This window comes from Medicago truncatula, chromosome 4 (assembly GCF_003473485.1).
Source record: "Medicago truncatula cultivar Jemalong A17 chromosome 4, MtrunA17r5.0-ANR, whole genome shotgun sequence".
Classification (NCBI taxonomy): Eukaryota; Viridiplantae; Streptophyta; class Magnoliopsida; order Fabales; family Fabaceae; genus Medicago; species Medicago truncatula.
In genome coordinates, this window is record NC_053045.1 from 36,881,237 (window position 1) to 36,953,325 (window position 72,089).

The 72,089-nt window shown below is 32.7% G+C and overlaps 5 protein-coding genes across 11 annotated transcripts; 3 read left to right on the forward strand and 2 right to left on the reverse strand.

Moving 5' to 3' along the window:
* Positions 1-2,974: 2,974 nt before the first annotated feature.
* LOC25492858 (rop guanine nucleotide exchange factor 1) lies at positions 2,975-6,569 on the reverse strand. The gene is made up of 5 exons (XM_013601119.3): positions 6,044-6,569; positions 5,797-5,913; positions 4,974-5,494; positions 4,307-4,657; positions 2,975-3,850 (listed from the first exon to the last, which is right to left on the reverse strand). The coding sequence occupies exons 1-5, from the start codon at positions 6,300-6,302 to the stop codon at positions 3,422-3,424; spliced, it is 1,677 nt and encodes a 558-aa protein (XP_013456573.2). The 5' UTR covers positions 6,303-6,569; the 3' UTR covers positions 2,975-3,421.
* A 20,168-nt stretch (positions 6,570-26,737) lies between these two features.
* On the forward strand, positions 26,738-35,267 carry LOC25492859 (mitochondrial import inner membrane translocase subunit TIM44-2). 7 transcript variants are annotated; one of them, XR_005645726.1, is made up of 15 exons: positions 26,738-26,892; positions 26,971-27,065; positions 29,383-29,466; positions 29,599-29,674; positions 30,296-30,340; positions 30,411-30,809; positions 30,897-30,932; positions 31,153-31,217; positions 32,300-32,368; positions 32,455-32,527; positions 33,652-33,756; positions 33,917-33,988; positions 34,095-34,157; positions 34,488-34,833; positions 34,919-35,057. XR_005645726.1 is itself a non-coding variant. In XM_013601120.3 (14 exons), exons 1-14 carry the CDS (start codon positions 26,827-26,829, stop codon positions 35,048-35,050), a joined length of 1,380 nt encoding a protein of 459 aa, XP_013456574.1. In that variant the 5' UTR covers positions 26,738-26,826; the 3' UTR covers positions 35,051-35,267. The 7 variants fall into 7 exon arrangements, 4 of the variants coding, with proteins under 4 accessions (XP_013456574.1, XP_039689047.1, XP_013456576.2 ...); XR_005645725.1 differs by having other exon boundaries at positions 34,095-34,742; positions 34,919-35,059; XR_003011425.2 differs by having other exon boundaries at positions 34,095-34,833.
* Positions 35,268-36,218: 951 nt separating this feature from the next.
* LOC25492860 (L-ascorbate oxidase homolog) lies at positions 36,219-40,335 on the reverse strand. The gene is made up of 8 exons (XM_013601126.3): positions 39,900-40,335; positions 39,697-39,806; positions 38,436-38,706; positions 38,128-38,227; positions 37,684-38,029; positions 37,140-37,505; positions 36,863-36,941; positions 36,219-36,760 (listed from the first exon to the last, which is right to left on the reverse strand). The coding sequence occupies exons 1-8, from the start codon at positions 40,044-40,046 to the stop codon at positions 36,548-36,550; spliced, it is 1,632 nt and encodes a 543-aa protein (XP_013456580.1). The 5' UTR covers positions 40,047-40,335; the 3' UTR covers positions 36,219-36,547.
* A 10,410-nt stretch (positions 40,336-50,745) lies between these two features.
* Positions 50,746-52,191, forward strand: LOC25492861 (signal recognition particle 43 kDa protein, chloroplastic). The gene has a single exon (XM_013601127.3). The coding sequence runs from the start codon at positions 50,907-50,909 to the stop codon at positions 52,080-52,082; it is 1,176 nt and encodes a 391-aa protein (XP_013456581.1). The 5' UTR covers positions 50,746-50,906; the 3' UTR covers positions 52,083-52,191.
* A 5,654-nt stretch (positions 52,192-57,845) lies between these two features.
* Positions 57,846-63,724, forward strand: LOC25492862 (uncharacterized). Its single transcript, XM_013601128.3, has 3 exons — positions 57,846-58,544; positions 59,179-59,364; positions 63,232-63,724. Exons 1-3 carry the CDS (start codon positions 58,065-58,067, stop codon positions 63,520-63,522), a joined length of 957 nt encoding a protein of 318 aa, XP_013456582.1. The 5' UTR covers positions 57,846-58,064; the 3' UTR covers positions 63,523-63,724.
* Positions 63,725-72,089: the final 8,365 nt, after the last annotated feature.

A 72,089-nucleotide genomic window follows, 5' to 3' on the forward strand; every position in this document is an offset into this window, starting at 1 on the left:
TAATTTTAACATTTTTTTGTCTAGATGGTTATCTTTAAAACATTTCTTTTTAGTTGGTTATCTTACTTGTGTTTAATGAGTGTTTGTTTCTTGAAGAAAAAGGAAATGAATGTTGTCAAGCATTGCTTGGTAAAAATGAATGAACATTTGTAAAACACAAGCTATGTTTTATCAAGTTAATTTCATAATTTTTTCACAAAACAAACGTTCATCTCACTTCTTACTTTACTAGTTCGTCGATCACTAATCATGAGGATATATGGGTACAATAAAACTCTCCCGGACATGCTTGAACTATTATCAATGTGGATGACAATTGTCTTGGTAATCATATCTGAGCTGATTATGGAGGCTTGTTGCGACATCCTTCGGAGTCTTGGATCTTAAGTCTTTCGGGTTATATTGTGGGTGCCCTTGATATTCTTCTTGTTGAGCTTCATGATGTTCATAAGGGACATCAATTGATAGGAGATCCATTGTGTTTGTAACCTCAAGGAGCCAACTCTCACATATCACAAATATGTTACCTTGATTCAAGATATTAAAGATCTTTTTTACGTTCATTGGATCATTTCTACTGCTCATATCCTTCGTAAGAAAATATTTGCATCGACTTCTTGACAAAGTTTGGTGCTTCCTCTACCTCGGATTTCATAATTCTCACATCTCCTCCGTCAAACTTACCAAACCTCCTCTTAGCCGACTCTGTGGGAACTTGATTATGTGGATTGTAGTCTTTTCTTTCTATTTTTCTTTTTATGCTTTTCTTTTCTTAATATCATTAATCTTTTTTTTTTTTTGTACAAATCAATATTCATTTCATCCACTTTACACAATAATAATTTGCTCATCAACCCGTCAAAAATTATATAATTATTCATCAACCATTAGTATTACATACTGTAGATTCTAAAATGAGTTGCTCGATTTTAAAAACTTTTCCAAAAAATTTGCATGCTACTCTGCAGCAAAGCAATGGCAAAATGACAATATTATATATATCACAAACATCAGTCCAAGTTATGTAATCGATCATTACAATCTACAAAATATCTAACTAAGGGTAGAAAAACATGGATCGCACAACTACCTTATCGCTTAAAGGTTAGTGATGGAAAAATAAAGAAAGTAAAGAGTTGTTGACTTGAGTTGATTGTAAATACCATAAATACTTTTGTCCTGTTTTGAATTTATGTCCTATTTATCTAGTCTCTAGCTTGGCCTTTGCTATTGATGTGGACTTTCAACAATAATATTTACATCATAGATGACATATAGTTTACCTAGCATGCTACAATAATATTGACACTGTTATTTATCAATGAATGTTATGCCATAGACAATTCCACAGTCTAGACAGAACCAGTAGAGGACAATGATTGTTGTTTATATGGTCAACGGATCTTATTGGAAACATTATCAGAAATAAAATTTGCTTAAGGTTCTTAAGTTAATTAAGAACCTTTTCTTAAAGAGTATCACCACATGAGTATGTCTAGCAATCTAACCGACACTCACATGTAATAGTCTCTTTATGAAACAAGTTTTGAATATCATGATGTAATTTCTGAGTTGTGAAATATTACAAATTTACGTTCTTAAACAATCATACCAGAGAGGAAAATTGTTGTACTCGATATGACACAGTAAAACTTAAGTAAAAGAGTTGCAACTTAACTCCAACTTGAGATGCTTTTACTTCTCTAACATAATGTGGTTAATGTTGGACTACTTGGTGCCCATTTAGAGGGATGTTTGATGGATCAAAATCACATCTGCACACTATTCAATGTAAGTCTGCCGTGATTTTAAGAAGCTGAGAATTGGAGCTTCTGCATTAAAGTGGTTTTTTTGCCGTAATTTCAAGCAAAATGTGATTTGCAGACGTCCTTCCAAACATGCATTGAGTATAAGAGAGTGATGTGCTATCATAGAGCTACTTATTGTTGTGTTTTAATCTACGTGACAAAAACTAATATTGTCAAAAGTTAATTTTAGTTTTTTATTTATTTTTTCATAAATATGAGTGTAAAAATCATAGTTGATGTCAAAAGTTACAAATTGAATTAAACAATAAATATGAGTGTAAAAATCACATTTGATGTCAAAAGTTATAAATTCAAATTTCAAGTTAAGCTCAATTCACTTTCAAAGAAGTTAAAATCAATTTCAACTGACATCATCTAAATATGTTAAAATCAATTTACGTGTCTAGAATCACTTTTTTCCTGCTTACCATAAAACCAAACATACAGTTAAAGAAACGTTGTACAACTTCCTTTCACTGTTGCCAAAACATACTAGAATTCATGTCCAAGATTGGTATTTGCAAACGTTAACTCTTCTTAGTGAGGAACTTTACTCATTCATCTTTACCTATGGGAATTAAAAAAATTAAGAGAAATGGAAAACAAAGAAAAAATAGAGTCGGTGGGATTGAGTGAAAAAGAAGATAGAATACACAAAGGAAATGGAGAACAGGAAAAGGGCAAAAATGAAAGTTGCTTTGTTACATTTTCTCTTGGTACATTATTTTGTTTCTTTCTATCAATGGCTCAAACAAGTAGGGTTTTCTCTTCCACTCCAAAATCGTGACTATCCTAATAAACGAAAATATTAAAATCAACATGCTGTTTTCCATCCAAGCATTTTTCATTCTGCCTGATTTTATCAAAGTATTGGTCAAACGAAGCTTTTCATCCAAGTATTATTACCCTACTTGTGAAGTTATTTACACAGACAATAATGTAGTTGAAGAAGCCTTTGTAGCCATCATTGCAAATCGTTTTCTTGACATGTGCATAGTTGTTAATTGTTATTATTGGAGACTGCTTGATTGCTAGTATCTATTTTAAGAGTACAACCATAATATATTTCTTTTGAAACAAAATAGTAAATTTCGAGACTTACAATTTGGAGGCATAGTTGTGTAGACGTCAATGAATATGGTAGTAAGGACATAATGGCACATGGCTAATGCTGAATCTTAAATTGGGTGTATAGTTCAAAACTCTACAGCAATTTGCATTTATAGAAAAACATCATGTGGGTGGCCTCCAAAAATTTATACTTGAAAGGAGACATTTTTAATTGATGATCCAAGGGCATAATTTTTCTTCATAAACCTACTCATATTGCCTACGAATATACAAAAATTATACCCTCATATACAAGGAATGGTACAAAAAGACTAGATAACCAAAGATGAACAACCCCCTCTAGATTCAAGTTAATAGATCATTTATCATAGATGATACTAAGTGTCTGTTTGGTTTGGCGGTCTCCCACCCAAACGTGCTTCTCAATGTGTTCCAGACGTGGAAATAGAGAAGCTAGTAAATAAAGCTTTCACATTAACATGGGTTATTGCCGCAAGTTTGCAAAACGGGACACCGTTCCAAACACATGCTAAATCTAGAACTCAGTCTCTTTCTGGAGCCTCACCAGAATTTCTTCTTGCGCTGAGGTTTCCCGCGTATGACCATACCTTCTCATAATCAGTCGAAGCCAACTTTCCGGCCTTGGAATCTTTACCCTTAGCGTTCCTCTTTACATCATGTGTCCTGCGTGGACTGCAAGGACTCCCACTAACAGGAGAGGAGGAACAGAATGATGGGGTAGCAAAAGGAGAGGCGTATGGGGTATGTTGAATTGAGAAGGGGCTGGGAGTCATTCGCTTTTGAATAGGCAGACCACCAAAACCTCCCCTGCCGAACAAGATAGAATCTGCAGCTGCACTTCGTTTTACAGTATCGTCTACATAAAGGACATCATCGATCCTGGCCATTATGTTAAAGGCCAAGCTCTCCATCACCCTGGAATAACTCTCAAGAATAGACTGCCCTACATCCTGCAAGGAAAACAACGTTCCAAATAAGTTTATTCATTGATTTTAAGCTCCCTTGTCCCAATGCCCAACCTCTGTAACCATACAGACTAGAAGCCATGCACAAACTTATCACATAGACATACAATGATCAATCGTCAATATGGATGATGAAACTGAAAATGCTATTTATACTGCACTTGACCTCAGCAAATTCTTTTTATTCTCACAAAATACAGGCATAAGGGAACCAAGAAACTTAGAAAATGATATCTATGTACCGATGCCAGGATTATATCTTCTGCTGAAACTTTTGAATGCTAATTGGAACAAACTAGAAATAATTTCCCGATCAGATGCACCTAATATATTGCATATTACTTCAACACAATCTACTAGCAATTATGAGTGAAATGTATGATGCAGATCAATAGAACGAATTATGAGTTTTATCCCAACTTTAAGAGGGAGAAAATGTACCTTATTATACTGTATCTTGGCCATGTCTAGCGCTGTTTGAGGAAGCCCGGGAAATCGGCGTTTCAAGCTTTGCAGTAGTGTCTCTGCCCGTTGGACAAGAAAGTGGTTCTTCTCACCATCAGCGACAAGGCTCTTTACCTTTCCACCCCAAGACCGTCTGGCTTTCCCCGATTTTTTAAGTTTCTTATAGTCTTTCAACCTCCATACATGTATAGCAGCCTCAATTCTATTAGCTATATCTTGTGTGTGGTGCTCAGATGATAAATCCAAGCAATCCAGAAGACATTCAGAGGAAAACTGACCAGCAGTTATGTACCGGTATATTATATCCCCAAGACAAGCTTTGCCATTCTGCATTGGTAAAACCAAAAAGGCATTTTGAGTTTTCATCCAATTTTAGCGAAAAAAATTCAAAACATTCTACCAAATACTAAACCATTTTTGAATTCCACTTCAGCTTATTGAAGTTTTGAACCATGGATAAAACTGATTTCAGCACTAATTAGAAGTACTTGCAACTCAAACATGCATAAAAGAAGTGATGTCTGTCTAGTATGGACCATTGTAGCATGATATAATCATATTTTACAAAATATAAACCGAGTACCAAACCAAAATTAACCATGAACACAGTTTATTTCCTATATGCAAAGCAAAGTATTATTACCCTTGGCAAGGATTCTACATAAGCAGCAGGAATTTCCATTTCAGCGAGAACAGAACTATTAATCGCCATGGCAGCCTTAAGTATCTGGTTCGTACAATCCCTACACTGCTGCAACCTTTTCCTATCATCCTCACATAACCCATTCGGCGGAAGCTTAGGAGAAGGAAGCCACCATTTCTCTTCTTGCCTAACAGAAGGTCTACCATAATCATCACAATCCTTAGAATCACCCAACACAATCCCTCTATCAACATACCAAAACTGAGTATCACAAAATCCATCCAACATACTAAGCAACATTCCATCAAGCTTCTTCAAAGCAGGAAGATTGATGTACAAATCAGAGCGAGGCCGCGTCGCCATCACTTCATAGGTTCCACCACCTGGAAATTGCTGCACAGAAGGCACCAACTCGACTATTGAATCACTCACGCAAAGTAGCCATTCCATTTCCCTTCGCCACATTGCTTTTTTCTGTGGTGCTAGTGGCTCCAACCTCCATAATTCACCAAACACAGTCGCTGCAATTACAATTTCAATTCAAAGTCATGCACAAAAAAAAAAAAAAAAAAAAAAAAAAAAAAAAAAACACATATCATACATACAAAAATGCATTTCTTTATTAACCTCTAAAGCACCGACAATTCTGAACGAAGATGTGTGTCTGAGACGTGTTGTGTCACTGATACAACACCGACACATCTGATTACATAGAATTACTCATTACTTCAAATTATTATTATCAGTGTCGTCGACATGTCAGTCTGCGTGTCCGTAATTCATAGTTACTAACATGCAAAACGCGAAAAAAAAACAAACTAACCGGAGAGATTTGTGATGGCATTAGAGATTGCAAGTGCAGTGCAAACCCCTTTTCCACCACCGGACATATCTTCTCCTAAAAGCAACTTTGCAAAACGTTCCTTCATCATTTCAACTTCTGCAAAATACAAAAACACCGTTAACACAATTCACAATTTCAATCTCAGAATCTCATACATTTTTCATGAATAGAAAACATAAAGCAACAACAATTGTACGAAAGAGAATAACATGAATGAGCACTCTACCGGTCAAATCCAAGTCACGTTTGTGATCCCAAACAGCAACATCTTTCCCACCGATGACCGGAAGCATAACCTGCGCCGTCGCCGGCAAGTTGAAATGAGCGGCGAGCTGACGTGGCGAGAGATTTGCCGAGCTGGAAGCTCCTTCCGCGTCGAAACGTCGGCCGTAGAAGCTGCTAGAACTTTCCGATTCGCTGATGTCAGCACTCGGACTGTAACTTCCACATCGCTCTGAAACATCTTCCGACGAAACACTTCCCATTTCTTTACAACAGCAAAATTTTACACAGATCTTAGTTTGGTAACGCACATTTCAATAGCTATGGTAACAGTGAAGATAATAATAAGAGAAAATGATATAAATGGGTAAGTAAAGCGAGTGAAGAAGATAATTTCAACGTTCTCTTTCACTTCTTATTCCACTCACATTCTTTTTCTTTGTCTTTGTTATAAGTATTTGTTAAATTCTTTATTTTACTCTGTCAGTGTTGTTGTTGAGGTGTGGACCTGTGGAGTATAGTGGTGGTGATGATTTGATGAAGGCAAAAGTAAACAAAGAGACGCCGTTTGCAGGGATTGTCTTTTCCGTAACCGAAGGTTAAGCACCCGACACGCTCTTTATCAGTGGGGCCACTTTTCGGTGTGATGACGTGGATTGTTTTTGTTGGAGGGTTTTGGCTCTGTGGGCCATTTTTGAGCGCGAAACCGTTGATACGATATCAAGATGGAGGGAGTTCGACTGGTTTAGGAAACGGAACCAAACGGCCGTTAACTGTACGTTGGTATCCGTGTAAAGGAATGTTAAGGAGTGCCCAATCTCATGAATTATTGTTTTTTTTCATTTATTTATTATTGCTAATATAGTTTTTCTTTTCCTTTTTATGATAAACAAAAAAGGCTATAAAAACAATAGGAGAGGTACCTTGTCAAAAAATAAAAGCAAATAAGAGAGGTACTAGACCATAGTATTAAATAATGATTGTTTGATATTGCTCTAAAGCATCCACAATGGAGACATTTATTTTTGGGTTATTAAATGAATCTCACGTGTATACATCGCTCATTTATAATTTTTTAACAGTAGTATCTAATAATTTTTGTATCTTAAGTAAGACCCCGGGTCTTATAAGACTCTGAAAAAGATTCTCCTCATTGGGATATCTAATAGTTAAGACCCTTCCAATGGAGATGGTCTAAATCCACTGGCTGAGGCATTGTAAATTTATAAAAAAAAGTACCTCATCCGTCCCATAATACATGTCACAGTTGATCATATTACGTATGCCAATGTATAATTTTGAGCTTAAATATTTTGAATAATATGTTAGAAAAAATCATGAAAATATGATATTTTGAAAATACTCATCGAGACGAATCTAACGACGTCTTATATGATATTATTTATCTTTGTATTTTAGTAGAAAAATATGGTCAAAGTAATTTAAGTCAAAATTGCAAAATTTCAAGAGATTAATTAGAATAGACTGACGGTGTAAAAAACTTTATACAATCAACCAATTAAATTCACCTAATTAGACACACAATATTATCTTTTTAGCAAATTAGACACATAATCTTAAGTATTAAAAAAAGGAAAAAATAAAATAAAATATAGATAATAAATGTCATATACCACATTTAATTTATTAGCCTAAAACAAGGGGAATACAACATCTGCCTAAGTCTACCTCTTTTTTTTTTTTTACCAAATTAGACACATAATCTTAAGTGTTAAAAAAAGGAAAAAATAAAATAAAATATAGATAATAAATGTCATATACCACATTTAATTTATTAGCCTAAAACAAGGGGAATACAACATCTGCCTAAGTCTACCTTGCTTTCCCTAACCTTCTTTTATCTTTGTCTAGTTCTCGTCAAAAATTCATCACAAAATGATATTCCTTTCGTCCCTCAATACTTGACCTACTTGATTATTTCACATAGATTAAGAAAAATGCAAAGATGAAAGAAAGAGAATGATATTTTTACTGAATTGTCCTTGTTATTATTTTGAAACCTTCACTTTTAAGTAATGATTACTTTCTTTGTTCCACTAGAAACTTTTACATGGAAACCACAAAAAGTATTTATAAGGGGTAAATTTGTCAAATTCTGCTTAAAAATCTGAGAAGGTTAAATACTGTAGAACAAATATTTTTTTTCAAATAGGTCAAATATCGAGGGACGGAGGAAGTGATAATTTCTATGATCTTCGATTTTCTTATTTTATAACAGCCATCAATTTTGTTTCAATTTTGCTCAATAAATGGAATTGATTATTATTAGCCTAAAACAGAATTAGATAACGTGCTGATAATTAACAAAATATTCATCGAATATCAGCTTCATAATTCATGAGATTTTTAAAACTAAAGGGGTGAGAAGGAGAAAAAACAATTGAATTTTATCAAAGGAATCTTGCAAGATCGATGTAATGAAATATAACCATTAATATTTGGCAAATTCTATGGTACACACAATATTTTAAGTGTACCAGTATACCAAACATTAAATTAATAATTAAATTGATTATTTTTTGAAGAAAAAATAATTATTTTCTATCATTAACAACTATAATAATTAAATTTAGATATATTAAGAAACATGGGTAGAATGCAATAATTGTAAAATATCTCATTTGATTTTTTTTTCCTTTTTTTTAACACTTAAGATTAAGATGATGTGTTTAATTGGATGATTTTAATCGGTTGATAGTGTAAAGTTGTTTTACACTGTCAGTCTATTCTAATTAATCTCAATTTTCAAATGAATCATCTATTGTGGAACGGAGGAAGTAATAATTAGATTGTATATGTAACGAGTTGCCACACTAATTTTTAAATACTAGTATATCAAAATTTTAGTCTCTCTATCTTAAAATAATAGTCATTTAAGGTTGTGTGTGATTTTTAAAGAAATAGTTAATTGTGTTAACTTCAAAGACAAAATTAGTAAATACTCTTATTAATTGTAGTTAGTAAACAATATAGTTAAGTTTGATGAAATTCAATAAATAAGAGTATAATAATGGAAAAAAATAATAAATGTTGCATTGATATTCTAAATCGACAATTATTTTTTTATCGAAAAAAATTAAAGAAAAACAATTATTTTAAGACAGATGGAGTAAAATACTTTCAAATTATCCATTTCGTTAAAAATCAAACTCGTATTCTTTTGAACAATTATGGATTTCTTAACAAATTTCCCTTAACATTTTCCAAACTTTAACACACATTTAGTGTGTGTTTGGTTTGACTTCTTTCTAGCAAGAAGCACTTCTACAACACCTGAAAAGTCAAAATCGAGTTTTGAATCATGTTTGGTTTGGCTTATCAGAATTGCTTCTACCCTCCAAAAGCAATTGTGGATGAAGCTACAATTCCTAACTTTTGAGTTAACTAAAATCAATTCTCCATTAAATTTTATATTTTGATTATTACAACCCATTATTTTCCTTTATATCCCTTGTTAATTCTTTTTTTTTTTTTTTGTATTTAATTTGAGGACCAAATTTAATCAAAAAAATTTAACGAACCAAATTAGCCCCATAAAATATTTATGAACATGAGTTACCAAGTTTTGAGTTTTTTTTTTTTACAATATTTCCGTTCAGATTTGCTGTATTTTTTTTCTTTTACGCTACATTTTATCATTTTTGCCAACCATCACTATTATTATTTTCTTTTAAAAAAAACTCTATTGTTATTTAACTTAAATATATTTTATCAAAAAATATAAAATACATAGAACAAATATTTTGTCAAAAAAATTTGGTTTAACGGTCGTATTTATTATTTTTTAAATTAATATGTAGGAAAAATTACTTATTTACATTAAATAATATATCTACCTTTAATATTGATCTGCACATACATTCAACTACTATGCCATTTATTTTTATTTAATTATGTCCATTTTAGTAATTATACATTCAAAAGCAATTTGATCAAAATTATCTAAACAACATTCATTCTTTAATCAATTCCACATTATTGTATCCAAACATAAATAAATTCTCTGAAAACCAATTATGATATAATCAATTTTATAAGAAACAATTCGTGAGAATCAATTCTATTGAAAGCTAAATCAAAAACACCTTAATGGAATGTTAACGTGTGTTGCAAGTGTTTTTTTAGTTCAATACATTCCAAGTTTTTTTAATTAGAGTTTATTGAAATCAGTGGTCACACACAAGAATTAAGAATGTAGGAGTGGGGACTTTGTTCCAAAAAGGTTTAATGAGAGAACATGCATATGATCATGGACGGATCGATGAACGAAAAAAAAGGAAAAAAAATTGGCATGGCGCAGACAAATCTGACATTGTGTGAAGCAGAAGTTTCCCACTCTCATCACGTTACTCTGTGAACGGATGAGGTTGGTGTGTGTAATGCAGTGTTGTTGCATAGCAAGAACAGCTATTGTCCTTTGTTTTATTGCATTTTCATTGCCTAGGCTTTTCTTCACTACTGCTACATGGTACACTTATCAACGTGTTTGGTACCAAACAGGAAATTTAGACACGTGTCGATTCATTCGAAACAAGATATTTTTTGCGTCATCAAGATTCTCTAGGATTTAAGAGGGTTTGTGATTGTGAATGATTAGCTTTTTCATTTCCTTTCTTCACGCACACTGTCACGGATCACTTTAATACTCCAATTAAGTACCGTTGATTAACGAATATCTTAACCTTATGTCTAATGTCTATAGTATGTATGAGTAAGCTTGTAATGAACTCCAAAAGAAGTATAGAATCATTATTATGATTAGCTAGAGAAAATTTTAACATGGTGCAATCTTAAGCTAATTCGTGATGATGGCAAAATTAAACACGCAGTAGCAATAGCAACGGATACATTCCAGTGATTCAACACCATAATAATGATTTTGACCGAATATGCTGACATGCGTCTATAGATATCAGAAATGGGAGTATATGATTACTTAGTTTTGTATATATATCTACATCAAGCGTGTTAATGTTCGTTTAGCTAAATAAATGAAAGTATTGACAATTTGCTTCTTTTTTTTACGCTAACAAATTTAACTCATTTTATTAATCACAATAACAGCAATGCAACTACAGATTTGAACATAAATTGTTGAACTTGTCATTCATGACCTTTGTATTAAGCTCCAATTCAACAATCAATTTGATAGCTTGCAATAGACCAAAGGTCTTCCCCCCTTTTGACTTTATGAGATAGTTTTGCCTTGATAAAATTCAAACATCAACATTCTAGTTATCAACGGGATTTTTTTTGTTCTTTTATAATAAAATTAGGAAGAGCTCCTGTTGGATTTTGAGTTAACTCATCAAGTTTTTTTTTATTTTTTTTTTGTCTTAGATGAAGTGGTAAGCTACTGAAATTTTGAAGTCTCCGGTTCGAACCCATGTCACAATATTTGGCTTTGCAATTTTAGCATTTGTCAGTTGAGCTAAGACTTCTAGACTTTTTTTTTTTTTCTTTTTTCTTTCTTATGCTTCTCATATCCAGATTTAAATTGTCTATTCTTATAGGAGGCATACCATATATATAAGAATGGAAACAAAAAAAATAGACCGTGGAATTTTTCATTATTCTTGATCACAACGCAGTGTTGAGGTTGAACAAGGTAGACAACGTGGTAATTTTTTTTGACACAAAATTATCAAAGAATAAGAAGAAATTAACTGTTAAGAAAAGATGAGCAATTAGCAAACCGACACTGAATTCCATTTCACTTTTCCATTCCCTTTTTTTCTTTCTTATAATCATATGTGACACTAGACGGTGTTGCGGGAACTAGTTGAGTGGGAGGGAGAGGGTCAGAGGAGTGAATTGCATAGAGGAGAGGGATGAAGAGAGGGAATTTTTTGTCGTTTTCCTTTCTATTTTGTCCGCCTGAGATGAGAAGAAATAGATACGTTGATTGTACTTTCACATGGTCGATCATGTTTTTATACGTGTGTAACTTATATTTTAAAGATTTTTTTTATTGATTCCTTAAACAATATCTTTAATACACTTATTATCCTAGCCACTTTCATGTGTAGAACATTCACACCAATCTGGGGCAGAGAAAAACTAGTTTTTTTGAGAGATCAAATATTTTATACTCCCTCCGTTCCGCAATAAATAAACTGTTTCAAAATTTACAATTTTGACCTAACTTACTTTGACCATATTTTTCTACTAATATATAAAGATAAATAATATCATATAAGATGTCGTTAGATTCGTCTCGATGAGTATTTTCAAAATATCAAATTTTCATAATTTTTTCCAATATATTATTCAAGATATTTAAACTCAAAATTACGCATTGGTATGCGTAATTGGGTCAACTGTGTCACTTATTAAGGGACGGATGGAGTATCAAATACAACTGTTTTTTTCTTCTTGTTTTGTATTTTTTAAATATATGTAATTTATAGAAGTTAAAAAAATAAAAAAGGGATGAACACATACATATTAATATCCACTCAAAAAAAAACATACATATTACTATTTTTAATGCTCAAACAACACAATTATTTTTAATGCTCGTGGAGCCAGAAAATAGCATAGGTTAAGTTGATGTCATCAAATATGATTTCCTCCTTTGTTCAGGAGATTAACACTGAGGGAGAAATTGTATTCCTCAATTGTAGGTTCCTTAACTACTACAATAATAGAACTTTTTTTTTTTTTTTTTGAAAAAAAAAGACTGATTGGATTAATTAATTAGATCATGAATGTACAATAATAGAACATTTAGTGCGATTGTTTTGGATTTTTTGAGCTACTAAACTACGAAATACATAAAAATATAGATATATGATTCTTAACTATTCAATTACTATATGTTATCTGATTCAAAAATAAAACATATTTTTCTCCGATTTTGGCGAAGAACTCAAATCATATTTTATATTTTTTAAAGCTACAAATCATAGCCTATTTAAAATTTTAAACACATTTTAGCGTGAACATTTGTGTGCTTGAATTGTGAGCAAACTCTCTTAGAAAAAAGACATGCAACACTCATATCTTCTTTAGTACTCACCCATTTTAAGCATTGTTTGTTGTTGATCAAGATCATTCATCATTCGTCAATGACTAAATATCATATACAAGTCATATTTCCTCCTTTTCTTCGTAAAAATAATTTAGTCTTATACCTTGCGAGTTGCGATTCTTGTTTTATAAAATACTCTTTCCCTTACAATTTTACTCTTAATGTAAAGTATTTTATTTTCGGCCTTACTACAATAGAAACAATATGATATGTAACAATGTGTAAAGAAAATATGAGTTTTTGGGTTAGATTATTTATTATCCAATTATACTCTTAAACAAATTTTTTTATAATAATGTTATATTATTGATATCATTGAAAAAGATAAAAAAATTACCAAAAAGTTAAGCATGTAATTTGAAATTACAAACATCTATAAGTGTAATTTTTTTACCAAAACCCAACTAATTTCACAAAAAAAAAAGATTATTCATGATTTTTATATGCGTTAACGCAAGAAAAAGAACAGACGTATAAATTGTCTACATGCTAGTATTAATAACGAAGGATATCACACGTAATCTTGACTACAAAGAATAAGTAGAGGAAAAAGGTTAAACAACAAAAAGGTGAAGATGAAAAATGAACTACTTTTATTGGAACAGGAGGTCCAACAAGCACCATCTCACTGGCCAATTAGAGAGACACCTCGTTTTAAAAAAGTAAAGGTTTTGGAAAGGGATGCTAAACAAATTAGATCGATTGGTACTTGCAAGTTCTTTGCAAATGTGTAAGTAGCATCAAATTAAAACACAAAAATGCAAAAAAAATATGTATTTTTATTTCCTTTTTAAGTTCATAACTATAGATTTGATGAATGACAAGTTTAAAAGAGAAATGCACATTGGGTGCATTGACTTTATAGATTTTAGCATGTTACAACTTCTTTTAATCATTCTATTATATATTATATATGCATGCAGTGCCCGTGCATGTATCAAGATAAGGATGATTGTTTTTGTAACACTCCGTTTTTCCAACATAAAAATTTCTTTTAAATAATCAGAGTAATCAACAAACAGAATGTTACACTGCTTTTCAAAAATCCATAGATAGAGTAAAATACTATTTATTAATTAATAGTCTTCGGTAAAACATAATAATTCATCGCAGCAGAATATTTTCAACATTAAACAACTTCCTATAAATTCTAGCACATGGCCTAAACATAAAATATCTTTAAAGATTTATTCAAACACCAACATGTTCATAATGATACATAAGGAATGATGAATATGAAGACAAATTATCCCCCTCCCGTTACGTATCAGAGCTCCTAAGACACATGTGAGGTAAATCCACTCACAACAGCAAATAACAGCAACTATCAGCTACTACTCTGGATCACCTGCAAGTTACCCATAGGAATGGCAACATTTCCAAGCAGAAGGGGTGAGATTCACAAACAATAGTAATAGATATATATAGATTATCAACTGTACTTAATAACTTAATTCAATAACATAATTAGCAACATATATCCAATAATAATGTTCATACTTCTTCAATTTTAATAACACTTACTAATCCAATCAACAACGATGACACGACAATATTCAACAACAACTACCACAACTCACTCAACAACTGAAGGAAAATCGGTTTCTAATTACAGAATAAGCAGCGGAAAAATTTCGATTTTCTTTCCTTGGATCATTACGAACTACACATGAATCAGTGATTCGATTGTTACCTCGAAGTGTGAAACTGAAACTGAAAACTGGAATCTGGAATCTGGATCACGATCACAGCAAAGCAAGCAGCAAGCAACAAAGCCTCTATCAAGTCCACACGAACAGTGCTCCTCCAAAACTCGGTGCTAGCCAAGGAATCGGAAGTCTCAGAGAGCTAGGGTTTCTTCAAAACGCGTAACCTCAAACTATAGCACTAGGGTTCTATTTATAGAACTCCTTGTGTGCTATGCAAGTCAGAAGCCACTATTGGACTTCACTAAGCCCAGTAACGAGTTTAGTAGTTTTGCTAACTAATTAGCGTTATTTACTAAACGCACCCCTTATATAAGTCGTACTTATATATTTCTCTTTTGACTGTTCTTTGTGTGTGACCCTATAGGTTCTAGTCACGTTGGCAATAATATTAAATATGATATTTAATATTATAAACAATGAGCGGTATCTAGCAACACATCATTGCTACCCAAGTGACAAGAATGTCAAGTGATCTGACGAAACCTTTCATGATAATATTCATGTGTACAATTACTCCTTTGTCTCGATACCTTTTATTGATCCCAAGGCATAGGTATTGTCACCCTTGTATAGATCAATAATTATATTTCTTGATTCCGAAATATACTGAATAACGAATAAGTCCAATATCTCATATTGACTTAGTTCGGCATGACCATGCAGTTTTACAGTCATATTTCATCAAGAGGCCTAAAGATATATCTCCTGTTAATGAGGAGAGACAAATCCCATCTAGGACACTCATGTCCCTTAGCATGATTCATCAAGTACCCATCAACCAACGTTATGATTATCCTTTTACAGACAACGTTAGAATGGCAACAAAGCACTTGAGTCCACATCTAGAGATCATAGTGGTTTCAGGTCTAAGAGCGATATACATTATTATCATTGTGGGAATATCTTATGACAATTTCATAACTTACTATGTAGTATTCTCACGGTGGGTCAATCCAATATAAATATTACTCCTAATATTTATATCTATGTATAGACTTGATATCTCATATCTATGACCCATGAGATGCGGTCATCAGTCTACATACATAATAGTCTCGACGCTTTATTATTATCCTTTATTCATATTAAAGCTTTGACTACGGATACATTTAAGAATAGCGTTCTATAAGATAATGTAATCTCATGATTAAGTCACACTTAATATATTATTACACGAACTATCTATTCTAAGGACTTTATTAACATTATCTAAATATAATAAAGAGTGCCATATATATTATTCAATAATAAAAGTCATGATACATAAGATAGGTTTAACAAAAACTATTGGCCTCTAGGGCTTACACCAACAACAACAACTACAACATCTTACTCAACAACACTACAACAACTCATTCAACAACAACCCACTCAACAACAACTCACTCAACAACATCTACAACATCTTACTCAACAACACCTACAACAACAAGATTCAACCAACAACTACAGTATGCATGTGGTGCAATTTTCAACAATTTCAATGACAAGACATTCCAGAGCATAAGCCCTCAACAGTTGAATGACAATGCATTCCAGGGCATAAACCCTCAACATTTGAATGACAAGGCATTCCAGGGCATAAGCCCTCAACAGTTTTTGAGTTTACAATGACCTCGACTTTGTGTATATCAACATACAACTCTCCTACAACAACGACAACATGGACAACAACTCCTACTACACAACAGTGCATATTTATTCATGACTTACACCTCAACATTGTCAATTTGTGACACAACAACCTTTGCACAACGGTATTCAAAATCTTGTATAATTTATTTAAATATAAATATACATCAAACAACAAACAACAATCAATCATATTCATCAACATATACATTCATATAATAATTCATCATTATCCAAAAATTATATAATAAATAATAATAACTTTTTATCACTATTATTATAAAATTAAGAGAAATCACACATTACTAATTGACGTAATAAATCATATGATGCATATTAATTACTGGAGCAAGATCAAAATGTCCTTTTAAAACTTTAATTGGTTCCAGCACATGTGAATTTCAATTCGGATCAATTGATATCAAATATTTATTCTAAGTTAAAAGTAAGTCTAAGCCTAAATTCATTCATATTACTAGGCCATGAAAAACATATACTTTGTCAACCCCAACACCAAAATAGAAATTATGAATATGATTTCATCTTTTATTAGACTCATAAACTATAATTCCAAATGCTATTTATGCATAAACCAAAGAGCACACTAAATTCATGAAGAATAGACCAATAGCATTGAAATTCTAGCACAGTACATGACAATTTAACAACAAGGGAATAGAATGAAAGCTAAAATTAATTTCCGATTTACGTACGATACTGAATTCAGCCCTAAAAGAATAGCTCAAACAAAACTCATAAACATGATGTAAAACAAAACCGAATAGCACATATTGAAACAGAAGTAACCAAAAAACATTAAAACAAATCGAAGTCTAAAGATAGCAAAACCACATTAATTATTATCCAAAATCTATAATCAATATATCAAAATCACAGTAACGACATAGAGCACAAATTTAACAAGGATTTCATAGAACTCTTAACCCTAACCCCAAATTCTAAAATTAATCAGAACCTTTGCTAAAACAGAATCATAATTATATAGACTATAACTATTGAGAGTTAGCCTCACCCTTACCTTGAATTGACGAACAAGCTCTATGAAAATCAGATTCTCCCCTCTTGGCTCTCCTCTTGGTTTTTCTCCCAAAACTCTGTTGTACGTGAAAACTGCTTCTGACTTCTATTTTCTAATTTTCTCAATAAATATAACTTCCCAATATTTAATTAACTCCCACCTAATTCACCTAATTCTCATTTAACCCCAAAACTCCAATTAAATCCTAATTCTCACTTATTCTATTAAATAATAAAAATAATCATTTAATAAAATACACCAACCACAAAATCAACATAAATCATTTAAAATCATATAAAATACTAAAAATAATAAAATAATAATTAGGGCGTTACAGTTTTAGTTCTCCCACCTTATACAATCTTTTGTTACCATCTAAAAAAGTATCAAAAAGAAACATTTAGATACTTTTGGAGCAGGTTAACATTTCATTTACTTCAAAATTTAATTAGATTTGATTTTGTATTTAATGTATTGTAAACTTGAACTTTTTCAAATTTGTATCTTTGTTTAGGAATACAAGTCATATGCGAAAACTAATAAGTTCTCCTCATTTTGTAAAAAAAATGAAACGGAAGAGCATAGCCGTCTTCATGCAACACATATATACAACTCCAGCAAACAAAGGGAAATAGTGTTGATGAAGCCACTAAGTGTAAGCAATTAACATGATGGTTTTCTTCTATTTAACTCAAATATAGTTACCATATATTAGAGATGTATATCCATCTAATATGAAGTATGTCCACTTCAACATGAGATGATTTCAGAACTGAGCAGATGTCTTCTTAAGCAAATCTAATTTATCACACGTTGTATGTAGGATATTGTCTGCTTGATCTATTTAAAGTTGAAGTTAACACTAATTAATATAAAGGTACTAAGATATGTTAATAGTTCCCTTATTGTCATCATAGAAGATTTCATATTTCATTTTTTTGAAAAAGTAAAGTTGTTACGAACGATTTAATATTTCTATATGAAGATATTAAGCAGTTTTAAATCATTGGTATTTTTTTGTTATCCTTTATTTCTCTCTTCTAAGTATTTTAAAGATTCTTTTTTTTCTTTTCTACTAACATTTTGTGTTAACATATTCACTTTATCTTCATAGTTTTTCGTATTTTATTAAGAAAAACTTATCTTGGCTTGTACATTATGCAGACAACATTATGTACATTATTTTGGCTTTATAATTATTATTGATTATGCTATTATTTGATAGGATCTTGGTTTCCTTACATAGCTTTGGGTAATTTATTTGTTTTGATCCCGATATTATGGGTCCATTTTCCTTACTTATACATGTAAATTCTTTACAAATCACTTTGATAGTTTCTTGGATTTATGTATTCTTATCATTGTATTACCACATGTTTAACGGTTGTAAGCTTGCGTTGTAAAGTATTTTGCCTATTTATTAAGTTGCACTCAGAGAGTCTAAAACAAGATGTTTTAGTAAACTTTTCATTAGATTCCAACAAAAAAAAACAATGAATTGTTAAATCTTCTTTATGATACCGGTTATTCCAAGAAGAAAAATAACATGATTGAATTTCTCGAAGACTGGTCCACTTTGAGAGATCAATTAAAAATTCTTCCAACTCATTTGTTTATTATGAACACTTGGGTGATGGTGGCTTTGCTAAGCATTCACTTTATAGATTTTAGCATGTTACAACTTCTTTCTTCTGATCATTCTATCATATATATGCATGCAGTGTCAATGCATATATCAAGATAATGATTATAGTTTTAGTTCTCCCACCTTATACAATCTTTTATCATCATCTAAAAAAGAAACATTTAGATATTTTTGGAGCAGATTACATTTCATTTACATAAAAATTTCATTATATTTGGTTTTGTATTTAATGTATAGTAAACTTGAACATTTTCCAATTTGTATCTTTGTTTAGGAATACAAGTCATATGCATAAATGAATAAGTTTTCTTCATTTTGTAAAAATATGAAACGGAAGATCATAGCCGTATTCATGCAACACATTATACAACTCCAGAATATTTTGTTTAAAAAATACAAACTCAACCAACAAATGTAAAGAGTGTTGATAAAGCCACTTAGTGTAAGCAATAAACATTATGGTTTTCTTCTGTTTCTCTCAAATTTATTTAGCATATATTAGAGATGTATATCCATCTAATATGAAGTATGTCCACTTCAACATGAGATGATTTCCAGAACAGAGCAGACACATTCTAAAGTAAATCTAATTTATCACACGTTGTATTTAGGATATTGTTTGAGTGACCTGTTTCAAGTAGAAGTTAACCCTAACATAAAGGTACTAACATATGTTAATAGTCCCCTTATTGTCATTACATTAGATTCCTGATTTCTTTTTTTTTTTTTTTTTTTTGAAAATGTAAAGTTATTACTAACAATTTAATAACTACTATATGTTGATTATAAGCAGTTTTACGTCATTAGTATTTTATTTATTCTCCTTTATTTATCTCTTTTAAGTATTTTAAAGATTCTTTTTTCCTTTCTGCTAACTTTTTGTGATAACATATATACTTTATCTTAATAATTTTTCTTATTTTATCAAGAAAAACTTATCTTGGTTATAATTAAAGGTTTGTTTTTCTTCTTTAAAATTTTTACTTAAGAACATATATGACTTGTTACAATTAAATGTTTGCTTTTCTTATTTTTAACAACATATATGACTTGTTACAATTAAATGTTTGTTTTTCTTGTTTTAAAATTTTGTTTTCTATTACTTATGCATATGATTTTAGCTTATAGTCTTTTTGTTGTATCGATCATTGACTTCAGTAAAATATATGGATTTCTGATCATAATGTCAAAACAGGGATTCTTCATTAGAGAAAAAATTAACATTATTGTGGGAGAGTAGAAGGCTATGGCTTAGTAAAACTACCTTCACCCAAGTGTTCACAATAAGCACATGAGTTGGAAGATTTTTTAACTAGTCGCTCACAGTGGACCAGTCTTCGAGAAATTCAATCATGTTATTTTTCATCTCGGAATAACCGGTGTCATAAAGAAGATTCAACAATTCATTTTTTTTTCCCGTAACATTCTGATGAAAAGTTTACTAAAACATCTTGTTTCAGACTGTCCGGGTGCAATTTAAGAAATAGCCAAAATACTTTACAACGCAAGTTTAGAACCGTTGAAACCTATGACAATACAATGGATAAGAGCACATAAATCCGAATAACTATCAGAGTGATTCATAAAGGATTTACATGCATATACATAAAAAGTTAGGAAAATGGTCCCATAATATCAGGATCAAAACAAATAAATTACCCCCAAGCTATGTAAAGAACCAAGATCCTATCAAATAATAGCATACAACAACAACAAATAAGATCCTATCAAATAATAGCATAATCAATAATAAATATAAAGTATAAATTATATAACAATTATTGGTCAGACGATAATTATCTCACAACTAAATTCAAGATTAACACTTTTTTTTGTTTGCAAAGGTGCAAGTAGCGTCAAATTAAAACACAAAAATGCAAGAAAAATAGCACATGTATTTTTATTTCCTTTTTAAGTTTATAACTATAGGTTTTGATTTAACATGTGTTCCACTTGCACAAGTGAATAACTAATGATGATAAAATCAGACATATCCGATAATTCTTGGATGAATGACAAATTTAAAAAAGAATTGCATATTGAGCGACTTTGCCTTCTACTCTCCCACATTAATGTTATATTTTTCTCTAATGAAAAATTCATGGATTTTGGCATTCTCATCAGAAGCTCATATGTTACAACCCTGAAGAAATTACATGAAACCAAAAGATTATAAGCATAAATCATATGCAGAAATAATACAAAACAAAAATTTTAACGAAGAAAAACAAACCTTCAATTGTAACAAGTCATAGATGTTGTTAAGTAAAATCGTTGTACTTTCGAACAACACTATGTGATCTTTAAAAGTTGTCTGCATAATGTACAAGCCAAAATAATTTTTTCTTGATAAAATAAGGAAAATTATTAAGATAAACTCAATATGTTATCACAAAAAGTTAGCGAAAAAGAAAAAAGAATCTTTAAAATACTTAGAAGAGATAAATAAAGGAGAACAAATAAAATACTAATGATGTAAAACTGCTTAATATCTCCATATAGAAGTATTAAATCGTCAGTAACAACTTTACATATTCAAAATAATGAAATCAAAAATCTTCTGTAGAGACAATAAGGAAACTATTAACATATGTTAATGTTAGAGTTAACTTCTACTTTAAATAGGTCACGCAGACAATATCCTACACACAATGCTTGATAAATTCTATTTGCTTCAGAAGACGTCTGCTCTGTTCTGGAAATCATATAATGTTGAAGAGGACATACTTCATATCAGATAGATATACATCTCTAATGTATGTTAAATATATTTGAGAGAAACAGAAGAAAACCATCATGTTTATTGCTTACACTTAGTGGCTTCATCAACACTTTTTCCCTTTGTTGGCTGAGTTTGTGTTTTTTGAGAAAAAAATTATGGAGTTGTATATATGTGTTGCATGAAGACGGCTGTGATCTTGCATTTAACTTTTTTTACAAAATAAAGAGAACTTATTCATTTACGCATATGACTTGTATTTCTAAACAAAGATACAAATTTGAAAAAGTTCAAGTTTACTATATATTAAATACAAAACCAAATATAATAAATTTTTTATGTAAATGGAATGTTAACATGCTCCAAAAGTATCTAAATGTTTTTTTTTTTTTATACTTTTTTATATGATGACAAAAGATTGTATAAGGTGGGAGAACTAAAACTATCATCTTTATATTGATACATGCACCGACACTGCATGCATATAAATATATGACAGAATGATCAGAAGAAAGAAGTTGTAGCATGCTAAAATCTATAAAGTGAATGCTTAGCAAAACTACTGTACTTGCAAAAAGTACAATAAGGGATTCTGGGGTTAAGAATCGTATACTAGGGTTTTAGACTGATTATTGGATGCCTTGAGAATGTTCTCAAAGGTAGTATTTATAGCTTGTTGTGGGCTTGGGTTACTGTTGCTTGGCTTCCAAGCATCCAGGGTATTTAAGTATTTTAGGCGGTTTCCAGAAGCTTCTGGAGGTTAAGGAAGGCGACATCCTTCAGGAGGACGTGCCTAACCCCAATAACCCTTCTGGAGGGCCTCTGAGCCCTTCCGGAGGGCATTCAAGTCCTTCTAGAGGGTTTCTAAGCCTTGAGGAATATTATGACGGTCTACAACCCCCCAAGCACAAGTCTTGGAACAAGGCGTGATGCTTATTTGTCTTCCAAGGTCTTTTGAATACGTCGCCCTTTTGGGCGATGTCTTCTCTACTCTGACACCTTTCCATCTAACGGTTCATGTTTCGTGACCTTTTTTGCCGTCAATATTTTTCTGCCTGATTTAAAAACTGTTTAATCGGCATGTTCTAGTGCCAACGTGTTTCCGTACTGACGTTCCTTTAACTTGGCATTGATACAAACGATTTGTTGTGAACAAGGCGTTTAGAGTTCAAAGGCCTTTGTTGGCTATTCTAAACAAGTGAATTATTGGCGTTGATACATCCACATTTTATGTTTAACGGGTCTTGAATATGATTTAATTTTAGTGGAGAACATCTACATGGAACCAACCAGAAATAATTAAAATTAAATGAATTATAGGTAACACATAAAGTAAGCAACCTTGTGTCTGCGAGTTCATGTCTTAAGTGTCACCTGTTGAGTCTTTTTGATTTCTTATCTGACCGCCGAATTCAGAGCCTTTAAGAAGGTTGACCCAGTTTTGGGCGATATCTCGATAATCTTCTTTTATCGAACCGCCGAGTTTAGTGCCTTTAAGAAGGTTGACCCAGTTTTAGGCGGTCTCTTAATAATCTTCTTTTATCGGACCGCCAAGTTCAGAGCCTTTAAGAAGGTTGACCCAATTTTAGGTGGTCTCTCGATAATCTTCTTTTATCGGACCACCGAGTTCAGAGTCTTTAAGAAGGTTGGCGCTTAGCATGGCCCATTGAGGTCGATCATACCATGCTCTTTTAGTGTCTATAGCAGCCAAACTAAGTTGATATGTTAAGAAAGTTCTTCCATCTCCATCCCACTGCTTTATATACAGGTTATGTTGACCTGAAACAAAATATAATATATCCTCTCGGCGTATTCGACCACTACCAGATTTGCTGGTTTTAAATCATAATTTCGTTGATTCACGGAATTACATATATCAAAAACGACAACAAAGACTTTGTGAAAGATATTACGCTGTTTCGGCTCCATACTAATGTGTGATATGAATATGATAAATTTGTGGTAATTTGATATCCGCGTACCAAAAAACTCGGATTTCCGCAAGCAATATTGTAATAACTAGCTTATTATAATTGCTAACACTCATGGTATATCTATAATTGCCAACATACATGGTATATATATATAATTGTTATAATTCCAATGGATAAGCTTGTGAGTTCATCCAACAAATAATATAAATAAAATATGATGGATCTATGAGGCTAACGTGACATATGCTATGTGCATCAATTAAAATTAACATAGTATATATGTGAATATATAAGAAACGGCGTGTATGTGTGAGCCGCTAATATTCAATTACTAACCACACAACATTCAGATAAGTCAACGAGCCACAAATTAAAAACAGAAAAATTAACAAGGAATTGATGATTGTGATAGATCTTTATTAGACTTGTGTATCGCTATTATAATTGGAAAAAGTTAACGGATTTGAAGTCGATATAACCTGGATAATTTGGGCGATTAAAAAACAAACTTGATTGCGAGAGCCTGTTTCTGATTGAAAAAAATTAACCGCTTCAGGGTAGCTTGCTGTTAGTCGTCTGATTGTTCTATGGAAAAAATGAAGACGATGGTGATTTGGTCTTAGCCGGGCACTGTCTTTTCGAGGTTGACGGGAAGCTTTTAGGTTTAAGAAGGATGCAATTTAGAGGTTATGGTTTGTGTGGCTTAGGTTAGTTTTACCGAGTTTCCCACAGACGACGTCAATTGTACTTGCAAAAAGTTCAATAAGGGATTCTATGATTAAGAATCGTATACTAGGGTTTTTAAGATGCCTTGAGAATGATCTCATCTCAAAGGTAGTATTTATAGTTTGCTGTGGGCTTGGGTTACTGTTGCTTGGCTTCTAATCATTTAAGTATTTTAGGCGGTTTCCAGAAGCTTCTGGAGGCTAAGGAAGGCCTCATCCTTCAGGAGGACGTGCCTAACCCCAATAACCCTTCTGGAGGGTCTCTGAGCCCTTCCAGAGGGCGTTCAAGTCATTCCAGAGGGTTTCTAAGCCTTGAGGAATATTATGATGGTCCAACTACCTTCACCCAAGTGTTCACAATAAGCACATGAGTTGGAAGAATTTTTAATTTGTCTCTCACAGTGGACCAGCCTTCGAGAAATTCAATCATGTTATTTTTCATCTTGGAATAACCAGCATCATCAAGAAGATTCAACAATTCATTACTTTTTTTTGTAGGTGTCTAATGAAAAGTTTACTAAAACATCTTGTTTTATACTGTTCGGGTGCAATTTAAGAAATAACAATAATACTTCACAATGCAAGCTTAGAATCGTTAAAACATGTGGTAATACAATGGACAAGAACACGTAAATCCGAGTAACCATTAGAGTGATTCATAAAAGATTTACATGTATATACATAAGAAGTAAGGAAAATGGTCCCATAATATCGGGATTAAAACAAATAAATTACCCCATTCTATGTAAGGAACTCAAGATCTTATCAAATAATAGCATAATCAATAATAAATATAACTTATATGATAATTCTTGGTCAGACTATAGTTACCTCACAACCAAATTCAAAAGTAACACGTTTTTTTTTGTTTGCAAAGGTGCAAGTAGCATCAAATTAAAACACAAAAATGCATTTTTGTAACAAAAAGCAAAAAAGAAATTTAACAAGAGAAAAATCATGTCGTTTTATAAAAATTTACGCTGAGTTTCTACTAGTATTGAGGTGCGTGACATATATTTAATTATTGTTTTTCTTATATTGCGGTTTGATTTGATTTTGTTCGGTTGATAACCGAACCGTACATTGAGCCAAAAAATGCTCTAAATAAAGCCGAACCAAACATAATTTATACGGATTTTGATTGATTTGGTTTGCAGTTTTCTATTAGGTTGGTTCGATTTGAACACCCATAATTTTAATTTAACGACTTTTGTGTTAAAAAGACACCATGACTTTGAGTTAGTCCCACTCTTTAGATTTTTTTTTTTTGAGGGATAGTCTCATTCTTTAGAATCTTAGATGAATATGATGCTTTAGATCTTGCCTCATGTCTAAACTAATTTACTTCAATAAAAACAACTAATTTCACGGTGACTCGTCCTAACACGCTACCATTCAACCGCACTAGCCGCTCTACAAGGACGGTGACAACCGGTGGGACGAAGGCGGGTTGCAAGTAGGGATGGCAATTGGGCACATGCCCAATGGATACCCGCATAAAATATCCACAATGGGTAGGGTAAAACCCCGCTATTATGGGTTTGGGGACAGATCCGGGTAATACCCACGAATTTAAATGGGTATGGGCACGGGTAAGGGTACTATACTGCACAGTCCCGCAACCCTGCATATACATATTTATTTAATATCATAAGTTATTTTATTTTTTTTAGCGTATAATTAAATAATTTATTTAGCTAAGCCTAAACTAAAACCTAAACCAAAAAACTGCTTAATACAATAACAATAACAACTTTCATCCAGCTGGTGTACAATTTTTTAGAGATATTTTGGATGTTTTTAAATTGACTAAATACTACGATTTGTATTATTTTATGAGATAATTTTAAAAGATTTAGACCATAGTTTTATTTCAATTGTAATGTTTTTATTGTCTTTTCATAGTTAAAGTGCGGATAATAGGTGTGAATATGAGAATTTAGATACCCATAGCGCATGGGGAAGGACACCAAAGTTGTTGCCCACGAAGGTACGGGTAATCTTTACAAATGCGGGTATTAGAATGGGCATCGTAGTAGTACCCTACCCATTGTCATCCCTAGTTGCAAGATAAGTGGTCAAGGCAATGGGTGTCTCATACCGATTTGTCTTGTTCTTTTAATTTTAAAAAAAGGTAGACACGTGGCAAAATATGCAGCGTACGATTGATCTAAAGGATGTGATTGAGCCAAAAAACCCATATTGCCACTAAAACCCTCTTTCTTCTTCTCCAAGAAAAAACCACAATTCAATGTATATATACACCTCTAACAACAAATTCATATATACTTATCGAGAGACAGAAAACGGTTACTTGAAGAAATCAAAATATGGCTACAAGGAAACTTATTCGCGATTTCTTACTTTCACATTCATCTCTTATTCTTCCTCTACAAGTTCGTATCTTCTTCCCTTTCATCATTTTTGTTAAATTTAATTTTCTCTGTTTTTATTTATTTTCATTGGTATGATAGGGTTTTAGACCGAGGTTGTTTTTTAATTTGGTTGATCGACGAGGATACAGTGTCTTCAATGAGTTCTCTAAGAAGGTTAAAGATGAAACTCTTAGGTATTACTGTCATCCCTTTAATCGCTTTTAAATTTCATTTTTAAGTTGTTGTTATGAAATTATTACATTTAGGTTAGTAAATTGTACGAGCTTGGTTTATGAATCAAATGATGTTATTAGCCCATGTAACTTTATGGAATGAACATTTTAATTTGTTTGAATTTTTAAATTTCATTTTTATGTTGTGAAATTGCACTTAGGTTCCTGTAGGAAGGTTAGTAAATCGGTAGATATAAGGTTGACTTGGCGGCTATTGGCTAAGGTGGGACAGTTAAGAAGTGGAGTGATAAGGGTGGTCTTGAGATCGACTCCCACCTCAACAAATACTAACAAATTAACATATTAACGTTAAAACCCATTTGGGTTGACCTAGTAGTGTTAGCTTTGGGACCTTGAAGTGTGCTCCTTTCAAGGTCTCAGGTTCGATTCCCCTTATGCCAATTTGGGTGGTCTAAGTTCATACAAAGCTATGCTTTGGCTTTAAATGAGGCCCATTCAAGTGGACGGTTGGATTGGACCCCTCAGATTAGTCGGTCCTTAGATTAGATACCGAGTTTTTGAAAAAAGACAAAAAACATACTAACATTGACTGTTTAAAGAAAAAAGTAAGGTCAGTAAGTTGTATGAGGTTGGTTTAAACATATAATGATGTTATTAAGGAATGTAACTTTGAAGGTTGAGTATTTTGATTTATGAATGGTTAATTCTATGAAGCACATACATTCTTGGGTTTAGTCGCATCAACGAACCATGGTGTCAATCACGGATTTCAGAAAATAGTGTTATGTTCAAATTAATCACCTCAGTGAACCTCCCTGTTCAAATACTGTTTTTTTTTTTTAACCTTCTTGGCGCTCTATCAGTTAAAAGGTGATGGTATTTCTGTCAGGTTGGAATGAATTGTTTTCTGGTTTTGCTGCAATCGTTCTGTGCTGTAGGCTTCGGCTGAGTTTATTTTGCTGCCATGGTTGTTGGTGTGTTTGGGTTGGATGTTGTCCGGTTCAGATTGCAGAGATATGATGGGGAAGAACAGATTAGTTACAGGGGAGAGGGCTTTATCTGTTGTGGTGTAGTTTAAGTAATTGGTAGGTTTGGCTGATGTAGAGTTTGGTAGTTTGATTTTGTGGTCCTTTTTGGTGTAGTTACTAGCTTGGCTTTAGTATCTAGGGTGTTTGTCTGCTATTTCTCTTTTAACCTGCTGTGCCGAGTTTCTAATGTAGCTTTTAGCCTACCTCCGGTTACTTCTTGTGATCGGAGCGGGGTTTATTCAATAAAACTTTAGCCGATTAGAAAAAAGGACAACTCTTGGTTCATTCTAGACAATTTGCTAAGCAGCAATTCAGCAAATTGCTCTGTAAAACATCAACTATATTTTACTAGTTAGCAGTTATTCTAGACAATTTGGTAATACTAAATAGATAGAACCAAAATATCTAACTTAAAACTGAACCAGTAAAATTCTCAAGTTTTAGTGTAGAAATTCTTTTATGATCTCAGCTTATTCTCACACTAGTTATGTTCTCGTGGTACATTTGTGGTACTACTATTCAGGGTTTCAATTGGTGGCAATGTTGTCAATTGTGAAATATAGCGGTATATTCAAATCGGCTATGCAACTGTGTGTTATAGTGCCGCTATAACTGCTATTTGACATTACTTTGTACTAAATAGTGTATTGCGGAATAATAGTGTTTTATGTTGGCTGTTATTTAACAACACTGATTGGTGGGATTTAATTCATAGATTTATTGGTTAAGATTTCTATCGCAATCGTAATAGGTTTGGTCTTCACGCAGAGGATTTGATATTTAAATAAAGTTTTGTGCTGGGTTTGGTCAGTGTCCCCGTGTTTCTTCGTGGTATTCTTTTTCCTCTTTTCAATAAAATTTTGGTGTGGTGCAGATGATGGGTGATAGTTGTGGTGCTAACCTAGTTGAAAAAATGAGAAATAGAAATATATACTTGAGATACTTTCTTCTAAAACAACTAGGATTTTGAATATGCATGATAGGAAATGATATTGTTCCTTATTCTTATTATATGTATATATATGTTATCAATTAATTTGTTCTAGCTATTTCTTGCTCAATGTTTATTAGAAGAGTAGGGATGTTACATGTATACAGGAAAACCCTTTAATTGAGTTATGAGACTAGATATTTAAATCACCTTCCTAAAACAAATGAAGGAATAGATCTAACCTTTCATGCTCAGACATGAAAAAGCTTGCTCTGTTGTTTTTTTCTTAGGTTTTCTTTCCTCTCACTTATAGATTTTATTGTCTGCTATGTTTGATTCTTGTCATTGGTCGTTGTAGGAACCCAGAATTCCAACAGTCTGTGAAGGAGCTGAAGGAAAAAGCAGAAGAACTGAAAGGGGTAAAAGAAGGTCTGAAAGAAAAGTAAGTCTTGTTTTGTGGTGACCATAATGTAACATTTAACTTTTGAAGATATTCATTAATAGGCTGAGACATACCACTGTATGTCAAGGCTAGCTCGAAACTGTGCCTGAGATGGTTGATTGGCGAATGCAGAACAAAGCAGACAACTGAGCAGCTTTACAGACAATTTGATGGCATGTGGAAAGAAGCTGAAGATGCGGCAAAGAAGGTATAATAAACATCAAATCAAATCAAAGTTTATCATCATTCAAAATTTGTAATTAAATTTTATTTGTATTTTTTTTCTGAAGCACTGTAGTCTTGTTGGAAAATTGGATAAACAAGTTTGAGGTATACATAAAGCACAACTAATGTGTAGAAAAGTCTTCTTACATGAACTTTTATTGACGACCTATTTTACGAATCATGAATCGCGTCTCATTATGAATCTCAAGATACATAATCAATAAAAATGTAACATTTTTTTAAGGAAAAATAAGTGACGTAAAAACTATAAGTTGGTATATCGTATATAAATCTCAAAACAAAATGGTTGACTACATTAAGTTCAGGTTGTGATTAATGTCCACACACAACAATTTTTTTGAATTGGATTTAGTTTTGCATCAAGTTGAGATATTGCTTGTATATATTTTAAGATACTAATAACACATCTATACCCTTTGCTATTTATATATGTTATTCTTTGTTTGTTTGTGTGACTGAAGTATTTGATTCTTATATATTGCCTTGTTATTGAGCTTTTGGTTTGCAACTTGGTATCTCGTAATCTATTGTGAATAAATTGACACATTGTTTGGAATTTGATTAGTAGTTATCCTTTTTGCAGGTTTCTCACAATGTTAGAGAGAAAATTTCAGCTGCAACTGAGGAGGTCTGATTTACAAATTTTCCATAAAAATGTGATCCACAATTGTTGGCTTACTGATATTACTCTTAATTAGGTGAAAGTTGGGATAGGAAAGCAGGACTCTTCAGGATCAACTGATTCTTCAACAAAACTGGATGCTGATGCAAAGCAAGGAAGTCAGACATCACCCGAGGAAGAGAAAAACCAGGAATTTGCATCTGGTAATACTTCAGAGTCAATGTTTGGCAAATTTAAGTCAACCTTTTCATCACCAAATGTTTCTACTTCCTTCCAAAAATTAAAGGATGCAAAAATTGTAGACATAACCAAGAAAGGTTATGGCATACTAAGGGAGGAACTAAGTAGTGATCCACCTAAGAGACGGCGTGTTCGTTCCACTCCTAGCGGCGAAATAAGTACAAAAACCGATCTTGTTGTTATTCCCTCTAACCTATCTTTTTGGAGTCAGATGTGTGATGAGATCCGGGATAAGGTAACTATGTTACATTTCTTTCATAATAATTGGATTGCCTATAATGTTTCTCCATTAATTAAGATATCTTCTCTACCTTACATTTAGGTGAAAAGACATCCTGTAAAGAAAAAGTTTGATGAGGTATGTTCTACTCCTGAAGTTTTTATTCTACTCCAACAATTCTATTTCTACCTGCATTTTGTTCTATATTATGTATTCTGCAGGTTTCCTCAGGCCCCATAAAAAATATTGGTGTTGTGTGCTAATTCATGATTGTGGATAGAAAATTTTTATTTTGTCATCTAACTTTCGAATCACCTTTTATTGGCCTGGTATTTTACATGTCTAATGAAATTGGCAGATGGCAGAGGACTTGCTGGAAATTTATGACACAAGTGACAACAGATTTATTCACAAATTACAGGAGTATGTCTCAGTTTCTCTTCTTCTTAGAATTACGAAGTGACTGGTTATTATAAATATGGTTGCTGCAATATTTGCCCAGTTATAATCTAAATATCTGTAACATCTGATGCAAATTATAGTGCTAATCTATTAAGCCCTGACACTCTAAAATTGCCTAAGTATCAGTTTCATACCCGTATCTAGTACCGATATTCATTTGAATATTCTAGAAGGGTGTGTATCCTTGAGTATCCTCCAATTTTCTTATTTTTTAAAGAAAATATTAATTGATGATATTGAGATCTTAACACTGGGACTGATACAAACACGAGACATGGCACCGACACATTGACACTGTAATAATTTTAGAATATGAAATAATTGAATGTAACCACATTCGTCAGTGTTGGGTTGGTGTCTGTGCTGCACGTGTTGGAAATCAGACGCGTCTTCAATCTAAAGCGTCGGTGCTACATAGATTTTTGTACAGACATATTCTTCATTATGTTGTGTGTGGATTGGTGTGCCTACTCCCTGTACATTAGCGAAGATGTACGTGATCCACATGGTGGTGCTGGATTTTTTGAATTGGTTGACAAGTTATCTCCTGATGAAAGCTGTGCTTTCTTGATAACAAGAATACGATAGATGGGAATGATATCATTAGTATTAGAAAGTAAATAGGAAGAAATTGGGTTGAATCAAATATTTTTTGTGACATTCTAAAATTTGTCATGGAAAAAAATACATTTGTGACATGTTTGAGGAAAAGAATATATTTTGATGTAGAAAGGAGAAAGATGTGTCTGTTTTTTCTGTTATGATCGCAAGTATCTTTTTGTAAATTGTGAGTGATATTCTATATTGTTATATATATATATATATATATATATATATATATATATATATATATATATATATATATATTAATATAAAACGTCAATGTCTCTTCACAAAGATTATACATTTTTGTAAATTATGTATATTTTTTATAAAATCTTATCAACATATCTAGGCCATATTGTATCATACTCGTGTCATACAAGTATATGTATTTGGCTTCATAGGTGCTGAATTGCTGATTCACGGAACTTCTTTTACAGCATCATTGATACCATGTCTCAAGAGACAGATGCTGCACTTTCAAAGAAGGAAATACGTCAGCGGGATCCGTAGGTTCTTATTTCTTTTGTTTTTCCTTGGTCTTATTATCTTAATTTCTAACACCGTTTTCTTTCATTTTGATCACATGGGCCAGTTATTTTTCCTTACCAGAATTTGTGAATGAAGTGCAGCAGGCAATAAAACCAGTGCTTAATGCTTACATCAAGGTTCGTGATATAGGACCCATAATAGGAATAGAAAAACTGAGTTATATTTGATACTTAATCTTAGAAATTTGAGTTGGGCTTAACTCAACCCTACAAAATCTGCTTGTAAGGTGAGGATTGCCCCCACATATTTAGGCCATATCTCATCCAATGTAGGACTCTTAACACACCTCACACCCAGGATTGGACATCTGGAGTGTGATCTGAGTGGCCCGATAGTAAGCGGTCCAACAGATCTTAGATAGGCTGTGATGTCATGTTAACAATAAAGATGATAACGTGCCAATCCTTCACATAAACACTGCTCTCTCTTCTTATGTGGCAGGCTGGACCAGTTTGATACAATGCCGCAATGGTAATCAAACAACAAATAACTCAATAATGGAAAGAAATTTGTATTTCTCTGAAGCAAAGAAGATACAGCAGAATGGAATTCCAAATATCAGAGCCGGGATCCTAAATTGGTCTTGTGCTATTTGTTCGATGACATACTTTACATTATACTCTTTCTCTCTCCACAAAGTCTCAATATAACAGAAAGCTTCCTTCTTCCTAACACATTCGGCACAACCTCATCTCTCTCTGCAACATCAATATTTTTTCACTCTGGCCCTTGCTAGCATTAACTTTCCACACCTTGGACCCAAAATATCGTTTAAGGTCCTAACTAACAAAATCAATTTTTTAATCGGCAGTCATTTTGAAAGGGATAAAATAAATTTTTTATGTTAAACTTTGGATTATATGCTGTGCTTGGTGAACATGATAGGAGTGAAAAAGAAAGGAAGTATTGTTATATAGCCTTAAAGAGAAAAAATGGCCTTATGCTGGTTAGATGGGGAGTCCATTAGCATAAAATGATATTTTGAAGAATTATGTATCATAGATTTAAGAAGCCTAGGGGCAGTCATCAGATGATTCTAGATAAGTTTGTTAATGATGAGGAAGTTGTTAAAAATGTTACCTATGTCACTTATTAAATGCAAAACCGGAGTAATGGGAAACCGGATATCAAAGGATAAAGCACTAAGAACTTCTTATGTTTACATTAAATTTATTTGTTATTCGGGCTGATGCATCAGCATCTATGATTTATGAATTGGCTTTTACTTATGAATATACAGGGAGATGTTGAAACACTGAAGAAGTACTGCTGCCCTCAGCTGATTGAACGTTGTACAGCAGAGCATAATGCTTACAAAAATAATGGTATTTTCTATGATAACAAGGTAAGATTATAGTATTTTTTTTCCAACCTTTTATTGCTCTGTTCAATTACATTTTGTTTTTAACCAGGTTAATACTTGATAACATATTGAACTTATTAAACTGTTTGCTGGAACTATAATTTGAAAGTTCTATTTCTAACAATGAACTTTCCATATGCAGATCCTGCATGTGTCCGATGTAGAATTAAGAGAGCCCACGATGTTGGAATCATCTCCTGTCATTGTTGCTGCGGTATTATAAATTATTACTTTCTGAAGTTCATTGCTAGCTTGCAAAATTTATTCTTATGTAGTAGAAATAAAACTTATCGTGATGGTTTTGTTCAATAAATTTTCAGTTTAAAACACAGCAAATCTATTGTGTACGTGATAGGAATGGGGAAATTACAGAAGGAGGCAAGGTAAATGCTGTGTTTTTCACTATTGGCAATTTTACAGTGTGAAAGTGTCGTCTTTTGTGTGTGATCTCGCATAATCAAAATCAGAATTTGTAATTCTAAATTGTCAAAATATTTTAAATGCCATGCGACTTTGCAAATTTGTCACGTTTTCCGTTAATCTTGATGTAATTTGGGTCCATTCAGTTATGTGTTGGGGGTCAATTTTCTGTGTTTGCTCATGTCTCTCCTATCTATCCTATCTATAATAGAAGGCATGCATCAAGTACATTGAACCATTAATTATCCTTCACCACGACTCACTGCTATCTGCTCTCATGTTTATGGCTTTAGCTTTGATTTTTGTCCACGGTTTTTGTTCATCATGCCGGCCGTGTCAATCGGTTTGAAGAGCACTTGTTCTGTGGTGGCAATATATAAAACTTTTAGTTCATGAAGGAGAGTCTTGGCACAACAGTAACATTGTTGCTTTGTGACTTGGAGGTCACGGGTCCAAATCTTAGAAAATAGTCTCTCCGCTTGCAGAGGTAGGACTGTGTATATCTACCCTCCTCAGATCTCGCTTGTTGAGAGCCTGCTCCAACCCTCGTAAGACCCTGCTTATTGAGAGCCCCGTGCACTGACCGGTTCTTTATTCTTCAATATACATGATCATGTGCAACATGATTTGGGGCTTATGGTATTATAGTATTAGTAGTTTCATGAAGTTATTACAACCTTGCATGTCTGATTTAAAAAATTTATGATTTTTTTTTTTTTACTAGGATACAATTCACACTGTATTCTATCTATGGGCTTTGGAACAAATGGAGCACGAAGATAATGGCGAGGATGCTATTCATCTAATGTGGAGACTGAGAGAGATGCAGCAGCAAGGCATACCAACCCTCATCTAGTTTTTCACCTTCTTCCTTTTTTAGGGATTTGTATGATTGAGCATTCGCTGAATATATAATAATGATTTAATTTTTTGGAGCTGATTTTCTATATCCAGCTGATGCATCCTTTTTTAAGTCATCCCGGTATGAATTTATTTATGTATAAGATATGAGCTAGCTTGATGCATGGTAAATTATGTCTCTAATACTGGATGCTACAGATTCTAATTGTCAATACTTAGATCATGTCTCTAGAAACGAAAAATAGAACAAATGAACTAAAAAAGAAAAGAAAAGAGGGATGGTTGCACTCATTGTCTTTCATGATTGCGGTATTCTTAAGCACTAGGCCATGCTCAACAGTGTTCAATCGTCTCAGGGTTATCTATATCTAACTTCAAAAAACTTAAAAAAAATTACATCTCTATTTCTCCTTTTTCTTTCTTTCAATTCGTTCAGAAGTACATAATCTTGTTAAAAATATTGACTCGTCTGTGTCGCACACACTGGTGGTATTACGCTTGCATTCACAGATTAAGTTGTAGATCATTGAGTACGATTCATAGGCATCGGAGAGGGGCAAGGGGCAAGAGGCAAGGGAGCAGAGTGATTCAATGACATACATTTTGACTAGTAATTTACAATAGTACCGCCATTATTAACTCGAGTCCTGACCTCATGCACTTCAACTGACTTGTAGATATGTGGACAAGAACATTCAACAAAAATACAGATTCAAACAAGACAAACAACACATGTGTTCTACATTATTGAACAACTCAATCAAACAATAAAGGACCACAACCTTAAACACATGAAATAATATGCAAGTGGACCACAGCACAATAAAGACTCTCAATCTCTCAGGAAACATGCAGGAAAGAAGGTGGGTGCGACAACTTTACCCAAACATAAATTATACATTGCACAATATTTTGGGTCGTCTTGTAGAAACCAGTGTTTTCCACCACTTCCATTGTGGAAACCAGTGTTTTCCACCACTTCCATTCGTGCTCGTGTTTGCCATTGTTGAAACGATGAAGAAACAGGTGGAATGGAGTTTAGATGGGATGAGAAGATATGAAGAGGATGAATCGAGATAGATGAAATGAAAATGAAATTACAAGACTATCAACATTTTCTATAATTTCCCAATTTAGTGTCTGTCAAACCGAACACATCATAATTATTCAAATCCAAATAATTGGAAACTTCAATTTTACTGTTGTTCCTTCTCCATTTGTGTAATGCTCGTGTTTGTTGTACATTCAAATTGAACTACTTCATTTCATTTCATTCTTTTAAAGCAGCAACATGCTTATACATCGATCACTACAAATTATTTAATTGAGAAAAAAATAAAACAATAGGGTGGAACACTAACTTATTATCACAATGTGATGGTGAATATGCAGTAGCAAAACAATAAAATTACAGATGAGTTTGCAAAGAATGGGACCAAGTTAGTCCCTAATATATAGCTAGTTTGTTGGTTAACATTGTGTGTGGACGTTCTCATAATGGTCTAGTTTCTCTACCCACTGCTTTGCCACAAAGAAGAGCATTCTTTGGAATTGGATATTCATCCCTAATTGATCCAGCATCTGAATATACTCGCATATAGAATTGTTGTCCAAGATATTGTCGTGCCCAAAATTCACTCCTCACATTCCACATTCCCACATTGTCTAGTGCCATATAAATTGCAGTCCATGACTTAGGATATACCTGAGGTACAAAAATTAAAATATTTCAATAACTTGGTCCTACATTTAGCTACTATAATGATGTTCAAAGATCAAAGGAAAAAAATAAATTAAAACAACTAACCTGTGTTGTGCTCCTAGACACAGCATCTCTTAGGTTGTATTGGTTACGACTATTAGGCGTCCATACACCACCATCCATTCTGCATTAGAAATTTAATTAGTTCAGAGTGAAAAATACTAAATGTTTCATGATGTTGTAAAAAAAATTTACACATGTATTCAATCATATCTCACTATGATCGATTAGATGTGTGCAACACTTTTTACACTTCGTCGCATAGTGATTAAACCTGGATAAAAAATTGATGGAAATAAACAATGTGGTTGTGAATTCTTACCCGACAACCCAAAATGAGTATCCATCGATGTGCCAACTTTGAACGATACTTTCATGGTTCTGAAACACGATCTCAACGAAGGCACGGAAATCAGCACCCATGACTGAAGTATCAGTGTACATTGATCTACCAGAAGGGGTATCTGGGATGCTTCCAACTTGGAAAACACCACCAATCTTGAAGTAATCAGCTAGCTTCAGAGGAGTGTCGGCTGGTACGAAAGAGACACTATTGACTGCATATCTTTGCTTGCCATTCACTTGTGCTGCTGAACTCTCAAGCTTAATCGTTCTGCTAATGTTTATCATACCATAGTGGTATGATCCTTGTGGATTAGGCCTTGGTCCACTTGCAGTAAGATTTGTCCTGTGAATTGCAACAACTAATATTAAGAGAGTTTATACAAAATGTGACGTAAAAGTTAATTTTTACTTGTAGCAAAATGTATTTTAGTATTTTTTTTAGAAGTATTTAATATTTATGAAGAGTCTCTTAGAGATTGGATTATTTAGACCAACGGTGTATAAAAATTGATCTCAATTACCTGATGGATCTAGCTTGTTGGATGGACCAATCGATCTGAGTGGTCGGTCCAGCAGGAATGGGGCCCGAAAGAGGTTGTTGTGAGTTACTGTAGTGAAGTGCTGCAGTGCTTGTGAGGACCCTATTAGTGAAACGAGTTGAAACAACAATGTAGTAGTCCTTAGGTGCTTGATCAGCTGTGATAAGCACAGAATAAGATTGTCCGACATGAACATCTATTGAGTCATAAGACGTTTGTACAGTGTGAGTTCCCTCAACTTCAACCAATTTCATGATGTGGCCTTGAATCCTAAAGTTGAGTGTGTGTTCTAGTCCAACATTTGATATTCTAAGTCTGTATGTTTTCCCTGTAGAAAATAAATGTTAATTGGTTAGCACCTAAAATTCAGTTACCAAGAAAAACATATATGACATACATTTAAAAGGATACAACAATAAATCGAACCTTGATCGACAGTGAATGATGTGCCATTTGCATGACCATTGATAAGAACAGCTTGAGGGAGTGGAAGTTTGTGTCCAAAATCTAGAACTTTCCTCAGCTTCTGAAATTCATATAATCACATGTTAATAAAAATTATAAGACAAAATAAATCGGAACAATTTAAGCCATGGGTGAACTAAATTGGAGACGTGACGATGTTTAGCTAGGGACTAAATTATCTAGATTTATTTTTCTTCGAGACTAATAAGTAATTTTATATTTCTCGGATACTATATTAAATTATGCATGAAGCAAAATTGAGTCATTACCGTGTGATCAATCTTGTACCAATCACCAATAAGAAATGTGTAATCATTAGCTGGTTCAGGGAAAGGAACAGGAATCCTTGGTCTGCTAAGGATTTTGATGGATCCAAAACCACCAGCTGCCTTGTGAAAAGCAAGAGATGGAAAATAGAAGAAGCTTCCAATTTGATCTTTGACTTGAAGTGTGTATGTGAAGTTCTTCCCAGGAGGGATGGGACATGTTGTACCATAAACTCCATCTTGGTAAGAATTTCTCCTTTGTTGAACACCATTCCTGTTTCATTTCAATATGAAAAGGGTTAGAGCCTCATAATGATTTTTTTTAATTAACTTAGCATGCAAGTTAATTAAGTTTATGATTAAGGATTGAGCCTCACACGTGATGATTTTTACTAACAAAAAAAAGAGAAAAATGCATCAAAAGGCTTTGAATTAGTTGGGCTTGGGGTTGGTTGGGTTTGATCCGTGACATGACATTAAGGGCCTAAGTGATGGTTGAGGGGTGCATTTATTAAACACATGGTTTTGTTAGCAAAATATGGTAGGTTATGTGATAGTGAGTGAATTGAATAAAAGGTTTAAGATGACAGCTAAAAAGGGAATACGAGGTTGCTTTGTTCTGTCCCTTAATCCAAACGTCGTTGTAAATAATTTGGAAGAAAGGCTATATACAAATTCACCAAGACAAGTGTCTCCGACAAACAAATTTTTTTGATCAAGTAGAATAAAAAACTTTGCATAATTAATTCTATTCATATAGACAAAGCTTAGTCCCTCTAGTAATAACACAACTGTGCTTCTTCATGCATAATAAAATACTATTATTTTCCCATTTTAAAATGTTTTTTAGCTAAATAAAATTAAGTAAAATAAAATAATATATTGACTGGTAATTAAAACTCATATTGTAATTCCATATGTTGGGTTGCATGTTCAAACCTCGTTCTTCGCTCATTAAAACCAAATAAATAAAAAGTAAATACTTTACTTTTATTTTTGGTCAAAGTAAATATTGTATTTAATGTATTCATTCCAAAATTTTGCGTGATTATTCCAAAGAGAAAAAAAAGAGTATCGTGTGTGTATTCAGGTATATCTATATGTGAATTATAAACTTGAATATATCAAGTTTTTATGAAGGTAAAATTTATGCATTACACTCGTATCGATTGCAACATGATATACTAATATACTATATGCTTCATAAATTTCATTGAAAGATATTGAAATATAATCATTAGAGACATAGTTGTAGAGTTGTTACCATGATAGAAGAAATGGTTCAGGCAAATTATTGTGAACATTGATGATCAAATTGTCATTGGTAACAGAGTAAATTTCCGGCCCAGGAAATTGACCATTGATAAGAATCCCCTACAAATGCAAAATTATATAAGATTAAGCATTGATCACGGTATTACAACAAAATAAGAATAATAATTAAGTTAAATAGTGATAAAAATAAACCTGTTGTTTAACACCGAGTGGATAAATGTCACCATAAGTAATAGTCCAGTCAAAGAATCTATAAGGATCTTCAGAAGCAACAAGAAAAAAGATTGAGCAGAAACTCAACAAAGCAAGTAGTTGCATTGGTTCATTCATCACCTTCATGTTAAACAGAGAAAAAACAGCAAAACAAATGGTTTGGAGTTTGACAAAGAAATGTTGAATGAAATAAATAGAACAACAAGGAAAATGTAAAGAGAGAAGGATTGTAGTTAGAGTGAATTGTGACACACATTTATTATGAATATATATATATATATGAAAGGCTTGTAGTAGTTGTAGGTAAAGTAACTGAATAAATAAATATTATTTTTACTATAAAGACAAATAGAAGAGGTAGTTGATTATTTTATTATAAAGTCCATAAAATTACAAAACGAGAATAAGGAAAAGCGAGTGAATAAAATTTAGTTAGGGAAAGCGGTGTGAAATTAAAATGGAAAATTAAAGCGGTGATTGCGTGTAGCGTGTGTAATATTATTAATATGATCCAGTTTGCAATGACAGTGCATAGAGCCGCGATTTATGACGCAACACACGCTATCTTAATATGTATAATTTCTTCTTATAATTGTACGCGGAAACAATTATGATAATAATGGATTTTGTTTCTTTTTAAGACATTCTTTGTATGTTGTAAACTTGTAATATTTGGCTGTTGGTTGTTGCTTCTTGTGATTGTTGTAGTTGGAAACAATAAGGATTGCTGGTAATTGGAAGCTTCGTGGGAGGGAGTAGTAGTAGTTGAAACTTGAAAGCATAACAATTTTTCCATATTTATACTAAATATTTGTTCTGAAATAAATGTTTGTTTCAATTTACAATCCAATGTTAGTTTTATATAAATTACTAAATGTACTTATCGTTGCAAGTGAAAAAATAAATCATGACTTAATTTTAAAAAATGATTTTCAATATGTGAAAAAGAAATTAATTCAATTAGAGTGTGTTTGGTTTAGCGGCAAGCAGGCTAATAGCGCGTCCTTATGCACTTTTATCGTGGTTTTTGAGAAGCTAGTAGTTGGAGAGTTTGCATGTTTTTTACTTTCTCACCGCTAAAGCAAACATATACTTAGAAGAAGTCTTCACGAGCATATCTAAATTTGTGGGATATTGCAATATGCAATGTTTTGGGTTCGATCCTTGAATTTTTCACTTATTCATCTTAAACGGTGAATTTTCAACCACTAAACTACTTCGTCAAAAGATAGTTTTTTTTTAGCGTCTGGTATCATCTTCTCCATTGGTTAGGCATCAATTTCGTGGCTCTTGAAGGGCTTGTCGAACATTTTCATCAGTTTAGTCACTTTTCCGGGTTACCGCAATTTACTTATCAGTTTCTCAAGGTGATATGACTTGCGTGTGTTTGGATCATTTGGAAGGACAAGAATAACAGAGTTTTTAATAACAAGGCATTGGCTCTAACTATATTAACAGACAAGGTAAAAATTACATCTTTCCGGTGGTTGAAGGCGAATCTCCTTACCTTCGTGTTCAGCTATCATGATTGGTGGAGGTCTCCTTTATCTTGTATGGGTCTAATGCTGTAATTTATGTCTGTTTTTCTTGGAATTTCGAGTAGCTTCAGTATGAGATATTTGTGACTGTGTTGTACAATTTTTAGGGTGTTTCTCTTTTGCACACCTTGTGCGAGATGAAACACTCTTGGTGATATAATATATTGCATTTTGGCTTGTTCAAAAAATTTGGTACAAGAGAGGGCAAAGCCCAACTTCATCAAAAGATAGTTACAAGAAGAAATTGTAAATGATACTCCCCCGTCTCATATTATAAATCAATTTACCAAAAAATGGTTTAAAATTTTAAGTCAATTTACAATATCAATAGTTATTTTTCTATTATACCATATACTACTTATCACTCCAATTTCTTCTGATCTTTTAAATCTATCTTTCATGCGTTATCACTGAAGGGTATTTTTGTAAAACTTATTATAATTTCTCGTTTTTCATATTTTTCATGAAAAATGTTAACTTTGTGTTCTTATATCATATGTTAAGAAATTAAATATAAATAAAAAAATCTTAGAAAATGTGCTTTTAACATCTTACATATTTTTTCAATATAAAATTTATTTTTTAATTATATTTTTAACACTTTCACTTATGTCTAAGCATAAGTTAACATGATTTTTTTTCTTTTCTATATGAGTCATATCACTCGTGTTGAGCAGAGTAATAACAATTATTTTATTTTTTTGACAAAAGTAACAACAATTATTGGACGCGGGTTTATTTTCATGGAACATTTGGTCATTGTTGACTGTTTAGCCAACCTGGTGAATTTGACATTTGTGTATACTATCATTTCTTTTTAGAAGTATACTAGCATCACATTAACTCTCATCATATTTTTTTTTTGAGCAACTCTCATCATATTTATAAAAACGGAAATTAAAACTTCCACATGCTTGTGACCAAAAAATAGAAAACCTTCCACAAATTATATATTATTTAAATTTATTCACAAGTTTTGCGGTTGGTTTATGTAAAGCGGTCACATGCAGGCACTACCCGTTTCATATGGTGCAACATTGACAAATGTCAATTAATTCAATTCACACTTTTCACTATTTTTTTATTTTTATCTTTTTAATTAATGGTTTTCAAAAGTCAATATCACATGATGTGCTGCTGCCTGTATAGTGTTAACAAAAGAGAACAAATGGTCCCCTCAAAAAAAAAAAAAAAAAGAGAACAAATGGTCCTCTAAAAAAAAAAAAACGCCTGGCCTACAAAAAAAACTAGGGAAACAACGTTGACCAGTGCACATGTCTCTACGCATGAGTCGGATTAGTCGTCCATCTTTAATGAATCGAAAACCGATTCGAAAGAAAAAAAAAGAGAAGAAATGGTCCTCTTAAAAAAAGAGAAGAATATATGTTATGATTTCCATTAGATTGGCAAAAATTAAGAATGCTAATGTTACTCTAACACACAGTGAAGTATAAATAGAATAAACAATTCTTCTCTGATAAAATATTTTTACATTTTTTTTTTGGTACAAAAGAGGGCAAAGCCTAAAGGAAAGAAAACTAAGAAATTAAACGGACGTTCCTAGGCATGTAAGTCCCGAAAATATCATCAAACAAAAGACTTTGAAGCTCACTAGGAGGAGTCTCTAGAATATGAAAATCTAAAAAATCCGTCGAAATGCTGAAATTAGCAAGCCAATCTACACTTCTGTTGCCTTCCCGCCAAGTATGGGTAATTTTGACAGTCCAACTCAAACTCAAAAGTTGTCGAATACGCCTGACCAAAGTAGGAGTTGTTCCACTAAAATTGTAATTTTCAGTAATCATGTCGACCAAGACCTTTGAGTCACTCTCCACTATAAGATGAGTGGTATTCTCCCTCCACGCCATGTCCAAACCTAGGTACATGCCCCACATTTCAGCATGAAAAACATCACACATTCCAATCTTCTTGAAGTAGCCTTTGATCCATCTGTCATCAGAGTCTCGAAGAAGCCCTCCACACCCTGCAAGAGTACCAGATCCCTTCCAAGCACCATCACAATTAAGCTTAACCCAACCAAACGGAGGTCGCATCCAACCGATGTATATAGTTTCCTTTTGATGCGAACTTTTATGCACCAACTTCGTACTGTCTTCTATCTCTCTAGTAAACTTTTGAATCACCAGTGTTGGATTGCTTGGTCTTTGAAATCCTATTTCAAAAATAGATTTGTTTCGCCAATTCCACAAATACCAACATGTTGTCATGAAAGTAGTCTGCCAAGTAGCAGGATTATCTCCAATCCCTTTTTTATTAAGGTTGTTAAAAATCCACTCCCTGCAATCAAAAGAGAAGAAATTAGTTATGTAATTATATGGGATAAGTCTGAGCCATACCTGAGTAGCGTGCACACAATCACGAAGGACATGAATGATTGTTTCATACTCTCTCGCACAACAAGGACAAGTAGGGGAGATACCAACCTCCCACTTGCTACGACGATAATTGGTAAGGATCCTTCCATGAGCAGCCAACCAAATAAAGGTTTGGATACGATGGGGACCCTTCCAGTTCCATAAGGTCTTCCAATCACCTCCCACAGCAAAGGAGGTCTCTTGCTGCAAGTTGTAAGCACTTTGGACAGTAAACTGGAGAGTGTTAGTTCCTCCCCATCCTATAGTATTTGGGCCATCAAAATCAGAAGGGATTGGGAGGGCTAATATCTGGTTAACAATGTCCACGGGCAAGTTATCCATCAAAAAAATTAGGTCCCAGACACCAGAAGTATTAATAGCATCCCTAACTGAAATAGTAGTATCCATATAAGATTGAATAGAAGAAGAGAAGAGAGAAGTATTACTCGAGACCCACTTATCGAGCCAAAAGTTAGTACTTCTTCCATCCCCAATTTGCCAAATAACATGACGCTTAAAATCATCCCAAATTCCTACAATCGCTTTCCACAGGGGAGAGTCATAAGGTTGGGAGCTAATATTGTTATTAAGATCATTATTTCTACCGTACTTACTATAAAGAACTCTACACCAGAGCTTATCTGGTTGCTTGATAAGATTCCATAACATCTTCATAAGGAAAGCCTCATTCATATGATGAGGCCGCTTAAAACCAAGACCACCATGCATCTTAGGAAGACAACAAACATCCCAACTCACCAAATGAGCTTTACACCCCTGATCTGAGTCTCCCCACACAAAACCTCTTTGAATTTTTTCAATCTCATCACATATGGTTTTAGGGATCTTAGCATACTGCATGTGATAGTAAGGAATGGAGCTGATGACAGATTTTAATTATAGTAAAAATATTCTTTAAAATTACACTTTCCCTTAAAAATATCCAACGTGAGTTAACTCACGTAGGCACAAAAGTAAAAGGGGGATAAGCAAAAGCAAAAAGGAGAAGAGCAATTTTTCCAATACAAATATTGTGATGGTAAAGATCTAAACGGTCCAATCCAATTATTCTATGAGTTGTCCTATAATAATATTCATTGAGAAAATGATAAATAAGCCCACTAACGGAAACAAACCCTAGAATCAGTTAAATGTTTGGTTGTTCATACAAACAAATAGCTCATTCAAATCAGATAGTCATCATCGCTTATCTCAAAATCAGTTACTCTAAGCAAACTGAATTGCATATGTAAGAAAATGGAACCAAATCAGGGGAGCTAAGAATAGATGAACTCACTCATGTCATACATTGTGGAATCTACTATCATGTCACCTTACTTTGCCATCGAAGTGTCTTTTGTTGGCACCCCCACTGCAGTTTGGAGAAGGAGTGTACGACTAGTCACAATGGATTAGATCACCTTCATGGAAACTACAACTCCGGCTCAAGAGGTACACCCCACTTTATTCACACAAGAACAACTATTAAATAACCTCTCCACTCAAACTCATAATACATTAACATGAAACATTAAGAATTGGTCAAATAGAAAATGAAAACGTATGCAATAGTAGATAAACATGTGGAGGCAAGGCAAACAATACTTGAGCTCCAATACACTCGGCGTGTGTTTGGTTGTGCGGTGGAAAGAATTGATTTTGGTGGAATTGATTTAAGTGGAATTGATTTTGGTTAAAAGTGAGTTGAACGTAAAGTGATTTATGTTTGGTTACCTTCAAAATAGAAGTGTTTTGTATGAAAAATATTGTTTGAATGTTTTGTGTCAGAATTGCTTTTAGATGTGTAGAAGACCAAAATGGACTTCAACATGTGTTTGTGTATATAGTTATAAAATTTTACATTTATTTAGTTTTTTCATCCATTTTCTTTATTAATTGACAATACAATTATAAGATTAACATAACTTTTTTTTTAGGGAAAGATTAACATAACTTGTTAATCACACAATATCCAAATAAAAATACATGTAGGGAATATATGTTAAACATGAAGTACTCAATTAAAATTACAAATAGAGAATATAATATTATTTTTTTTGACAAAAAATAGAGAATATAATATAAAGTGCAGTACAAGTTTGAAACATTAATACAATACTAATTATTTTTCCTGAACTCTATAATTTGATCTCGAACCGAGTCTCGAACATTATTCATCTTAGATGAAGAAGTTATATTTAAATTTTGAGATAAATCCAAATTAACTGGTCTACGATAATCATCGCGATCAAGGGTTATGTCTTCATCCTCAAACCGACTGAAATCAACATCCATATCAGCATTCCTTCTAATAAAGTTGTGTCCATTGTTGCAATAACCACTTGAACCTGTGTCTTAATTGTGAATTTAGGCATGCGTCGTAGAATTGCAAATCTATTCCTCCATACACCAAAAGTTCTTTCTATTGTGCACCTTAAACTTGAGTGATAATAATTGAATACCTCATTATTGAAGACGATGAAATATTGAAACTTGAGTGCACCTTAAACATGTTTGCCCAACTGATGTTTGCAAACCGAAACACCAGAAGGAAGAGGCAGTCCAGTTAACATAAAAAAATCCTAGAAAGTCTAGAAAGCAATTACAGAGACAAACAAAACCAACCAGGCCCTTGGCCAAAAAACTACCCCCAACCGTAGCAGGTTAGCAGGCCAGGAACAGCAGCTGAAGCCGCAACCAAACCAGCCGCAAAACCATAAGAAACATGCTTTGAATGTCACAAAAAACATAAGAAATCATGGCATTACAAATATAGCTTATATATAACTAGTTAAAACTGAAATATAGAGTTTAAGGAGGATAAGTGAACAACAAATCCGAAGCAAAAAAACAACATAAGTGAACCAAAAATACGAGCATAATTATCACACAACATAAGCTTTCATTAAGGGATAGAAACATTACATAAGTTATTAGTACTTCATAAGAGTACTTCATAGTTACTAGCACTTCTTAGATTACTTCCTAATTGAAAGGCAAAACATAACAGTACTTCATAGTTACAGGTACTTCCTAGATTACTTCTTAATTTAAAGACAACGGAACATTACAACATTAAAGACTAAACATAACAGTACTTCATAGTTACTAGTACTTCCTAGATTACTTCTTAATTCATAGTACATCCTAGCTTAGATTGCTTCTTAACTCATAGTACTTCCTAGCTTACTTCCTAGTCACATAGGTTCCAAATTACATAGTACTTCCTATATTCAAGAAACCTCTTATCTATGAGGTGAAAAGAGTAACTAAAGTATGCACAAATCAATGACAGCAAAACACTAGTAAAAACTGAACCAAAATATTGGAGAACAAAGTCAAATAACCAAGCATTAATATCATATATGCATATATCAAGCAAACCTGATATGTCTTGATGAAGTTTCCTACATTAGATGGTTTTTTTATTAATTGTATATCATTCTTAAGGTTTACAATCAGTTGTCAACACTTTAAATTATATGTGCAGCGAAATATTTTGCTTCTTGTACACATGCTTTTATCACTGTTGTATATATGTGCAGTTTATTACCTTTGGATTGGAAGTGCTTATTACTTTTATAACAGAAACATCATAACACAAAAATGCACCAAAAACTAAACCATAATAATAGCAAAACTAAAGAAAAACTTAAAATTTATTTTCAAACTCCATCAATATCATTATCATTTTAAAAGCAAAACAAAGAAAAAAACAAAGAAGCAATCATAATTAAGTTTAAGGAAAACAAATAAAACAATATTTATTCATTCATTCATTTTATCTAACACATCAAATGCATTGTTATCATAACTGAATTAATGGATACAGGAGGATAATTCGAACTTACCTTGAGCTATCCAACACTGCTTCTATTTGGAACTTTGCTTAATTTCCTTTTCTTGCGTGCTTGAGAGAATGAAAAGGGCGAGAGATGAGGCAACATATATAAAAAGTTTTTAGGTAGGTTAACCGATTGATTTTGATCTGTAAAATTAAATATGATGAAAGAAATTAGAGTTTAATGAAGTCATGATATGGGTGAAAAAAACAGCTTTGTCTTCAATGTTGTTTGACAGGAGATTAGGATTCAGATAAGCAAGAAGTTATGATATAGGAGAAAAAACAGCTTTGTAAAATTAAGATAAACAACTTTTGAAAATTCAGATAAACATGAGTTATGATGTAAGGTGAGAAGTTAGTTGAGAATCAAGGGTAAAAAAGAGAAATTGGGGGAAAACAAACCTACGGTTGTGAAAATTGATTTTTAGAAGCTAGGAATTGCAGCTTCATTGAAAATCGATTCTGATGATGCAAACTTGCAGCGACGGCGGAAGGTTGAAGGAGAGCCAAACAACGTCAAAGCGCTTTTGAGGAAGACAGACGTGCGTTTCCCCTTTCCCACTAGGTAACCAAACATGTACTCAATAGACTAGAGTTATCGTGGTCAAAAAAGACTCATACTAACTATTCATATTATAATGATTTTCTACCTCCTTTTTTGTTTTCACTACTTCATGTGGGACTTCAATAAGTATCCATTTTAACACAAAAAGTTCCGCCCCATTCCTTTCAAATACACAGCAAAACATAAAAAAAAAACTTTTGTGGAACACAAAAGTTTGTCCGACGTGTGCAAATAAGTAGTTTTGACTCTTGCACTAAGCGCAAGTTTGATTTCACAATTAGATAAATAAGCCTCATAATATATCATTTCACTCGATGGTATGATTTATTGAACTTGGTGAAAACAAACATGTATATGGAAAAAGACTTGTTTTATTTGTGCACCATAAAATTGATCTATCCATTGAATAATTTATAGTTTGATTTTAGGGTTAATGGTGTTTTACCCTCCTGCAAAATATTTTTTTTTATTTACCCCCTGTAATTTTATTTTTTTTGGAATAACCCCTAATAGGTCATAAAAAAAAAAAATCTGCAAAAAAAAAATATTCGTTTTTTTTATGACCTATTAGGGGGTATTCAATTTTTTATTTACAGGGGATAAATAAAAAATAATTTACATGGAGGAAAACCAGAAATGACCTATATTATAGGGGGTAAAACACTTTTAACCCTTGATTTTAATAAGTTTTTGACCCCTTAAAATATACTACTTATCGATTTTAGTCCATAAAAAATTATTTTTTGTTTTTAGTCATTGAAAATATTTAAAAAATTATTTTTGTTCTTACTATTATTTTATATCCCTTCATATTTGTTCATTTTTAATCCCTTACACATTATTGATCAATTTCGACAAAATTACGTTGACTAAAAATAAAAATCATTTTTATAGGAACTAAAAAAGGTCAAATCTAAGGTGCACAAAGATGATAAGCCTTGCACAATGCATAATAATATTCCCATAATTGGATCAAAAGTATCGCCGTTAAATTAAATTTAATATAATAAGATTTATTAATCCAATCGTAGCGACAAGTCTTTTTTTTTTTTTTTTTAACAGAAAAATGAGACTTATTCATGGTGATAGAGTAATTTACTTGTATATGTTAGACAAAACCACTAAAAAATGTTATATTTGTAGTGATTATAAATATATTTAAACCTTCTATCTTTTGGCAATGAATGATAAAATAATAAAAATTAATAAATGAAACGTAAAATTTGAAGAAAAAATGTTACACAAAAACACAATTTTTTTTTGTTACACACAAAAACACTATATATGTTTATACAAGATTAAATAAGTTGCTCAAAAAATAAAAGATTAAATAAGTTTTTTTTTATAATTTCTAATATTGTTTCTATTGTTGTAGATTGTTCCTTCTGTTGTCGTAGAATGTTCCTATTTTAATGAGATTTAATTTAACTAATTTAAACAATATTACAAAAATGATAAAATAGATTAAATGAAAGATAGGAGTAGAAGAAAAAAACTAGCCTAAAAGAATGTATCTCCTTTATATATTGATATAGATTTTTAATTAAAAATTTAAATAATAGGAAATTACGTTTTGGTCTCAAATTTTTCTTTGATTTTTGGTTCCCAAAAGTTTTGCTTCACCGTTTTTGGTCTTTGCTTTTAAATCAAGTCATGTGTATCATTTAAAATTTTATACTTTTTCTGTAATCATGTTTTGTACATTATAGAATCCTCTCTTGCAAAATTTTTTTATTTTTTTTTAACAAGGATGAATTTTTATGTTTTTGACACTTAAAAATTTATATTTAATTTATGTTTTATTATAAAAAATGGAGACATTATAGTAATACTAAAAATATTCTTATTATCCTTGCCAATATAATTACCCGTTGTGACGTGACATAACCTTTTTGTCCACGTGTATAGTTAACTGCCATATCATAGGGTGAAAATCAAGGGGTTTTTTGAAATTTTGCAAAATTGATGGTGTTTTTTTTTTACGAAAGCTCGCAATTTTTTAGGGTAATTGACTATTTACTCAATTTACAATCTATAGTAGATTTCTTGGACTCCACTCATACCAGATTTTGGTGGTATAGGGAAAACATACAATTTGGGCCCAAACTAATAAGTATAAAACAAAAATTGAATTCCTAAATGTAAAATAATTTGCTTGAAGATGATAGTCTTATTACGTTATAAGAATATACTAAATTTTGTATATTTTACTGTAGAAAATAATCAATACTCTCAATTATACGTAATATAAAATTAAAAAAATTAAATTGATCAATATATCACATTTAAGTTTATCAATTTCATACAAATGCAATCATGATTTTATTTGTTTAGTGAGGAAACAAAACTAGTGTCCAAGGTTGTGGCTAGTTTTGTTTTTTAAGTAGTTTAATGGCTAAAATTCATCTTAAAAAAAGATTAACAAGTAAAATAAAATACAGATCCAACATATAAAAATATATGTTCCTACCAACTAAGTGAGCTATGCTCATGCGAGTGGCTAGTGTTTTTATCCTTTGCCAAAAGAGCAAAATGAAGTGCAAAAAACAAAGGACAAAATAAAATCATCCAATCCAATTGAAAGCACGAAGTGGATATGGTTCCTTATCTAGTCAATACCCCAAATCCCCTTCCACATGTTGATTCAATTCAAACACAACAACCATGGAAGCTTTGTTCCTCACGAAACCAATTTCTCACTTCAAACCCAAACACTCTCTATCTCCCAAACACCCATTTGAATTTCACCACCACCACCACCACCACCAATCTCTCACTCTCCGCCACAAACCCACCAAACTTCCCACCGTCACCACCGCAACTCAAAACCACCAACAACAACAAGAACAAGAACAAACAACACCCAAAACCATCGAAGATGAAGAACCCTACGGCGAAGTCAAAAAAATTATCGGAAGCAAAGCCTTGGAAGATTCCACCGGCATGGAATATCTCATCGAATGGGAAGATGGCCATCAACCTTCCTGGGTCCCCGCCGACTTCATAGCAAAAGACGTCGTCGCTGAATACGAAACTCCCTGGTGGACCGCCGCTAGAAAATCCGACGAAAATGCCCTCAAAACAATCCTTGAAGCCGACGATTACCGCGACGTAAATGCAGTAGACTCTGATGGTAGAACAGCACTTCTATTTGTAGCTGGCCTCGGCTCAGAGCCATGCGTTAGGCTCTTAGCCGAAGCTGGCGCCAATTTAGACCACCGCGATAATAGCGGTGGTCTATCCGCGCTGCACATGGCAGCCGGATATGTAAGACCTGGAGTAGCAAAACTACTCTTGGAACTCGGTGCTGATCCGGAAATTAGCGACGATCGTGGAAGAACAGCGTTGGATTTAGCGAGGGAGTTGTTAAAAGCGACGCCAAAGGGGAACCCAATGCAATTCGGAAGAAGAATGGGGTTAGAAGGTGTGGTTAGGGTTTTAGAAGGTGCAGTGTTTGAATATGCTGAAGTAGAGGAGATTATGGAGAAGAGAGGGAAAGGTGAGAATTTGGAGTATTTGGTGAAATGGAAAGATGGAAGTGCTAATGAGTGGATTAAGGGGAGGTTTGTGGCGGAGGATTTGGTGAGGGATTATGAAGCTGGGCTTGAATATGCGGTGGCGGAAGCGGTGGTTGGTCGGAGAGTTGGTGATGATGGGAAGTATGAGTTTTTGGTGAAATGGGTTGATTTGGATGAACCCACTTGGGAGCCCGAGGAGAATGTTGATTCTGAGCTTGTTAAAGTGTTTGATTTGAGTAATAATCAAGCTCAGCCTGGTAATGATAATGGGGTTTCTACGGTTGATTTGAGTCAGAATAGTTCAAATATTGTTAGTGCATGATAATTGTTTTGTTTCATAAATCAAATCCATTACAAATTTTTGCTTGTTACAATTTACATTATGAGTCATTTTTTAGCAATACTCCCAATTAGTAAGAAAGTTTGAAACAGACGCTTAGACTCTATTTGACGGTCCAACGACTAGTTTATAACGGATAATTTGTGTATAAAGTTCATATGATTAAAGTAGAATTATTTGGTGAGTACAAATTTCTATTGCATATGAGTGATTAGAAATACTCCAACTATTAGTAAGTAATGCTTCCAACCAGTAAGAAGCTTTGAAACAAGTCGCGGCAAACACCACTTATGCTGTATTTGACGATCATAGTTACGTCCGAAATCAAAGAAGAAGTTGCTATCTGTCCCGCCTTATTTGCTTACATGTTAATGTACACGTACGAGGCTGGCAAACCAAGAGGTTCTAATTGAGCAGAATAATGTAAATGACACTCTAGATGCTTTATTTATATGCAAGAGACATAGTTTCGAATGCAATGAGTAACGGCAAGGAATACATAGGGCATCCTTTATATGCTTATCTCCAGCCGATTGTCACAAAAACAATGCATCCCACTAAATATCAATTGAGGCTTAGACAAAGGAGTTATGAAGGATATGCATAGCGAGTAACTCAATAGTTAGAGTTTCATTTCTTGAACACTTTTACTAAAAAGAAGCATTTCATGCTTTTCGAGGGACCATGCCCTCACTAATAAAACTGTTATAGTTAAAATCTGAAATCGTACCACAAAGATCATCCAAAAGCATTGTCAAAATCAAAATCAATACAATTTATCTTTGCTTTCTCTCAATATATGATTTTGTAGCACTCAAGATTGAGCTCTGGAAGCCACAAAAGTGTACATAGAAGCGTCTAGTGCCGAGTACGATCTTAACCCCAAACCCTAATAGATAAAGATACTAATTTTCATCGAAGGTCCCTAAAGAAAAGACATTCACTTCTCACAATGTCTTCAAATTAGATACACATAAGAATATATATATATATATATTATATGGATCAGAAAATGACTACCGCGTGGATCAATTCGTATCATTTGATAATTTAAAACAAGGACATTTTAAGATTTTTTGGGGGCTTGTGAGCAAATAAAAGAGTCCAAAAAACAATTTCTCGAAGGCAATCCCTTGGAGTCCATATTTCATTTTTTGAAACAATCCATGTTATTATTATTGTATAAATTACACCCAGTGGCGTATTCAGAACCCTAGTTCAGGAGGTGCAGTATTCGGTCAAATAAAGAATCCTACTATTTTTAATAATTTTAAAAAAAATATATTATTTTTGTTCTCCATTAAATTTTATTATTGTAAAATTCATCTTTTACTAAAAAAAGTAAAAAACCACATTTGGTCAAATTTTTAGAGATAACACACCTAGATTTTTATTTTTTTTGTTGTTGAAAGAAACACACCTAAAAGCTATTATTTATGCAGCTAAATAAAGCCTAAAATAAATTACACACATAGATGAATGTCCAGTTGCAAAACTTTTTCAACTTTTTATTCTTTTACTTAAAGTGTCTAAAGTACTCGAATTCATCTATATGTGTTAAAAGCAAGTCAAAAGCCCCTAATCCAAAAGTATGTTATGTGGCCCAAGACCCAAGTCCATGTTAGCATACACAACAATCCTAATACAGTTGTTCGCAAGACCAGACGCCGTACCTCTTCTTCTTCGTCTTGCGCTTCTGTTTCTCTTATTCAGTAACTACTTCAATCCTTCTATCTTATTTTATTTTTGCTTCCTCATTTTTCTATTGACAGTGTGTGTGAGAGAGAAACTCAAGGTGCAATACTAATTTTTCAGGGGGTTCAAAACAAGAAAACATAAGATTGTAGGTGCAATTTTTCAAAGTTCATTATCCGCCCCTAATTACACCTTTCATATATATATATATATATATATATATATATATATATATATATGTCATTGACCAAAAAGATTTCTTTAAATACAAAAAAAATTATCATTATCGTGATTGTCGTTAATAAATAAAAAAGTAGAAATTGCTGATTCAAACTCATTATGAAAAAGGATATCAATTCTATAAATAAATAAAAATTATATGAAAAATGTATAAATAATAAAAAAAAAAATTGGTGCAGACAAAACATTTTATTTACCCCTAAAAGAACCATATCACTTATAATTTTAAAAGCTATAAGATGATTAAACATGATTTGTATTATATTATCATACCCGACCAAAGACAAAAATTGATTACATAATAATCATAAGGATTAAAAAAATGTGATTTTTATTTTATTTTTAAAAAAAATTTGATGTTTGGTCTAAGAACCGATTAATCTGAAGATCTAATCTCCAATGTCCCAAACCAACCATTAGACCAACCTCAAAAGATGCGATATGTTAATGAAGATGAAAACAAAACTATAACATAATTTTATCAAGGTTACAAAAATAGTTAACACTGGTTTTTTTTAATAAATAATGTTGTTTCCTTTTAGTAAACCTATCCTAGTCTACGTTTCAAATTTTTAACGTTGCCTTGCCGGCGCAAAATCGTAAACCTCAACGTAAGCTTCTATGGAAAATTGGTGAGGATGGCCCCACAATACAAGTGTGCTATTGCTTGAGGAAGATAAATGCATTCAAAGTCTTAACAATTCAAACAATATAATTATTTTTGGAAGTGGGGTGACGATGTATTTACCCCAATCCATTCCATCCGTCCCATGATGAATGATGATGATCAACTAACAACCAACCCTGAATGACCATGAAGATATGGTAAAAGTTGTGACCTTAGTACTGGATAAATGTCTTGTGAGCAAAACGACATTAGGACAAAACAAAGAGTTTGACACAAAGAAAGCAACGGTCTAATCCTAGTTGTAGTGCAAAATTTAAGACACAAACTTGGCAAGCCTTCATGTTTGTCCAACCGAAACTAGATTTATTTTAATAACCTAGTCACAAAAAAAAAAAAAAGGGTTAAATATGTTTTTGGTCCCTACATTTTACGCGATTTTGAGAATAATCCCTACATTTCAATAAATGTTTTTAAAATCCCTACATTTTTCTTTCGTTGGTGCAATTGGTCCCTGCCTTCAGTGTCATATTGATGAAACACAAGCCATCATAACAAGTTCAAACCCACCCCACCAAATCTCCACCACAACACCTTCCACACCCGCAACAGCAAACACTTTCAACGATAACATCATCGCTTTCGGCCTCCAAATCTTTCCATCTAAACCAACATATTTCACTGGAAATGTCACGAACACCGGCGATCCGCATCTACGACGTTGCGGAGAAAGACCGTGGTGAAGTTCCCCGCCGTTTTCCGGCGAGATTGAACCACCAACATTGACATCACGTTAGAAATTTGACAACAGGGACTATTTACGCTAACGGAGGAAAAATGTAGGGATTTTAAAAACATTTATTGAAATGTAGGGACTATTCTCAAAATCGCGTAAAATGTAGGGACCAAAAACATATTTAACCCAAAAAAAAAAACTGCCATCATACCCTACTTTAAAACCAATTGTCTCAAATCCTCTATTTTGCATTTCCCTTGCATGGTTTCTTATGGGATCATGCCAGCCATATGAGAGGACTCCCACCCAAGATGACGCTATCCTACTATGTTTTTTTTTCTTCGTTTTTGTCTCTATTTTTTGGACATCAAATGTTTCCAAAATCCTATATAAATAGATGCAATAGACTTAATATAAATCACAATTCTCACTATCTTCTTCTTACAATTTCTCTCATCTCATTTTCTTTCATGTCTACTCTAGTACGTACCAAAGTTAAATTTCAGCATAATAAGAAGTCAACTCCAACGAAGATATTATCAAAGTTAAAGGAACAACTCAACCACTATTTTTGTTTAGCTCGTGATGATACTCAAAAGGTGGTGTATATTGCATACTATGATCCTTACATTGTGTTAAAAATGACAGCGACGAAGGCAAACTAAGTTGTGATATTAAGCTTCTTGATAATGAGGTTGATGTAGAAGACATGTTTAGGTTCGAAGAAGGTGGAGAAGGATCGTTGAGGCTAATTGTTAAGGCTGAGTGCATTATGTTGAGTATCAATTGTTATTCCACCATGTTTATTTACCTAAGTTGATTTAATTTTTCTAAAATATGCAAATGGTCCATGCAAATATGGTTTGGTTGGATTTTGGTCCATGCCAAAAACATTGAAATATAGATTTGCAAATATTTTTGTTTTTCAAAAAAGTCCTTGGTCCTATTTCCTTGTTCATTTGATAGGTTTTTGTCTACGTATCACTTGCTGACTATGCCAAATTGTGCACATGGCAAAAACATGTAAATCATTTTAATAAAACTAAAATTGTTTATTGCTAAGTTTTGAAAATGCTTACCAAATTTGTATGGAAAAATATTGCACACAACTCCTATTTACATCGACCGAGTTATTGGTCTGGAATATGAAAAATTAAAGGCACCTCCTAAAGTGAAGAATCTAATTTGGCGAATATGTCGAGGTTGCTTATCGACATGTGCAAGCTGAGCGACTATGGCGTCTAGTGTCTATCCATTAATATTTGTGGGTTGTGCACTAGCAACTATGAAGATGCAATGCATATATTGTTTGATTGTCCGAATGCAGTTAATGTTTGGCGAACAATGAGCTTGTGGCCTGTTATAGAGAGGGCACATGAAGATCACCATGTGTTGCGTGCATAGCTAGAGGAGCAACTACTACCAGTTCTATTATGCAACAACAATAGGAGACATGATGGAAAAAACCAACACTGGGGTATCTCAAATGCAATACAGACACGTCTTTCTCTACCACATGGAATTGTGTCGTGGTTTGGAATGTGTATTTGTGAAGATGAGGGGAGTTTTGTGCTCGCTAAAACTCTTTCATCCACGTCGATATGCTCCACGGAAGTAGGCGAAGTGTTGAGGTTGTTACATGCCATTAGTTGGGTGTACGATCTACAACTCATTAACGTTGATTTCGAGTTCGATGCAAAGAAAGTTGTAATTTATTACAACAACAGTCATAATGACATTGCATAATTCATTGCTTTTTTAAATGAATGTAAAAATGGTTTAATTTATATTGTGCAAACTCTCATGTTGAATTTACTCATAGACAAGGGAATGAGACACTTAATACCTTAGCTTGAAAGACCCTATTTTTAGCTAGCCTCGACATTTTCATTAATATTCCATCATGTAACATTGAATTGATACATAATAAAATGCTATAAACTTTTTCTTATAAAAAAAACGAGTTCTTTAGAGGTTTACTATTGAAGAAAACAAAATAAAGTAAGTTTTCTTAAATAAATAAAAAATGTAAGTTGTTTCAAGATGACATTGTTCGAATTATATACAATAGATCTTTATCCCTTGAATCAATTTTCGTTGCCAAAACTTGTTTTTATTTCAACCCTAGTAATATAATATTTTTAATTATACATTCAACGATATTATACTCTTGAGTCTTGAATTATTTATTCCATTTGCATCATTTTTTCCTTTTAATTTTTAAATAAAATTAAATTAATGTCCCTTAACGTCATGACAGTCTAGCATGAAAATAACATAAATACTTTCATAACAAAAATTTATTATGATACCAACCCAAAATTGAAAAAATTCTTGACATTATTAGAATTAAAAAATAACAATAAAGTATTCCCATTTACCAGTTCAATGCACGCCTCTTGTCCAAATACATAAAAGGACAGTATATTTCAAAAAAGGAAAATGCACCTTAACAATTCACACACATCTTTGAAAAAAATCCCTCTATAAACAATGCCAACAGAAGAAAAAGGCAATACCATTAATAATAGTAAATTTAAATTTATTAAATTATCAATTCTTATTAATTTATAATAAAAGTATAGTATAACAGGGTACTTGCTCAAAATCAGGGTACAGTTGTTGTTGGTATTAGTTCAAGAAACCCAAAGCAAAAACAGAAGAAAAAATGGGAGGTGTAAAAATGCACAGAAAAACAGACTCAGAAGAAACAACAAACAGCATGGAACAATCTTCCTCAACACCAAACCGTTCACCACCTCGTCGACCACTTTACTATGTTCAAAGTCCTTCAAACCATGATGTTGAAAAAATGTCCTATGGTTCTTCTCCTGCAGGTTCACCACCTCACCAAAATTTTCACTACTATCTTTCTTCCCCTATTCACCACTCTCGTGAATCTTCTACTTCTCGTTACTCTGCTTCCTTGAAAAACCCTAGGATTTCTTCTTCTTGGAAGAAGCTAAATAATAGAAATGGTGGTGATGATCTTGATGAAGAAGATGAGGATGATGAAGGTGTTTATGATTCTGGGAGGAATGTTAGGTTGTGCTTTTGTTTCTTCTTGCTTTTTGTGTTGCTTTTTACTATGTTTTCGTTGATTCTTTGGGGTGCTAGTAAAAGCTACAAGCCTCGTGTCATTCTTAAGGTAACACCTTCCTCCTCCTGCATTTTTCATACCTAGTTGGTTTTGCTCTGACTTGATGTATATTTGATATCACGATAGATATGTCAGAATCACGGTGATCCATTGTAATTTTGGAGAAGCCACATTGTAATTTTGGAGAAGCCACAAAGTAGATGTTACATTGTTTGTTTAATTTAATTTCTATGATAGTGATTTTTATTTTTACATAATTGTAATAATTATAATTATAATTATGCGTGCATGCCTCATATCAAAGCAATTGGATTCTTTCATGCTTTCTTTAAACTTTTCAGTATCAAAAGTCTCAACTTTTTCAAGTTTGAACTCAATCAACTGGTCAGAGTCAATGGTGTATGCATTGTGAAATGACATAACTGCCCTCTTCTTCTCTCTAGCTAGCAAACATGCCTTCCACTCTCTGCATTTATTTATTTTTTATTACATAATTAATTACTCATAAATGGAGGAAAAAAACAATCCTAGATTTTGGATAGGATGAAGCATTGATCAATTTATATGAAATATTAAATTAAATGTTGTAGGGCCTTACCCTGATTCATGTTCTTCCTCATTCTTCTAATATTTGTTTTACTACCTTGATAAAAAATAAATAATGGTTGAATAAATATGGCAGAGCATAGTGTTCGAGAATTTGAATGTACAATCTGGTAACGATGGGACAGGGGTACCAACAGATATGTTGTCATTGAACTCAACGGTTAGGATCTTATACAGAAATCCTGCAACTTTCTTTGGTGTTCATGTCACATCTACTCCTATGCAACTTAGCTATTACCAGCTCAGATTAGCTTCTGGTCAGGTACCACCTTTCTCTTTCCCCTACTGCTAAATTTATTGCTAAATTTAATTTTAAAAATCTTCAGTTTCTTATGTTTAATTGATAATTTTGATTATTTAAAAGATCAAGATCCATTAGCGTAGTTTCGATTTGTCAATGTTTTAAAAACAAAGCTTATGTCAGAATAACTATGATCTACCGTAATTTTCTAAAAACTCTAGAGTGGATCACCAATTCTGACATACTTATCACGATATTAAACCTACACTAAAAAGGGGTGTCATTTGGGTGACATTGGAGTGTTAATTTCATACGACATTGACCAACCACAATATCGCAAGTGACTACTATCTTTTACAAATATTATCTTTTTATACACAATGTCACGTGACATTGACACCCCAATATCCCGAGAAAAATTGTTACCTTGAGGGTGAGGAAAGGGCACATGTGAATGAAAGGAATTTTTTTATGAGGGTTTGGGAACTTCCAACGGTTGCCTGCTTAGAATCTGTGGGTGGGGACAAATTTGTGTATCAATTTGAGGCCAGTAAGAAAAAAAGGAGTGTGGAAACACAGACAAATATGCCGAACAAAGTTCAATTTAATTGGTACACTTTATGGGGCCATATTATACATCACCCTACTTATGGTAGGGGGACCCCAACAAGTTCTATAGGTAAGGTTTGTTTTTGCATTAAAAAACGGATTGATTATTCTTTTGATGAATCCCATTTCCCCATTTCATGGTTATGGGCTTAGGACAATCACTTTTTTCACTTTACCGTACCTCTCACGTGGCTTCAGAGGTTTTATTGCATTACATTTTGAATTATTGGAATTATTACGTTTTTTTGATAAACAGGGGTGTACTGTATTTTTTGTCCACAAGAGGAGTTTCTATGTTTGAGCTGGGAAAGATTTTAAACGTTGGTTTTTACTTTTTTGGTGGTTAAACGTTGGTTTATTTATGTAGATTTTTAATGATTTCAATAATAATTTTTGAATTTTTTTAGTTTTTTTTTTTTTTTTTATCGTTTTTTGGTATTTAGATGGTCTCTTATTTAAAATGTAATATTCTTTTTTTTTTTTGAAACAAAATGTAATATTCTTGTAGTTTATAAATAAGTGATCGAATAGAATAGTGATATAAAAATGAATAGTTTACAAACATAAATGAGTAGTGTTTGGTCACATACACATAAAAACTTTTTTTTTAAAGACTAAATTATTTTATTATCAATTTCTATTTTATTATTAGAAATTTGTTTTTATGTGTGTGCCAAAACACTATTTATTTATGTTTGTGACTATAGTAGATTTTCACCGTAGAATAGTACTAGTCAAGGTAGTAAAAAACGAGTGTTGGGTCGTAGGATCGTTTGATCTTACGTGCCACAGCCTCGCCGGCGTGCTTCGTTCTTGCTTTGGGTTGTTTCTGGGCGTTTTGTGGTTAGGAGCGAGTTCCTGCACATGAACGTAAGAAAAAAACGAATTGGGCTTACGAACCGGGTGGAGTCGAAAGTAAAACCCGGATCTTTCCTTCTTTGTTAGCTTTTCCAAAGTTCTACCCAAATAATTGTCTTAACGTATCTGGTTCTACAGTTAGTGTGTGTTTGGTTCAGCTTTGGATAAAATTGATTCTAATAGAATTGATTCTGATAGAATTGATTCTGACAGAATTGATTTTGAGAGAATTGATTTATGTTTAGATACAATAATGCAAAATTGATTAAACAAACTGAATGTTGTTTGGATAGTTTTTATCAAAATTGCTTTTGAATGTATAATTACTAAAATGGACATAGCTAAATTCAAGTAAATGTGCTTAGTCGAATGTATATGTAGATCAATATTAAATGTAGATATATTATTTAATTTAAATAAATAAATTTTCTATATATTAATTTAAAACATAATAAATACGATCACTGAACTAATTGTTTTTACAAAATATTTGTTCATATATTTTATATTTTTTGATAAAATATATTTAAGTTAAATAATAGTAGAGTTAGTTGCCAAAAATGATAAAATATAGCGTAAATGAAACGTAAAAGAAAAAATACAGTAAATTTGAATGGAGACACCGTAAAGAAAAATTCAAAATTTGATAAGTCATGACCATAAACATTTTTCAAGGGCTAATTTAATTCGTTAAGTTTTCTAATTAAATTTGGTTCATCAAATTAAATTACAAAGCAAAAAGAAAGAGAATTGATAAAGGGCAATAAAGAAAATAATAGGTTGTAATAATCAAAATAGAAAATTTAATATAGAATTGATTCTAGAAAAGCTAGAAGTTAGGATTTGTAGCTTTAAGAATAATTGCTTTTGGAGGATATAATCAATTCTTAAAAGTCAAACCAAACACCATTAAAAACTCAGTTTTTCACTTTTGAATGTTGTAGAATCACTTATTGGTGTTGAAAAGTCAAACCAAACAGGCTCTTAAACCAATCGAAATTGATCATGGAAATGTGAAATTGACTTTAATATGTTAATTTGCTCTTAGAGTAAATTTTATTTAATCTTTAAAATTGTTTCTAACTTGATGATATTATTTATTGCTTTTGTGTGGGAATGTTGTTTAACTATGAAGCATGGACACTCCTCGGATTAGGCGTGTCCCAGTGTCGGATATGTGTCGTGTCCGACACAGACACTTGTAATTACACTGAATTATGTGATTTTTTCAAATTATTAGCTATGTCAATGTCCAGTGTCCGTATCCGTGCTTCATAGTTATTTAATTCACTTTTACGTAAAATCAATTTATTTAAATTATTTTTTATCGTCATAGAACCATACATGGAAAAATGAACCTTATCAAGTTAGAGCTTACGTGCTTGCCTGATTTCTTATTTTAATATAGTCATTGTTGAACTGATAGCGAACATTGTAAATTTCTGTTAGACTGGCACTTCCTCCAATCTTTTTGAAAGTTGTGGTAAAAAGAACATATGTAATTGCAGTGAGTTGTGTAGGAGTTGGAGTAACGAACTCATATGAATATGAGTATTAATCTTTGTTCTTTGATTCATATGAATGAATGCATCAATACGTAAATGGTCGATTTAGTAGTGTTAGATCAAACTATGATCAAAATGCGCAACATAAGTGCTTTTCTAGATAAGCTGTTTTAAGTAAGATGAGAAATTAACAAACTTGTAAAACTGAGAGAGAAGAGAATGGAGAGAGTTTGCTTGTAATTGTGAATCTCATTAAGAATTGAATGCACACATTACAAAGCCTTTTATAAGCAAATACAACACTTGCTTGTAGTACAAGCTATCTAACTAACAAACAAATTTTGTAAGAAAACTCCATGAGCATCTCCAATGCTATGTTCTACGGAAATAAGAACAAGCAAAAACTTTTCTTGTTATTCTTAAGCGTTGGAGAAGAGTGACGTGTTAGCTTGGTTGGAGAACGGTTGCGCAGGAAGAACACGTTCTAGGGACTGAAAAGCTGTATCCCGTGCAACACCGTAGTAGAAGCAAAACAAGCCTACATATATATTAAATAAAGGGAAAGTTGCGGTACCTTATGAATTACATAAGAATACTTGTATTGTTCTTTACATTGGAGTAAAACTCAATTAGTGTTCTTAAATCTTAGTTGGCATATCTGGTCCCACAAAAATATTTCAAGAACACAAATCTTGTTCTAGGGTTGGAGATGCTCTAACTAACTTGCTACATGGCAATTATGGATTAAATCTTAACAAGTAGTAGGTGAAAAACAAATATATATCATATCATTCATTAAAAACTATGAATTATTTCTCCCATTTTCAAAGCAACTATCAAATAGACCCGACTCATCAAAATCTGCATCATCAACTTGTTAATCAATGTAACTATTTTGTTAATTTTTGTTTAATAGATACAAGAGTTCTATCAGTCAAGGAAGAGCCAGAGGAAGTTAGCTGTGGTGGTGCATGGATACCAAGTTCCACTCTACGGCGGAGTGTCGGTTCTTGGAAATAGCAACACAGAACACATAAACACTGTTGCATTGCCAATGAATCTAACATTTGAGGTCAGATCAAGGGCTTACATTTTGGGAAGATTGGTTAAGTCTACTTTCTATCATAGGATCAGATGTTCAATCACTTTTCATGGCAACAAACTTGGAAATCATCTTGATTTCACGGATTCGTGTGTCTACAAGTAATTTATTGATGTTCTTTGGGTGGATCTCTACCTCTCATTTGTACACAGCACGTAATTTTTTTGCTTGACATTAATTTCTATGTACGTTTCTATTGCATTATGCTTACTGATAATACCACTCCTTTGCTATGGATGCTGTTGGTAAATATCTGGATGACAATTTTAACGTAAATTGTGTTCATCCCTATGTCCCTTTTTATTTATTATGTTGTAGTTTGTTGAAGCTTAACATGTTTGTATAACTTTAACTAGAACACCGTTGAAATTAAAACTGCCAAATCTCACAGCTAAGTATTTCATGTAATGTTTAGTACTAATTGTTCCATGACAAAAATGGGACCGTGAGTGATAGATTGGTTAGAGTCAGTTGAGTTGCTTATCCTTTATAATGATTTGAAGAAGTTAGCATGTAACCCTTTATCAGCAAGAGTCTTTACTCTTTAGAGCAGTAGCCATCAAAAGAACACTTAGAGCATCTACAATGGAAACATTCATTTTTGGTTTGTGATTGGATTGCTGTTTGTTTCTTAGCGAGGTGGTTTGGAGGCGTAGTCTTTGTCTCTTTTGATGGTTTGTGAGTTTATTCTCCGTGGTTGCTTCTTCGGAATGTTATGGTGATGTTTGCTACTTTCCTTGGAGACTTTCAACCTCGTTGTCTTGCTCTTGTGTCTGCTGAACCGTGGTGTTGCAGGGGTGGTGGTGGTGGTGATGTGTAGTGGTGGTGATGGTGGCGGGGATTCGGTTAAAGGGGTGGTCGGTGTTGCTTAGGTGGGGAGGTGTGTGCTTTTGTGGCGGTTGTTGTGGGTGATTCCTTTTGGAGACCGCCTCTCTTATTCAGATCCATTTTCGTTGTCACTACCTCCGTTTTGAGTTTTGGGTGGCTGAGGTGTTTAGGGTGTTTTTGAGGGTGTGTGTCCTTCGAGCCGAGCATTTGTTCCTTTTTGATTGATGTTTGCACCACCGCAGTCTTACTTTTAGTGTGCTGGATTCTGGTGGGCCGGTTACTTTGGCTTCGAGATCGGAAGTTGGCGTCTAGCTGCATTCAGGTTTGGCTGACATTCTCAAGTGGACCGGGGGTAAGTGGCGCCCGTCTAGTTGGGTCCTGAAGTCTGGTAGGGCGATCGTTTTTGATTCGAGATTGGGAGTCAGTTCTTTGGCTCAAGTTTGGTTTTGGGCTTTTAGGATGTTCTTTCGGTGGTCCGGAGGTTGTGAGGTGGTGGAAGCTGATTGATCTCTAGAATAGTGGCTCATCTTATGGGACGCGGCTGGAGTGTTTCATTTAAAGGGAGGTTATTTTGGGCTGAGTAGTGGCGATGAGTGGTTATGGATTATGTTTTTTAGTGGTGGTTTCGTGAAAGGTTCGTTTTTAGGTGGCGATGTTTATTTTGGTGGGTGTTGTCAGGTAGGGTTTGACTTGGTGTTTTGTGTGTAAGGGTTTTTTAGGGTGTTTATTTTCAGGTGTTCCGCCTATATACAGCGCCTTTCGTTTGTATTATCTGTTTCACCGATCTCTGTTCGTCTTGAGCAGAAATCTGGTTTTAAATAAAATTTGCTGATTCCAAAAAAAAAAAAAAGGGTCTCACGTGTACACATCATTCATTTATAATTTTTTACCTCTCACTCATTGGTCTCACGTGTGCAGAATCCATCCCTTATGTATTATGATATCTTTCCTAAGGTCCTTATCTTTGTCTGTCCTTTAGTGGGAGTTTGTTGTCTAATTGATTATTCTTAATCTGATAGTTTTGTGTTGATTTTTTATCTTTGAATCAAAGATTTGCTTTTAATTTAGGCAAATTCTACCCTACACCAAACATATTTGAGTGTACCGGTACACCAAACCCTTAAATTTATAAAAAAAAAAAAAGAGTTATTTTTTATCATTTATAATTATAATGATTAAAATCGTATTCACCAAAAGCATTGACGAATTAAAATTGATTTTTTTGAATTTTTATCACTCATAATATAGAACTTTGATTATTTTATACGTTTATTATGATTCTTATAAACAATGAATGATGTGTTTTTCTTATGAAATGATATTTTTCTGAGATATAAATGCCGACAAATAACCATTTATTTCATAAAATGATTTTTAATATATAAATTTAAAAAGCAGGAGTACCGGTACACCTTAATTTATTTGTGGGATTGAGTGCAAACTGTTGGGTCAAACGTGGCTGTGTCATTAGAAATTTTGGTATTTGTTACAAGATCTTTAGAGATTTTGGGTAGTATCATTATGTGTCATGTTTTTGTTACTCCTGCAGGAGATTTATTGCCCTTTTGGTGTGTTATTTCAAATATTTTCCTTCCAAAGTCAACTGGTAGGAATTCGACTGCATCTTGGTCTTTATGGAATTCATTCCATTATGTTGATTATGAATATTTTTCTTTTATTTGTCAAGATTTGGTTGTTCCTTGTTCTTGCTAGCAGCGTGTCATATAAATATGGTAGACTTTGGCATAGTTTTCCTCCCTGCTTCATGAAAACTAGTCCATTGCTTTTCATTTTCATCGCTCTCTGCCGAAAATAACGCAGGCAGAGCTATTAGACTTGTGTCTCATTGGTCGAGTGGTGGTCAATGTAAGGTTCCGTATTTTGATCCAAGATATTACGTCTAAATCATTTTCTTTTTCTGAAAAAAACACTACTATTTATTTATTTCATCGATAATAAATTCTTAGCAAAACCTATACAAAATGCTTGACATAATTTAATTAAAACTCTTAAATTAATATCCTTCAAAAATTTCTACTAAAGTTACAATTCAATCAAAAATCCAAATTTTGTCCCCCGTATGCACTTCAAGCAAAAACTTCAAAGCATAGACCATCTTTTCTTTGGTACCTAAAATGTTAGTGTAAGGGTCAATTTCCTTATCCAAATTGGTTGATACTCAAAGCACAAGAAACAATCTCATAAAATAGATAATATCAAAACTTACCAATAAAAACGAATTAAGAAAAATACATTCAAGTCACATGCTTCAAAGTAAGGTTCACACACATCTTATTTGCAATAAAATAGTTTTAAGTCAATCATCAATCACATGTATACAACAGACTCAATGCAATTATGCACAAGATGCATGCTCTTATAACTATATGATCCGGATATAACCCGCCACACATGCACCACACAGAAATATAATTGCATTTCCCGCCACCAAGACATCCACACAAAATATAATTGCAATTCCCGCCACTAAGGCACCACACAGATGCATATGCCATGCCATGCATGATCATGAAAATGCAGATTAAAACCTACCACTAAGGCACCACACAGAATATAATTACACTCAAATATTAACTCATCATGAAACACACAACCAAAAGTCAATCATTTCACAAACTCACATTTTCATCTTTCTCTTTTCTTTAATTCATTAAAAAAAATGTAACATTTCTTTTCCAACACCACAAAAAAACATATATGCATAGCAAAATAAAATAAATGTCATTCTACATAAAATTATCATACACACATCATATAGAATATAATTAAACTAATAACTTTTATAAAATGTTAAATTTTACCATATAAATTAATATTTTAGTTGTTTTTCTTCTCAACAGACAAGAATTTCTACCTCTAATTCATAACATCATCCTAGTACTTAGTATGGACGTATGAGGAAAAAACCCTTACCTTTTGAATACTTTTCCTTCCTAGTGCATCTACGAACGAGTCTCGACTTTGCTGCTACAATACACATGCAACTCCTCTAACTAGAGACATTTTCTGACAATAGAAATTTAGAAAACGAAGAATCATGTGACGTGATCCAACTCCCAAAATTCAACAATATTCGACGTCGAACGGAGGCCTACTCTTAATCCTACGTATAGAGGCAGGTTCATGAAAACAAAAACGAAATAAAATTGTACTTTCATTGGCATCGTCAAAGGATTCTCCCCAACCGTTACTTTCTTCATGATGATCATGTTATTATCAAGCAACCAGGGGCTGCCATAAAAAATCTTAACAAGATCGCCTTTTTGATAAAGCTGGACCATGAACTTGTTATTTTCCATTGTAATTAGCGTTGTTTGTCGCCTTGGCTCCCACACATATGGATTGGCTTGTTGACCACCACTCGACCAACGAGACACAAGTCTAATAGCTCTGCATGTTAGTTTCGGCAGAGAGCCATCATCACTGTTGTCACCATTGATGTTCAAGTTTTCCTTTTGGACTAAAGTACTGGTTAGGAATATGATGTAAACGAAAAGCAATGGGCTAGTTTTCATGGAGCAGTGAAGAAACCTATGCCAAAGCCTACCATATTTATATGATAATTTCCTAGCAAGAACAAGGAACAACCAAATCTTGACCAATAAAAGAAAAAATATTCATAATCAACATAATGGGATGAATTCCATAAAGACCAAGATGCAACCGAATTCCTACCGCTGACTTTGGAAGGAAAATATTTGAAATAACACACCATAAAGGCAATAAATCTCCTGAATGAGTAACAAAAACATGACTCATAATGATACTACCCAAAATCTCTAAAGATCTTGTAACAAATACCAACAATTCTGATGACACATCCACGTTTGACCCAACAGTTTGCAGTCAATCACACAAATAAATTAAAAGCAGATCTTTGATTCAAAGAAAATAATCAACACAAAACGATGAGATTAAGGATAATCAATCGGACAACAAACTCCCACTAAAAGGCAGACAAAGATAGGGACCGTGGGAGAGACACCATAATCAGAAGGGGCGTATGTTGTACACATGAGACCAATAACAAACTCACATTATTATCTTATTCTTTCTCTTTTGTTTTTAACCACTAAAAAAAAAAGAGGTATAAAATTGTCATACAAATTGTCCCAAATGATTGTAAAAATATCGCTACTCTATTCAACAAGAGAGTTCCTAAACTTCTTAAATTACTTTTATTAAGCGAAAGTTCTGAATATATGGATCATCACTAGGCACCATCGAACAAGAGCTGGTTTTTTTTTTTTTTTTTTTTTTTTTAAGAAAAATCGATCCAGAGTTGATTTTTTTTTCTACTTACTATATTATAAAATTAAGTTCCTAGAATTTTACCATTTTGCCCCTATGAGGGGCATTTTAGTAATTTCCAATTGATGGGGTGTGGTTAGTGCCACCTCATCATTTTTAGGGTGCATTTCCCATTTTGCCCTTCACCATTTTTTAAATTATTTTATAATTTTTATATTTTTAATAAATTTTATAATTTTTATATTTTTAAAAACTTTTAACTATTTTTCAATTTTTATTTTTTTTAACTATTTTCTAATTTTTTTTGTCCCAAATTCAGTTGCTTTTACACTGCCGTTGTGGCAGATTAAGATACCGTTTGACCCGGTTTTTTTTTCAACTTCTCTACATTTTTAAGGAGAAGTTAGGCCAAGTACAATATCAATTAAGTAGTAACTAAAAAATGTATTTTTTTTAATGCATAAAATTGAATGGAATGAGCTTTGACCAAAAGTTGTTGAATGCTACTTCAAAAAACTAATTCTCGACAATTTATTTCACAAGCATCTCTCTTCAATTCACGTTGGGAACCTTTTCTTTTCTTTTATAATATTATATTTCAATATTTTTTTTCTTCCATTTAATTTTTTTAGCCATTCCATTTAATTTTTTAAAGGAGGTTTCATTTAATTTTATTACCTTTTTTTTAAAGAAATTTTATTATCTTTTTATCATTTATATATTTAATTTAAATATCGTTTAATCTTAACAACCTCACAAATATTTTTATTCACGCTATCATTTAATGATACAAAATATTTTTATTTTCTTTCTTCAACCTCGCAAATATACAGACACACATATTAGCGTTTAGAGTAATACTTTATGTGTGTCTGTTTTTTTGTTACGCTAATGCGTATAATTTTTATAAAATTTTGATTTTAATTAAAAGTAAAATTGTAGATGTCTTTTATTCAAAAAAGGTATAGATTCCTAAAAAAATTATGCTTATCTTATATATATATATATATAAGAAACTAAACATTGCAAAATAGAAAAGGTATTATAGTTGATGATAGAATTTTGTATAAGTTTGATAATGATCCGAAAAATGTCTTTCCTTATGTAGTGGGAATATAGTTGATGTAACACTATGGGAAAAATACTCCGTAGCTTTATCATTTACCATCTATTTACCTTGAGTTCTTTGTTTCCATTTTGTAGTCAATGTCAACCCAAATATATGTAACAATTGGTCAGGTTCGAGGCTGCTCATCAACCTACATCATCCGGTTGTTAAGAAGTTTAAGACTTAGTAAGTTTGCATTATGATTTCACAATACAGTGTTAGAGTAACTTATTATTTCACAATCCGATTTGATTGTTTTTTGACCATGTTTCTGGAATTGTTGTCGTGACCTTAACACTTCTCAAGCTCAGAGTCAAAGCTTCAGTTAGAACTTAAGTCAGAGTTCGACTTCTTCTCAACGTACTTCGTACAACGATTTTTCCAAACTGTCTCAGGTTAGGCCAATTGCTGAATTTATAAACTTAGTCAATGTCTGCTTTTTTTTTTTTTATGCACAAACATGCTTTGAGTTTTTTCACGCACAAATTAAAAATACATATTGCATTATTCTTTATTTCATGTGCATATTTTGTGTTAGGAAGCATATTACATCAATATTTGGAAAACAACTAAATTCAATCATAACCAGTTTTGATTGTATTATGAGAGTTGCTCTTAGGAGGGGCATTTTAGTAATTTTCTATTGATGGGGTGTGGTTAGAGGTGTCAAATGGGTCGGCCCAGTCCGGGCCCGAGAGGCCCGACCCGTTTATGATTGGGCCGTGAATTCTAGAGCCCGGTCCGGATGGGCCAGCCCGGCCTAGCCCGTTTATGTTTTATTTTTAAAATTTATTCACTTTTTTTTTTTTATGTATTTTCTTATATATTAGTTACTCACCATTATTTTTTTGCTAAAATATGATTGGATGGACATAAAAATATAAATAATTTTTATATTAACATTGAATAATAATTAAACTCTAGATTATTCTTTCAATTAAATCAAATTAATAATTTATAAACTTTAAAATTTTAAAACTGTAAGCTAAATTCATCCATATTTATTAAATTTATTTATTTAAATATTTTTTTGTTAATAAATTTTAAATTAGTTGATAATGTTTTAACAAAATAAAATTAAATATGGGCTAATGGGCCGGCCCAAAGCCCGGTGGGTCAGCCCGACCCAACTTTTGTATGGCCCAAATGGGCTTGGGCCGAAAAACCCCGAGTGCATTTTTTGGTTAGTTTTTTAGGTCCGGCCCGGCTCAAAAATATGGGCCAATAGGCCGGCCCATTTTTGACAGCTCTAGGTGTGGTTAGTGTCACCTCATCATTTTTAGTTAGTCTATTAAACTTGCAATCTCTTTTATAAACCTAACTATTATGTAACGTTAATCTGCACATTGTTGGTTCCTTCATTGGTTCCAATTAGTATCATGTTAATTATAATGTTGTTTTCCTAATCTCTTGAACAAAATAAAACATGCTCTTTTCATACAACAAATCTTTATAATGCTTTGGTAAATGTTTTAGAAATGTACATATATATATAACTTCTAATTAATACTGCAATTTGTTTTGTACCTAACACTTTTCAAATGAGATATCAATGACATTTCTAAAAGGAACACAGAAAACAATCACACTCATCGATAAACAAGCTCAAAAAAGGTATAAGTGTCACTTGATAACGGCAAAGAGAGCCAGTTATAAAAAATACTTAGGCGGCCAATGGTTCAAATTTGCCGAGAACAGATGTTAGAGGTAGGTGATAAGTTAATTTTTGATCTAGAGAAGCCATCTAAAAATATGCACGTTCAAGTCGTTCCCAAATAAAGATTTGGTGTTCATGATCTGCACTTTCAACAGATCACCTTAACTCTAATCCTAGACTAAATTATATTCACTCACCGATGCTACTTCTTTACTTGATTTCTTTTGATGTAAATATGGGTATCAATCCTTTTTCGGTAACTCTATAACAACAACACTCTTTTTTTATAATTTTGGATAATATGTAAACTCACACATCATTGGTTTCTTTATTGGTTCCAATTGTTTTCATCCTAAATATTATGTCAATTTGTATTATCATAAACTGATTATATGCTCTCTTAATCAGCTCATACATATTTTATGATGAATCACAATGTTCTGTCATTTTAATATCTCTTCTTTCGAAGATTTTTTTTTTATCAAATATGTTATTGAACCCGTGCGAAGCACGGGTTTGTAACTAGTTTTATAAGGAAAATTGAACAAGAGTTGATACCGTTGACGACTTCCCACATTTTCCTTGTTACATGTTTGTCAATACCATTCAGTAGTTAGAAGCTTTATCACTCTTGGGTTTCCAATTCAAAGACTTTGCAATGAAAACATATGTATTACGTCATCCGTTTTATAATAATTGAGTCGTTTGCAAAAAAAAAAAAAAGTTTCAAAATAACTGAGTCATTTCACTTTTCAATACAATATTAATAATTTTTTTCATTTATAATTCTGATTAATACTACTTTCA

Bases quoted from the DNA above. Each gene is read 5' to 3' on its own strand.
- LOC25492858 (XM_013601119.3), bottom strand. From the start codon at position 6,302: ATGGGAAGTGTTTCGTCGGAAGATGTTTCAGAGCGATGTGGAAGTTAC. The intron at 5,914-6,043 runs GTAGAGTGCTCA...TGTATTTTGCAG, and splicing joins ACGTGACTTGGATTTGACCG to AAGTTGAAATGATGAAGGAA. The intron at 5,495-5,796 runs GTTAGTTTGTTT...TTGTAATTGCAG, and splicing joins TGCCATCACAAATCTCTCCG to CGACTGTGTTTGGTGAATTA.
- LOC25492859 (XM_013601120.3), top strand. From the start codon at position 26,827: ATGGCTACAAGGAAACTTATTCGCGATTTCTTACTTTCACATTCATCT. The intron at 27,066-29,382 runs GTATTACTGTCA...TGGTCGTTGTAG, and splicing joins GTTAAAGATGAAACTCTTAG to GAACCCAGAATTCCAACAGT. The intron at 30,933-31,152 runs GTATGTTCTACT...TGAAATTGGCAG, and splicing joins TAAAGAAAAAGTTTGATGAG to ATGGCAGAGGACTTGCTGGA.
- LOC25492860 (XM_013601126.3), bottom strand. From the start codon at position 40,046: ATGAAGGTGATGAATGAACCAATGCAACTACTTGCTTTGTTGAGTTTC. The intron at 36,942-37,139 runs GTAAGAATTCAC...TTTCTAATGCAG, and splicing joins TACTCATTTTGGGTTGTCGG to AATGGATGGTGGTGTATGGA. The intron at 36,761-36,862 runs GTTAGTTGTTTT...TTTGTACCTCAG, and splicing joins TGTCTAGGAGCACAACACAG to GTATATCCTAAGTCATGGAC.
- LOC25492861 (XM_013601127.3), top strand. From the start codon at position 50,907: ATGGAAGCTTTGTTCCTCACGAAACCAATTTCTCACTTCAAACCCAAA.
- LOC25492862 (XM_013601128.3), top strand. From the start codon at position 58,065: ATGGGAGGTGTAAAAATGCACAGAAAAACAGACTCAGAAGAAACAACA. The intron at 58,545-59,178 runs GTAACACCTTCC...TAAATATGGCAG, and splicing joins AGCCTCGTGTCATTCTTAAG to AGCATAGTGTTCGAGAATTT. The intron at 59,365-63,231 runs GTACCACCTTTC...TTTGTTTAATAG, and splicing joins TCAGATTAGCTTCTGGTCAG to ATACAAGAGTTCTATCAGTC.